At 45.1% G+C, this 56,717-nt stretch overlaps 1 pseudogene; it reads left to right on the forward strand.

Annotated features, from left to right (window-relative positions):
* Window positions 1-28,138: 28,138 nt before the first annotated feature.
* Window positions 28,139-55,020, forward strand: LOC144139876 (uncharacterized; annotated as a pseudogene).
* Window positions 55,021-56,717: the final 1,697 nt, after the last annotated feature.

Here is a 56,717-nt window from a genome sequence, read left to right on the forward strand (position 1 = left end):
GCGGCGCTTAAAATACAGTGATGACACTAAATGCGACGTCAATTCCTTTTTGTGAACTGCCCGATACGAAAACTTCATTAGCAGAACGTTACTGAAAGTATGCTGGCTTCAGAGAATACTTTTAAAAGTGGTTCTCATAGTGTCGGTTGTGTGTGCCTGTAATTTCTCCTTAATAGTGTGATTTTTAGAAAGTGTGTTGTTTTGACCAAAGGTTTCCTAAGTGGGGCGTATTTTGGTGAGGTAGAAAAAAGAAACAGTGTGCGCGGCTGGTAGGCTTTAGCTACAAGGAGGTTTAATACGATCAGGTCGCCGAACATGGACAACCACCCTGTGTATGGACAATCACCCGGTGACGTCCTGAGTATGGGTCCCGAAAGTGAAGAGGAAAAAGATAGGGACGTGATTGGGAACAAAGCTGAGTAGAAATAAAGTGGCCAGGCAATGGAGGTCTGCGTGCTAGTTGCATTACCCATGGTCTCTCCGGGCACCCAGGCTGTAGTGGCAGCCTTGTGTACTAGCTGGCAGTCAATCTCCCACTGAATCGCCGTCCTCGATGGTTTGACAAGTTCCCTGCACCCGTCTAGAATCAGCCGCCGACAACTAGGACTGTCAACAGCAATTGCACCGTGTTTACTTCACCACGTGTAACGTTTCATCTATCACGGGCAGGCATCCAAACTCAAGACGGAACTGATATTTTTGTTCTGAAAACTGAAATATATTCTCCTCAGCACTGTAATGTTATTCACGTCAACTAGTCCCCCTTCGATGATTTTAGATGCGAAGCATCTCATGGATGGGGCTAAGACCCTTCCTTGTCGTTGTCGTTGTTGCACCATCCACCCCCACTGCACATGCTCGGCTATCTGAACACACGGTCCCTTCATGGCTGCTGGAGCGACATTGTTGCCGGTGTCTTCCTTGGGCCGGAACGAGATGTGCACGGTTCCCCTTTAAGGGCTCCTTGAGCGACAGTGTTGCCCGTGTCTTCCTGGACCAGCACGGGACGACCACGGTTCACGCGCGTTCATTGTTTCATCTTCGTCTGCAGCTGCGTGCGTCCCCGAGTCTCGGCGGGCCATGATTGCAACTGCCCACAAACATCCGGGGAACGTGCTTTGACCTCATCTTTATCATTTTTAGGGCTCATTCACTACAACAGCCTTTGACTTTACGTGTCTCAAACCATAAGGCGGTCATTAGGCGGAATGCCAACCACAGATCGACGTCACCGACGTTGAACGTGAAGACGATAATGAATAAATATTAACGAACCCATACCACGTACAACGTCCTTCTCTCTCTCTCTCTCTATCTCTCTCTCTCTCTCTCTCTCTCTCTCTAATGCCTCACCACTCCAACGGCCCTGCCCCCCTCCAAATAAAATTACACCATCTTCCCATAACGGAACCCTTAGTAGTCGAAACAGCCATGTAGTCAGCGCAATTTCCCATTTCCTAGTTCCGGTAAGTGAAAAGTGTGGTAGTTACCAAGGAAACCAAACGGTAAATATATCGGTAGATAGGTACCTAAACCTCACGGAAGCGACGAACTGAAAACTAATTGGCACTTTATTCGACCCCATGCCTTCTTCGCATACTACTCAGGGTTTCCCTACGGGAAGTTGGAGTAATTTTATTTTCATTGCGTCTTCTGCATGCGTATTTACAAACTGTCTCATCTTCGCAAGAAGGATTTCTATGGCAACCCATTAATACTATCGGTCAATTGTACATGTGGACGACATGCTAAGGTTCCAATACATCCAAACAATAACTGCATAACTGTATGCTTCTGCCGAAATAAACATTTCCATTATTCATTTTGTAAAGTGGAAGTATATGACAGGAATGATGCAGCGATGAGGCTATGTATTTACTTAATCCGAAAACCTATTTACATACAGCCATTTGTGAGCCAGGGCTAGATGTAATCCACATACAGCTTCTTCCTTGTCTTCATCGTTGTTGGCCGTGGCTCATGGCTCTACAGGGATTGTCCGCAGCATCCCCGGACATCAACCCCCCGTCCCCCCTGCCGAAAACGCCAGCCTCGGTCGAAGCTCAGGTAATCTGACGATTTGATTTGAATGAGCGCTGCCTTAGAAACCGCAGCGAATAGTGGCGTGCCGCCACAGATGGCGACAGTGGCGTTTATGATAACTGGTGACGCAGCAACAATGGATTTCGTCGGAAGGAAGGGTGGAAGTTCCACCGACCCACGTCGGATTAAAGGGAGGGGAATACAACAACCTTAGCTTGTCTGGGCACGGCTAATATCAACTGTTCTTATTCAGTATTTCGGGATGGGGAAATTTTCCGACGAAATTGTCATGTCTGGGCTGTAGCTGCGTGGCGCGGCTACGCTATCACTGATGGCGTGGTCCACGCCCGTGAGGTGCGATGCAAGGTGCCAGGACTGGATTGAAGAAGCACCGTCTACCAAATGTAACTTGGTTGTGGATGACAGCATGTATGTACCGATGAATGAATGTATTTCTTTCATGCGAACACTTATTTACATGCAGCCAGAACTTTAACCAATGCTGGCGGTTAGGGTAGGGGTGGCAACATAAATATGTCGCACACACACATAGGGGTATTGACCAAGAAGGGTTCTGCTTTTTATTGAAATAAATCAGATAAGGCAAAATAGTGGAGAAGAAGAAGAATATAGGCTAAGTTAAAGGGTGAGAGAAAAAAAAACAAGGAGAAGTAAAAAGTAGAGAAAAGCCTTTAGATTCAAATTAGATTTATCACGGTAGGCGAGCACTCTCCAAAATGAAGAGGTCATGGTCGTTGTACACATCCGTGTGGCACTGGCCAAGTTTAGTGGCTAATACGACAAAAGCACGGCACAGGTAAAGGTAGTTCAAGATGTCGCAGCGGAATCTCCAAAAGCCTTCTCCGATGATTGTAAAATTGGTTTCAAAAACAATGAAATTTTCTTCCGATTCAATTTCCTTGCAAAATTGGCAGAAGGGGGAGGTTTTCAGCTCTGTCCGATATAAATACCAAGTAATTGGGCGGACACCATAGCGAAAACCGGACAGTTGGTTGTTTGGTACCAAGAAAAATTGCTCGTACCCACTCAGGTGGATTCGCCAGGAAATGGGCGCTAACTTAGAGAAGAAGAGGAAAAACTGCAATTTCGATTAAAAGAAGTAAACTGAAGAAATACAGGAAAAAGGTGAGTATGAATGTGGATAAAAAGATAATATTTAAGCTGCCAGAAACTGGGGTGCGGTAGAAGATAGAGCTCACCAACTACAAAATCAACACCAATGAATAACGAAAGGATAGGCCGTACGAAAATCGTGGAAAGTACGTAAAAAATAAAGAAAGAATATTCGGAAGAGAAGGAGAGGCAGTGAGCGGCAAGGCAGAGGATACAGGCGCAGAAATGTTTTTAAGAGCACCCCGCCATCTTGAATTATTGGCTAGCGTGGTAGACGGCGTGATTCCAAGATGAATGAATGTAGAGCCCGGCAAAGATCCCCGCGGGAAACACCCAGTACTGTCGCCCCGAATGATAATATTAGAGGAACAGTGATTGGGTGGGCCAATTGATTAAAAGGGTTTTCCAGATATTTTTTTCGTATGGAGGTGAATCGTCAGCAGAAGAGGAGAAAATGTTCTATAGTCTCTAATTCATTTCAAAATACACAAAGGGGTGAAGGGCCCAGATCACAGTGTTGCAAATAATAATTTAGATTTGGTACGCCACAGCGAAAGTTAGTTTGGCTAACTTCGCATTAGCGTGATTGGCTAATCCGGCACTTCCAGGAGAACCGGAGGTGCTCGAACTCTGAACCTGCGCACGCAGTTTCAGCCACGCTTTTTAGGAGGCCTAATCTGCAAAAACATGCCGAGGTAAGGAAATGTATGTGCCGCAAGATTCGCACCACTGGGCCTTCCAGTGGAAGTCCCGCCAACGTATCTCCCGATTTGTTAATGCAGATACCAGCGTGTCCAGGCACCCACACCAAACGCAGCTCTCGTAATGATGTAGGCAATAAATAATTAAGGGCTCTACATAGAGGAGAGCTATTTGGGAACGAAAGGGCAGTGCAAACTGAGAGAGAGTCAGTGATTACTATTACATGTTGGTTAGTAGAATCTAACTTTCGAAGGGCTGAGATAATTGCCAAGTATTCTCCAGGAAAAGAGCCAGTGAAATCAGGTAGTCGGAGGGAAAAGGACCAATCTAAACCGGGAGAAACAATACCTACGCCAGCCTTCTCTTTACAGACGGAGGCATCATTGCCGATAATGACGTGACCAGGAAAACCTGTAAGGTGATCTTGCAAAATGCCGGATAAGAGATTAGACGGGAGCAATTTAGTATTCCTGGGGAAAATTTCATCGAAAGCTACATCTAAGGATAAGACATGACGATTAGGTACGGTAACAGATAATAGAGCCACACGTAACGGGTCCAGTAAGGATTGTGCCAACTGGGCCATGTTCTGCTGTAAAAAAACGACGGCCATGTTACAAAGGCAGTCTGCGGTCTGGATATGGGCGACGCCATTATTTCTAGGAATGCATCAACAGTGAGGGCGTGCAGGCAGTAGACTAGTGTGGGAATTCGAGCTTCCATCTATACAACGTTTATTGGCACGTAACTTGGGAGAGCCAGACATAGTCTGAGAGCTTGCCGTTCTAGCATTGCAGCGGCCGAAGTTTGTAATATGCGCTTCTTCAGTAGAGCACACATCCAAATTCAAGCATTGGTCGTACATACATTCGGTAAATCATTAATAAGGTATCACGGCGCATACCAAATCTTTTATGACTAAGGCTTCTCAATAGCGAAACAGACCGCCCACCCTTAGAAGCAATATATTCAGTGGGCAGACGCCAATTTAAAGTGCATTAGTATATTATTTCTAGGTATTTAGAGAATTGACCTGGGCAATGGTTTGCTGGCGGTTATTAAGAGAAATGGAGACTGGGCCACCCACCGGAAAGACAAGGAGAGCACATTTGTTCACATTTAGGTTTAAGTATAGGTAATATAGCCAAGCCTCTAGAGCGCATAGATAGGTCTGAAGGTATTGGTACAATATGTGAATGTATTTGGCTGACGCAAAGAAAGCGATGTCGTCAGCGTAACCGTACAGCTGAATGCCTGGGTGTATTGGAATGGAGCTCATGAGAACGTTAAAAAGCACTGGAGACAAAACAGAGCCCTGAGGAACACCGCGGGTTTGTCTGAATACTGAGGAGGACAGACCTTGCTGTGAACAAGAAAAAATTCTATTGGACAGAAATCTGATAATCCATGAGATTATGTATTTCGGGAAACGATGACGCTTAAGCGCATAGCAAAGAATTTGGTACTTAACGCCGTCGTAAGACTTGGGAACATCCAGGGTGACCAGGACGGCCACTTCTCTTCGTGAGCGGGCCAAATAAATGCGGCTCTCCAAATCAATGTGGGCCGACCAAATTTAACAGCCCGGCCTGAAACCTATCTGTTTGGGGCTTAAGATGTTGTGGCATTCCAGGATATTTTCTAGTTGAGTGAGTAAAATTTCTTCAACCAGCTTTACTAAGTTCGACGTGAGAGCGATGGGTCTAATATTATCAATTGTAGAACCCAAACGTTGTTTATTAGGGAGGGGAACAATTGAGCCAGCCGCCACTGTGGTGGTACCCACAAATGCCGTAAAGAGTGGTTAACCACGTATAGTAGGCAGGCGGGGGATTCGCTGAAGAGAAGTTTCACAATGCGAACTGTAATGTTATCAGGTCCTAGATCCGAGTCAGGAAGTAGACGCAGTGCCTTCCCGAGATCTTCCATAGCGGCTTCTTCAAAGTCATCCTGACCACATCCTGTGAGGATTGGTGGCACCACTGATGTAAAACGCGTATGCAATCCTAGAGCGATCCGGTTCAGAAAATCGTGAGTTTTATCTGGGGAATTGATAAAGGAATCAACATTCTGATCGGAAGGAGCCACTTTCCAACTGCGTAATAATTTAAACAGGGTGCTTTTTTTCCGCCGGTCTGATAGAAGAGAAAACCGATATGACTTGTATTGTTCTTTAGCCTTAGCGAAAGTTTGCTTAAAAATTGCGGGAATAAATTTGAAATTACTCCAATTAGCAGGGCACTGATTGTGCAGCAGCCTTTTCCACGCGGCATTTCTGCGTCTGTAGTCCCGTGTGCAATCATCATTCCACCAAAAAGTGCAAGGAGCGTCCCTAACGGACGAGACTGTGACTGTTGATCGCACTGCTGTTTCGGTAATCAAATTTAAGACCTCCGTAGCCACACGGCCTTTGTTAACGTGGGTTAGTCAAGAAAGAGCACTGGGTAATTCTTTTCAAAACCGTGTCATGTTTACGAAAGATTGGACTCGGCCGTTTGGAGTTCGGTCAGAGCATACGACCTAAAAAAAACGGGAACATGATCACTGTTGGTTGCGTCGGGGACCGTAACCCAGTCCGTTACCAGACCCGGCGTAGACAGAGTCAAGTCTACAACCGAGCAGGACTGACCCCTGACACAAGTTGTCGCTCTAGAGTTGTGGCATGACAGGTTATTGTCCCCAATCCACTCCCATAAACGTCGGCCACAAGCATCTGTGCAGGAGCCCCAGAATATATGGTGGGAGTTAAAGTCACCTGCTAAGACACAGTGGGGATTGCACGATGCCAAAGCATCGTCCAATGGTCTAGTAGATGTTACACCAGATGGAAAGTATGCGTTCGGAAGAAAAAGGTCGACTTCACAGATTTCGCACTCACTGTTCAATAACGTGACAGAAACAGACGCCCTGCGGCAGAATGCGGCCGAAATTAATATAAGCAAACCTCCGCCCCTACCACGGCGATCTAAGCGAAATGAGCGAAAGGTACGCACAGCAAATGATTCTGAGGGAGAGAGCCCCGTTTCCTAAAGCAAAGTGCTAGCCGGGGAGAGCTTAGAAATTTGCTAGGAAACATCAGGAGACGCCGAGAACGCAGAGCGACAATTCCACTGCAGGAATAGGATCCACCCTATGGTGACTCGAGTTCTGCCGAAGGGATTGCCTGTTTTAAGATGTGTCCTGACTTTAGGGTCCAAGTTATGCCTTTTTTAGATTTTGATTTAGGTCCCTTGAATCTTTTGGCATCCGCGGTGGAGAGTGTCCTTTTGCTTTTATGTGCGGAAGTGGCGGGGGCAAGATCCACGTCGGAACAGCTATCGTCGGAGGAAAGTGCAACCTCAGGCACATGCGCGGGGGCAGATGATGTGCCGGGTCCATTACTCTAGGCATCAAGAGGCACTCCAGCGTTCAAAGAAGGACTTACTATTGACGATTCTATTTCCTGTCGACCGTGCACTGAAGGCGAAGTGACTCTAGTGGGAGGAATAACTGAATTCACCTCCGGAATGTGTCTGTTGGGAGAAGCAGGGGAAAGAGGGAAAGTCTGCATAAACTCAGAAAGCTTGTCGGTCAATATCTGCATTTGGGCCAAACGCTGAGACAAAGTTAGCACCAGCGGCTCCACATGCTCGGCTACTGCCTTCTCCGAAGCCACGTTCATCATTGCAGTCAGAGTTGACTCAGTGAGGGGGGTCTGTTTAGAGGTGACTCCTGCATAGCTAGCTGATCGTTCTTTGACAATCGCTACAGCTTCCCCGCGCAAGCATCTGCGCTTTTCAATAATTTCCACAATGTTTTCTTCCTGTGCACGTGCCGCGCAGCTGAGTGAGTCTGCCAGGTGAGTGTCCCCACAAAGACAACATCTTAGATTTCCAGAGCAGTCTGAGTCCACGTGCTCATCCCTGCACTTACGGCATCGAGTCGCAGATTTCCAGCCACCCTGACTGCGCCCGTAGCACCAGCACTTGTGGCACTGTAATGGTCGAGGTTTTAGGGGTTCAACACGAAACAGGAGCGGCCACACTTTGATTTTCGAAGGGCATGACCATCCCGCAAAGGTGGCAATTGCAGATTCAGTGGGAACCCTGGTTGCGTTCACGACTCGATTGCATCGGGACACTTAAATGACACCAGCCAGAAGGAATTGCTCGAGCTACTCCGAAGGGGTCAGGGAAGTGCTGACTCCACGAATCAAGCCTTTAGTGCAAGCAAGATGTGGGGGGATGAAGGCGCTTACCGGTACTGATGCGAACATCGTGCAGGCAAGTAGATTCACAATGCAATCTTAATCAGAGGACCGACACAAGAGTCCTCCCCTACCGAACGGCCTCACCTCCATGATTTTTTTAAATGCAAGGTGGCCTTCCTCAGATCGTTTTGGATGGACTGTGGGTTGTTCCGGCGAATGAAGCCACCATTGGAAGGAACCAGTGGCACAAGGATGCCCGTCGCGTTGCCACTCATGAAATTCTCCAACGGGAGTTCCTGCGTTGGAAGAGATCCCGACCAAGGCGATGAGCCCCGGCCGGCAGAGTTGAAATTCATCCCTTCGCCGTTATTACAGCCTCGCCTACGTTAGCCACAAGTATTGGACGAGAAAGATAACCAAGGGTAGATGAAAATAACCAGAAATCGACCGAAACAACTCTCGATTAAGCAGCTCAGAACATAGCCAAGAACCCTGAGGGAACCAGTGAACAGTTGCCATGGCGTGGTTCTTTGCACGAGCGAGTTTGGTAGACACTTCTTTTTCAGCGCCACCTGACATAATAGACAAAGAGAAGTGCACGGCTCTTGATCAGAGGCATGTTGGGCCAACAGGTTTTGGCGATAACTTGCCACAAAAAGGCAAGCAAGCGAGGGAAGCACGTCTACAAGCGGTAAAGCCAAGGCAATTTAGCTAAAGTCTCAGCCGTTGTATTGAGAATTAACTCACAGTGGCCGGGCAGTCAAACAAGCCGAGTATCGCGCACGCGAGTGAGCGCGACAAAGTAAGATTTCTAAAACGTAATGAAACGTTTCTGTGCAGAGAGCCATGGGCAGAGAGTCCGTGAGTAAAATCATAAGGAATTCGCTGAAGCATGGTTCAGGCTTGCAAAAAGAAGGGCAAAAATTCTGCATAAAAATGGGAGTGTAATCTGGTAATCGCAGTGAAAAAGACCGAATACATACCGAAAAAAAGATGCCCACCCCAACCTTTTATCTGTTTTCTCCGTAGCTGTTGAAATGGTAACGTCGGATTGGTATTCAGGCTGGTGATCGAGGGCTTTTAATCGCAAAATTATTATCTAACGAAATAAGGGCTACTGCGGATAGTAACTGCAATGGCGGAACTGAAAGGACGGTGCTGTTTCAACGAGTAAGCAAAGAACTGTAAAAATTACCGGTGGGCAAAGGAGGCAGTTGAACATCACACAAAGCTTTTTTCTTGTCGTCATTGTTCTTGTTTGTCCACCGCGTCCGGTAAGAATATGTATCAAACACATGTTAGCTTGTATGTTGGCGCAGCATTCGACACGTAATTTAGCATCCAACGACATTGCAACCTGGTGTATTAACCTGTTTGCAGTTCTCCCTCCTGTGGCGGCATTACCTCAAATATACCGATTATTGTACTAAAAAGATTTTCAGAACTTCGTTTAAGGCGTTCTTACAAACAGAAGAGGTGGAAAGACTGCATTTGGTGATTTAAGTTGATTTTACATATTAATGACGTGGGTGATTGCAACAGGATGACTTCTTAGATGCAAACGTACATTGCCGGACGGTTACTTGGTCGGGCTGTTCTTCGAAGCAGAATTCTGCTCACCGGCCTTTCTATGTTCCCAAACCTGTTCACCGGGGGGGGGGGGGGAAACAACTGTCGAGGAGCAAAGCTGAAAATTAGTGGCCCTGCTGTAGCTGTTCACGCATGCAAATCTTCGCTTTGTCTCAAGCAAGCTATTGACTTAACTCAGGAAAATTCATGTACATTTGCCAGGGTCGCAGTGTTTTTGTATTGAATCACTGCTTATGTTTTAGCAGACGCTATGATGTAACTCTAACCTAACATAAAATTGCGTTTATAGCAGGAAATAGACTCTCAGAAAATGTCTTTCTCCCTGTGTTTGCTTCAAAAACTCCAGTATCGTATTTTGGGTGGTTTGCCCCACTCACATGGAGTCGATTCTGCCCGTGTAACGTTTAAAGCCTGGAGAAAAGACAACAGCTTTCTCTAAACGCGTGCATCAGTAATCTACTGCTGTGGAAGTTACGCCCCAAAAACAGGGTTGGGGACGTGCGGCTCCCGTAACCACTACTCATCGTCTTATGTTTGCTCGAGTGGGTAATGATTTCCTCTACTCCTTGAGCACTACAACCGAGCATGCCCTACAGGACGCTCAGCGGCGAAAAATTCTCAATTTCTCAAGTTTTACATAAAATATGGCTAGAATATTTCCCTTATAAAATTTTTGCGAGCGTATAGGTGACGTTTCGTTGTCGGGGTTCGGGACAATGTCGCAAACTATTCGGCTAATGAATAATTTTATCTGGTATGGTCCGAAACACTGTAGGATAGTTTCAGAAATGATGTCGTCTCGTGGGATAGGGTGCAAACCCACCAAACTTACTTATCCTCTTATTACTTGTCTTCTAACTTATCCTCTACTTATTCCTTATCGTCTAACGCACTTCCTTTAAAGTGTTTTCTTTGTCCATCTAAGAGGGAATATTCCCGAAACCATCTAGGCAATAAAGTTTATCCTGTATTATGCGGTGTATTTTCCTGTCCGTTTCTCCGCGTAGGAAGGATATTTTCCAGGAAGTTTAACTAAAGGTAACTAAAGTTTAGGTTTTGGCTAGTTGATTCATATTTAAACTAGGAAACAGCGCTTTAAACGAGGACAGCGAAGAAGAAGACACAGACAGCGCTGTGTCTGTGTCTTCTTCTTCGCTGTCCTCGTTTAAGCGCTGTTTCCCAGTTTAAATCCAGAAAGCTTAACAGAACATTTTCTGTCAGTCGCCACACGAATAAAGTATACGCTATTATGAATCCAGAGGAGAGTTTTATTTCCCCCTAATCTCAGCCACGGATAAGAGCTTTTCAAGTGCCCAGTGAATTATTTTGGGTTGTTTAACACTTTGCTAAGTGGGACAGCATTGAGGCTTGCTAAGAACAAAAAAGATAGATATTTATCGTCCTAGTACAGCACACAAACTGGACCATAGAACAAGATATTTGTGTTCAAAAAGAAATTCTCTATAACAAAGACAATCCCCTAATTAGTATATATAATTTTGAAAAGGTGACATCGAGAAAGCAATGGCATACAAATAAATAATATTATTCAGTAAAACGCACTACATTTTATAAACAGTAGATGCAGCTCTGATACTGAGGGTAAGTATGTTGTTTCAACCTTGGTTAATGCGTGAATGCCTTTGACGTACACAGAAATCAAAAATTGTCGCGTGTCAATGGTTTAGCGCACGTAAAACACCCCTTGGTGAAGAAAGTACATCCATCACGGCGAGCGCGTCATAGCGCGTGTTACGCCGCGCGTAAATGAACTTAGGAAAGTTGAAACTTTCAAAGATATTTTAGATTCTGTCCAAAAAAAGACAAAACATAGATGCACCTATTAACATCACGAATGGTAGCAAATTCCAAGGAGTACGCAAATTAGACTATGGAAATGGGAAGTTGCATGTGTGCCCTGTTTAGAATGTGTAGTTTAGGTTAAAACCAAAATTCCACGAGAAATCTGCGTCATAGTTGGCGAGTACCATAATACTATATTTTCAACAATGTTGTTTAGAATGCTATTACTTGGCCCAAAAGGGAAACATCTACAAAAAAGCGAAGGCACTCACATACGACGTCTCTAATAAAACACAAGGAGTCAACAACACAAAAAAACAAGCAGAGCGTTCAGACATAAAAATATAAAAATGTCACGAAGGCCCAAGGACCACAAGCACAATTTAACTACTAGCATCTACACAAGATTACGACGTTTAAATACATCTGCGAACCTGCTTAAGGTGCCCATAATTTTTGAGCCAGTGAAGTTGTTGTTCGGGCGTATGCCCCCCAACAAAATTTAACTGCTAGCATCTACACAAGATGACGACATTTGAAAACACTCAAGACTCTGCTTAAGGTGGGCATAATTTTCAAGCCAGTGAAGTTGCTATGCGTGCGTATGTCCCCCTTGTTCTAATCGCCTTGATTGGTTTATTCGGTGGCGTATTTCGATTCGGTGGTTTTTTTATTCAACACAAAGTAAGAGCTTTCTTTTGGATGTTAGAAGGCGCAGAGGACTTTGGGCCGGAAAATGAAAAAGAAATAGAAAAGCCTACCTGATTAATGAAAAGGTGTGATGTTTACAAACAAACATGCAAAATTAACACAGCGAGAAATTGGGCTATTCAAAAAAGGTTAGCTTCCCTTGCAAATGTTGCGTTGTACTTTTGAGGAATTTGCCTGAACATCCCCATTGCAACTTCCCACCCAGCTTCTTTCTAGTTTGAAGCAAAGTGCTGTGCCTCGAATATTTCTTTGTAAGGCGCGAGAAGACAAGGCCGGATGGATATAGCAATTGGTTGTAGCCAGATATAAAGACGTTGCTCTTCATGCCAATCTATTTGCGTCCCTGTCCAAGATGGTTGATCCTTAACCAAAAATTTATTAGGCACCAATTGCGCCAACTGAATTGCTGCCAATTCAGTATGCGCCAATCGATGTTAGGAGTATAGTCCAAGAAGCCTGCCTGCCGTTTGCAAGTCACCTCACTGTGTAAGAAGATTGGTTCCTTTCACGCCACAACGCTTTTATAGGTCGACCAGTGTTTCTTTGGTTGTTCCAGTGGGCATTTGGTGTATTCTTTTTATGTTACCGCATGCACACGCAACCCAATGCACCACCCTCAAGCCAACGTGTGTACCACAACGAGGTTCGAAAACAGTCTTGGCTGATATTGCTGATACATTGCTTCTTTGCATGCTTTTTAAATGACAAGCCCGTAGCTCTTTCGAAAATGCACGGGACAGGGCACTTTTCTATATCGGAGCTTGCAGTCTTTCTTCACGTACCGGGAGCAGCAGCCACATTGAATGCTGCCCTCTTGTTTGTGCAGATATTCGTTAACTGCATTTTGTTTTGCTGCTGAGCCCGAGGTCGCGGGTTCGATTCCCGGCCGCGGCGGCCGCTTTTCTGATGTAGGCGAAAAGCAAAAACACCCGTGTGTACGAGATTTCGGCGCACGTTAAAGATCCCCTGGTGGTCAAAATTATTCCGGAGCCCTCCACTACGGCGCGCCTCATCGCCTGCGTTGCGTCGGCGCGTTAAACCCTACAATCAATCAATAAATCAAATCGTTAACTGCATTTTAACACCTTAATGAGATTCTTCCATTCTTCAACTCCGCTTCAACCGCTTCATGGAACTCCGCTTCATTCTTCAACCTTTTCCTGGCATGAATCTCTTTTTATTTGATTTTGATTTTGATTGTAGGGTTTAACGCGCCGACGCAACGCAGGTGATGAGGCGCGCCGTAGTGGAGGGCTGCGGATTAATTTTGATCACCTGGGGATCTTTAACGTGCGCCGAAATCTGGTACACACGAGCGTTTTTGGTTTTCGCCTTCATCAGAATAGCGGCCGCCGCGGCAGGCAATCGAACCCGTGACCTCGTGCTCAGCACCGCAACGCCTTAGCCACTGAGCCACCGCGGCGGGTTTGGCATGAATCTCCTGATTTGCCGTTTTCTTTAAGGCTATATGCTCAACTGCGTCCTTCTGCGCAGCACCACTATTACATCGTATTTACACCGTCACTTAGTTGACGGCGTGTTTATGCATATGCTGCTTTATACAGCTCGAAGTATGGAGTAGACGTTGTACTTTTGGAGCATTTGCCGGAACATCCCCCATTGCAACTTCCCACCCAGCTTCTTTTCGTTTCTATGAAAATCACCAGGCTGGTACTCGGCGTCTCGGCGTCGTAAGTTGCCGCGTCCGGTATCCATGAACTGCAGGTCGTTGTAAGAACTAGAGCAACCTCGTGGGCCAGCACCATTAGTTGCACGTACTCATTCATGTCGGTGTTTTTACGGTCGTCCTCTATGTGCGGAAGCAAGGTGTCGAGCGTCGTAGGTAATGGCGTCTGACCAACAGCTCATAGGGAGTCGATAATATGACATGCGGGAGAATCTTGTCTCATATCTTGTGTTTAACATAGGGGTATGTAGACAGCATTTAAGTGATCAACTTCTTCATGAGTTCTCTTAGTGTGTTCGTTTGGTAAGGGTACACCGTGGTTCATCAGCAACACGTATTTCTTTTGAGCAAAGAGTACTTGCATAAGCTTTCAAGCAATGCCGTTCCAAGATTTGCGAATACAACTCGGTGGGTTAAGGATTTGGCAACCTCTTACAAATTCTTCTTGACTAGGGTAGTGGTCCTAACCTTTCTGGTTGCTGAAGTTGTAGCTACGACCAAAGAATTAGGCTTGGTTTGTAGCAAAGGTAACTGCAATAAAAGGGTAATGCCAAATTTTAAATGGCCCACCAGATAACAATGAGATGCAGATTACCCGGGTGGTTGGCTGTAGCGCTTCCAAAAATAGCAATCACGGCAGCTCCATATGAAGTTGGGTCGTCTGATGCTAAGAAGGCACAACTGTTTTTCGTTTTTTCTATTTTATGTGTGTGATCTGTCCTGATGATTTTGTGTTGGCGCGACCGTGGCTGATAGTGAAGCCGAGCCTCGACCGAGAAGAACCCTTCGCTTTATTTGGTAGTCAGTTCTGTGGCATACATTTGAAAAGGCAGGAGAGCACAGCAAAGGTGAACGCACACAACGAGCATACACCGCTATGTGATGACAAGAAAAATCCACAACCGCGGGTAGGCTGACACGCTTCCTGCGGCTATCACAGGCGATACATCATCCCTTATCAATAAAGAAAGCAAATAACGACCATGAACAACGCCGTTGCTCACTTTCGTGAGCCGTAATTGAAGTTCTCATGTCTGGCCTCTCAATAAACCAGGTAATAACGTACATGCACTGCAACACACTTGATCAAGTTCAAGTGCACTGATTGAAGTTATCATGATAGGTGAGGCGTTAATATGGTCTTCTCTTGCTCGTCGACAATGTAACCAGTGCGTTCACTTGCAGCGGCTTTCCCACTGTTGAAACTACTGTGGTGCATTGCGGCTGCATTAGTTCCGACCATCGCCCGATTCGTCATCGATATCGTCGTCGTCAGACGTGTCAGGAAAAAAAGGTTCGGTCGTATTTAGCATAGGTTGGAGGTTTCGGCGAACAAATTTCCAATCCTCGGTGACGACCCGGTAGGACCTAGGGTGCACCACAAATATCACCTTTGCTTTACTTTCTCACGTGCAATCACGAATTCTTACAAATTCCCCCTTAGGCTAAGGGCGCCAGGGAACGTCTGGGCTGTTCTTGTTGTAGATGTTTTTACACAGTAATGCGATGCTGTTAACTGAAGTCGGGTAGAGGGGTCCGGAGGAGCCCGCGGTGGAATAGCTCGCCGGGAGAATTGCCTTGTTTTAAAAAACTGGAGCTGTAACTAAGCAATTCCAGCCAGAAGTCACCCCAGCCTTCGGCAGTTTTCTTCAAGATACGATTAACTACATAGTCGCCATTTTTGTGAGGCCATTGGAACGAGGAAACTGGGGGCGAGAGGTGGTATGCGTGAAATATCTCCTAGAGAAGAGCGAAAATTCACGGCGGGCGAACTGCTATCTTTTATCAGTGCATACCTTCACTGGTATCCCGTATCTGGCAACCATAGCGATAAACGTCTGATTCACTGTTTCTGCACATGTGTGACGGAGCAATTTAGCCACTGGGAAATATGAAAACGCGTCGTACACACATAGGTACGCTTTTCCACCACAGTAGAAGATGTCGCCCTGACTCTATACCAGGCATGTTCGGGCAAGAGAGAAAACAAAAGTGTTTAACTTTGTTTTGTGCCTAACAAGCGTCTGATGCACTGAGCATTTCCTGATAAGGTTCGCATTGTCGGCCGTGATGCCTGGACAAAAAACTAAGCGCAGGCACGTGCCTTTCATTTATTTATTTCCAAATGGCCGTCGTGGATTCTGCGCAAAACGTCTGCGCGCATACTGGCTGGAAAAACAATCTTGCATCCCTTCAAAAGCACACCATTAACTGTCGACCGCTCTGCTGCTTACGGTTTTATCACGCCTGCAATGGGTTAGCTGTTCTTAAGACATTCAATAAAATTTTTTCAAGTTGCCATTCGCGCTTGTTTCTTGTGTCAGTTGGCGCCATGTTGCCTCACTTACAAATGCTCAAATGCTACTTACAGCATTATTTTCGATGTCCTTCTCAGTGTCGTCCTTTCGGGGTCATGCTGGTGGGCGCCCGTGACAGCATATCTGCAAATTAGCAAGAATTTCCGGGAGCAAACTGAAGGTTGAAATTGCATTTCAGTAGATAAATAAAGAAGCGCTGTCACCTTCGCGGCATGTCCCCATTCGCTTTCAGAGATATTGCCCTCAGTGGGTGGTGGTCAGTCTCAAGATACACTTTGCGGCCATACACAAAAGGGTGTAATTTCTTTAATCCTTATGCCGCTGTCGTCGTTTCTTGGCACTCTTTTCTGAACACTCGTTGGTACCTGTGACGCATAAGCAACTGTTTTTGTCCTGTCCCCATGCCGTTGCCGTAGGGCCGAGCCGATGCCATCTTACGACTCATCTGAGTTTATCTTCGTGTCTCGATTGGGGTCGAAGATGGCTAGCATAGACGGCTCACACACGACATCACATATGCTATCCCACTCTTTCGCAGGGTTGGCAGACCACTCAAAAACGTTGTCCTTTCTTTACCTACTTGGGCTATTTTGTTTTTTCTGCAAGCTCTCATATAACCTTCGTGAAATAGTTAACGACACGTAGCATTCTTTGTGCAGCGTGCTTATCTTTTAGCGGAGGTGTTCCTAATACCAAAACAAACGAATGGAGGAATCGGGCGTTTTTTGTGCGCCTATATTTCGTCACCCCAACAAGCAATTTCTGTGCGCCTATGGCGCCCTTTCTGGTTTGAACGTTTGTCCCACTGGGAGTGCGCACTTCATGACTGCCCCTTGCCTGTCGTCATGCTCTTTTCTTGTGCTACCTCATATCGGGAGAGAGAGAGAAACATCTTTATTGAACAAGTGAGGTCAGCCAGGCGGGACGCCCGACTTGCTACACCAAATGGGGGTGAAGGTGTGATGAAGTTTAATGAAAACTCTCACTTACACATGAATACTCAAACACACAGACGCACACAAAACGCAAACACAGAATAAGGCGATATAGTCATTTTTTTTAGAGTTCAGAGCTCACTGACAAGGCCACTGCTCCGGAGGAACGTAACTCCTTACGTTCCTCCGGAGCGCGACACTGTTTTTGCGCGACTTGCCATGCGGCTTGTAAGCCAGGGCCCAAGGAGGTGACTCGAAGAGTTCTAAGCGGACGCGGGCAGGCCCAGAGAAAGCTTTGCCGCAGTACGCTCATACCATTCACGTACACACGTGTTCCCGAGATTGCATCAAATATTTCACTCGTGCACTTCTGAAACATCTCCGAGGCTTAAGCTATTCCGAAAGGAAGCCTGAGGAATCGGTAGAGTCAAAACGGTTGGCATACGTGCATATTTTGGATGTTTCTTCATCAAGGGGAATCTGAAGGAACCCAGAGTTGGAGTCGAGGCGAGGAAAAATTTTTGCTCCTGCAAGCTCTACGTCTATGTTCTCTTGGCATGGAATCTCGCAATGCTCGCAGCCTTAAACACTCAATTTTTCTAGGATCCAGGCATACGCTTAGTATAGCGTGCTTCCTTGTGGTGATCACCAAAAAGGGCTTACCGAGTCTGGGCTCTTGTACTTTGGTAATTAAAATGGCCCTCTGCATTCGGTAGATGTCAGCTCAAAGTGGTTCCTGGCGAGCCAAGAGGAGTCGTCTGGCTACCTGAACTGTAGAAACGCTGTTTTGTTGCAATTCACTTTCGTAGAATCGTTGAATGGGGCTTATACCCATGAAGACATTTTGTTATTCGGGCACCCTTCGTTCACTTGTGTATGTCGTAATCACGCTGATGCAGCTTGTCAATACTCAAAAATGTTAACTCGGACGCAGGCCAAGAATCGCTTGATGCCCTTTTGTACAACAAAAAAGGATAGTCTCGCTTGCGATGCTGACGTCTAGTGCCGTCACCCCAAGGTGGTTGATGGCTGCCCCCCCCCCGCCCGGTAGGAACACAGCATTGCGTTGCTGAGTGTTAGCTGTGCTTTCGCGTCGAGCTTGCAATACGGGCTGTACAGCAAATTGTTTGGTTGCCCTCCTCTGTGTATCTTCAGGGTGAGGTCACCGTTTGCCACTTGTGCTCGCACGATCCAATTCCACTGATTTATCAAGCTGTCAATCGAAACATCGAGAATCTCGTAATCCTCTTCACGTGTCTAGACCTCTCCTACTTCTTTGCGCCCTTGCACCTTGTCGCGAAATTATTTTTTTCTCAGCACCCTCGGCAAGTACTACCGAACGCCAGGCAATTTCGTCGACCATGTTGCCGCCCACGCCCATGGCACCGGAATGTCGGATGCTGCTCCTTATCAGTATTCTTTGCGAGGTGCACCTGTTGTTGCTCCCGTCGCAACACTTCATGCTGCGCAGCCGACAGTTCTGCCGCCTTGCAAACTTGCTCGGCTTTGGTAAGCGTTAATTCGTTAGTATGCAGCAGTTTCTCGGGGAATTTCTCGCTGTTTGTTCCGTAAACGAATTGGTGCCCAGTCATTAAATCTTCGGTTATACTGAACTTGCAGGACCGGGCCAGCTTCGTTATATCTCTAGTAAACTTCTCCGAAGGCTCACCGTCAGCTTGGACTCGTTGTCAGAACAGGTAGCGCACTCGTGTACTTTCTTCTGCTGGGTTGTGCAGATTTCGTCAAACTTCTTTACCACCATGTCATAATCCTTTTTGCTCTTAATTTCGAGAAAAATGAAGGTGCTGAAATCTTCCACGTCAGTGTCGAAGGCCAGGGTTAGCAGTAGGGCAGTCTTTGTTGTATTTCCACGGGGCTTAGGGCCGGTATCTCAGGCTGTCAGGTAGAATTGAAACCTTTGTTTAAACAGCTGCCAATACTTACAGATGTCGTCGAAGCGTAACGGTTCGGCTGGCTTCAAAAATCCCCTGCTGCTGGTCGCTCCTTCTCGCTGTTCAGTTTGACGTTACTTCACATCCCACTTCTGACACCAAGTTTGATCGTTGGCGTGATCACCACTGGTAGTGAAGCCAATCCTCGGCGAGAAGTAGCATTCGGTTTATTTGCGGCCTGCTTTATGACCTAGATTGGGAAAGGCCGGAGGGCACAGGAAAGGCAAACGCACACAGCGACCATGCGGCGCGATGCGGTGACAAGAACATTCTACACGCGCGTGGAGGCTGACGTGAACGCCGCTGATATCACACACGATACACTGAGCTGTCCCTGAAAGGGGTAGTAGTTCCATGGACCTAAACGTCGTCGCAAAAGCCGTAAAGGATGACGAGAATGTAAATTGTTTTGATTACAGGGAGCATGCTTTTCGAAACCAAGAGAACACTTAGGCTGAATGCATTCCAATTTCGTTTGAAGTCCTTTGGGCAGTCGAAGTAGTGGAAGCCCTTTGATGTAGTGGTACTTCCGTCTTTAAAAGTAGTCGATCATGACACGAAACTAGGCGTGGGCGCGAATATGCGGCAACGTTGCCTGAATTCACTGTTAAGAAATAAAGATGCGCAGGCAGGGGCGATATTAGGGGGAGGAGGAGAAGAGGAAGAGAAGGATCGGGGGTTCGCACTGCCTCAGCAGGCGTGTATGAGATATCGCTTTTTTTGGCGAAATGTCCAGCACACTTCAAGGAATATTCGCCCTAATTTATTGCACTGTGGTCCCGGTAAGGTCGCTTTCGCTGAAAAATTTGCAATGCCACCAGGATTCCTTCAGAGTTCACTCATCGTCATCAGTCTGCGTAGGCCCACCGCAGACAAAAGCTCACCCACAGACCTTCAATTATCATGGCGCTGTGCTAAGTGCGACTAATGCATCGGCGCCAACTTTTTTTTCGTCTGCCCTTATATGCCTATCAACATTTACTACGGGGCCTTAAAACCTCAATTTTTACTAATGTTAGTAGAATTTTTTAAGCTTCAGCGTAAATCCTGAAATTCAGATTGCTTGGACCACTAACTTTCACTTAGTGAGGGGCTCGTGAACGCTCAGAGGGAGTGCGAGGGAGTGCCGACAAGGAAAGTGTTCCACTATACGCCGGGTAAAGCATGTCCATAACTTTTTGACGTGTTGCTTTTCCCAAGAACCGTCCAAACAGCAAAAGCTCCAACTCACACAGACCTTGTATTTATAAAAATGCTGCCTTTGTGTTCCGTCTTTTAAAATTCAGTATGGCGGTACCTGCCCAGAAAATTACTAAAATCTCCGCGACGTCACAAAAAGATCTGAAAGTTATGTCCTAGCAGTATCTCTATTAGACATCCATACAACGTGCAACATTTGTATGAAAAATTTTCGATTTTAAGATAACGTTGCTGGCACCTTACATTTGGACGTTCTTTCAGCTATGCTAAAGACGTACTCTCGATATTGCTGCTGCTTCATATCTGGACGCTATATAGACATATTTTTTGCTGACGCTCTTAAGATTTTGCTGGTATGTGAGTTTTTTACTTCGTACATGTCTATGCAGTTACATTATTTTTAGCGATATATTAGCTATACTTTATTTTCGAACTCCCCGCACGCGTGCTGTTGTGAAGTTACCGATGGGAATTTGTATGTGTTTTGTATACGTCTTTAACCGAGGGGTGTTTTGCAAGTTTTGTAACCGACCAATACTGCTTTTAAGGAAATATAAAATCATAGGGCATAATAAATAAATTATAGGCTCAACATATGCTTGAAAAAAATTTGATGCTCATAGCAGTTTCTCTTCAGTAAAACCACCACTCTACTTCGTCATTCTACCTGCGGAATTAAAATACAAATACCAGCCTGACAAATCTCTGGCGACACTGTGCAGCCAATAAGGTTAACAAAAAAAATATCCCAGCTTGATCCGATGGGGAAAGGCTGGAGGGCCAGGAAAGCTGGCGGGCTCTCCCCCCGTCACTTTCCTCACCGTACGGACTACTTAGCTTCCAACGGCGGAAGAGGTGGCAATAGCCCTGGCCCGCATCAACAGGGTGCAACCACGTAATATAATCCCTTGTTCAAAGACGGCCATTCAAAACTTCATTCATGGTAGCGTCTGGGCTATGGCACTCAAGGTTCTCAAAAATCCCCCTACTCAACCAGTCGACATCGTCTGGACCCCTGCCCCCACTGGGGTGGGAGGCGACGAGGAGGCCCACTACTACAACTGAACAGATGCTGGGCTTGTTTCTTCTCTCTAACACAGCGCTCGGTCGGCCCACGGTCGTCTGCTCTCGTATCAAGAAGCCACAGAGCATTGTCGCCTCTCCCGCCGCCGTTATCCCACTGCCCACGCATCCCTCACCAACGCTAAGAAACGCCTACGGCGACTCCTTCAGACCAACTTCCTCGGCCGGCGATCCCTCCTCCAGAAGACATATCCCCCTGAGTTGCCTGCGCCCAACTGTCGCCTCTTTGACTCCCTGGATGCACTAAGCCACGCTGTGTGGGCCTGTCCACTTAACTCATTCCACCCCATCCCTAGCAATGAGCAGTGGGAGGATGCCTTCGGCTGCTCGCAACCATGGGCGCAGCTAGTTCTGGTGGAGAGAGCCACCACTGCCGCCGCCAGCCTTTGGCCGGCAGCCACCAGGCGTTCCTACTAAACTCGCTTGGAAAACAAAGTGATTTCTTTCTCTTTCTATCTCCCTTCGTCGGAGACCCAACTGTTGCTCCTGACATGAATTTCCGAACTTCCTCCTTAAAGCTCTCCAAGAGTGCCCGGCTCGAATCATTTCATCAGCTGGCATTAGCATATTTAACAACGTGGACCTTGTTAGCACGTGCTCGAACCGGTGGGTTCAGGGTTCGCGAACTTTGCGTATGCAGCGCGATCTGTTTAGTGGTCCCCTCTTCCGGCATGAGCGTAGGTTTACTCCCGAGTAGTACAGCACGCGAGAGACCACGTCACAAACGTTGGGGAGGGTTTTCGTGAAGGGTAAGTTGGATAATAACAGGTTCTTGTCCTGAGGCGCACGCTCATGTTCGCTCGGTAATTTCTTTTTTTTGTGAGCGCCGCACGTCGTGTCAGCCCACGCGCAAGCCTGGATGATGCCGGGCGCTAATCACGTGATTCACGGTCACATGCGCTTGTATTTTCTGGACTAAGTATTTTCTTTTTTGTGAGCCCCTGACGTGGCGGAAGCCTACAAAAGCCTGTATGATGCCATGCGATCTTCACGAAATGCACGCTTAAGTGCGCAGCATTTTCGTGGTATATTGTCTCTTCATGGGCGCCGAAACCAAAAGCTTATAAACAGCCCGGCAGTGAAAAGACCCGAAATTTTAGTACAAAATATCAAAAGGCATTATCAAGGTTCATCATCGTTTTTCTGTAAAAATACGCTGTTGCCATGTTTTGAAAGGAATTCTAGCAACACCCAGCCAAACGTACGGGCTCGAAGGCAGGTGAAATACACCGTTTAAAAAAGGCATGGCAAAAAAATAGCAGCCCTTTAGGATTGGCAGTCGCTTTAAAGGATTTTGTAGCTTGAGAGCATTTATATATTGTTGAAGTTAATTCCAGTCCTCAGCATTACTATCCCACTGCTGGGGCATCAGAATAACAGAACAACTTTGGAAACCTCATTGTGGTTGTAATGGTTCCGTGTGAGCAATAAAGTTTTCTAACTTTGCACCACTATTATTCTTTGTCCCAATATAAACATATTTTGTGACACCAACTCCAGTGGTCGCCTATAAAGGAGGTGAAGCATTTAATGGTAAGTGATGTGAAGACGGCATGCACTCCGTGCATATAGCTCAGCTATTTCACATGGCTTTGACAAAGCCTATGCTGCCACAAAAAATAGGAGTGTTCATGTGCGCTTTTGCCAAAATGTGACACCTTTTTTTCTTTTGTGCCCTAATTGCTGGTAGAAAAATAACACTACATTATTAAGGGTCGTAACGTGTGTTTCACAAAGTATAAAATCAAAAGGAGCCGATAATGACTGAAGCGCTCATCCCTGAAAAAACCCGGGTGCTGCAGTCGTGATCGTTCGCGAGGCGTAATAAACTGCTGGGATAGTAAATGCACATGCCAAGTGCAGGTTTATGCATTAAGACGTTAGCTTTATGCGTTATCTTTTGTATTTAAACGTATAAACTCATCTTATCCTAAAATATCACACGTACAACCTGCGCGCTTTCGACTCTGTTGTTTGAATTTTGCGCCTTTGTGTTTGTTTGGCTACTGAAATTTGCGTTGCAATATTTTGGGAAATAAAGCATATTCTTCATTTTATTTTAGTGAGTAAAACTCTTTATAAATAACGGATTTTATTAATGCTCGAGATTCGCAGTCATCATTGTTCTTTTATGTGTATGAGCCGGGCAACATCCAGTAGGAATGGCAACACCACCTAACGTTAAAATCATCTTGTGCGCTGCCAGCTGCACCCATTGCTCCTACTGGCGACGCGATGCTGATTTGCCACACTGGCCTAGCTGTGTGGGTGTTTTGTCTATATTCTTTAGCGCAGCATTGTGCGTGAAGGCACGACTCCTGAGAAGTGTCTTTGGGATAGTTTGTGTTCGCAGCATACAGGCGTCTTTAGTATAGTCGGAAACAAAGACGGAACGACCAAATGTTCACCAGTACTGGAAAACCCTGATGCGCGGCTGTGATGTAATGAACACGAGTGGCAGGCAGTTTAATTGTTACATCCTGTGTGCATAAATTTCTGCGATTCGGGTGAAGAAACCGTAGAATGACAAAATTTGTACTATGGTACTCACTTTCAGTCCATTAGCATTTTAGCATACGCAGCTTGAAAGCATGCAATTGTAACATTTGTATTTTTAGCACACCGTTCTGCCATATAGCAACCTTGTTTTCGCACAAGTTGGTGTCTCTTTTCTGTCTAGCACTGAAGTGCAAGGGTAACACAAAATTGGGAACATGACGGACTGCCAATTTTGAATTGGGGAAGTCACCCCACCTATGCAGCAAAGAAAGCCAGCTTCATGCCATAACAATGAGCCCGTATCAAATAAACATAGGCGTATCATGTTCGCTTATCGCGCATCTTGTTGGCATCCTGATTCTTCCGCCTGCCAGTCATGTTTGCAGCATAAATGCCACCCAAGCAGCCGAGTCCTGATAATTGCATGCGCTGCATTACTGAGACATATTTGTTAACTTGTTTTTCCAGTGTAGCTCCTGGTGCAAGCCAATGCGCTCTCACGCCCTACCCTGCACTGAATTGTAGGAATTGTGCGGTAGGTGTTCTTTTGTTGTCTCATTAACTGTGCATCAATGCAAAGTGGAAGTTCAAAAATATTCAGCTTGCTAGGGATCAGGGTATAGTACGTGAAACAGTAGCCAAAATATACTATTTTGGTTTCATCCCACCTGGTTTTTCAGCAATGCCTCAGCCACCACCATCACATGGCCATTGTTTGCTTAAAAATGTAAAGGCCACTAAAAGAAAATAAGCAAAATGCACCTAATTTAATAAAGTCCTGCCTACACAAATGACTACAATCGAATTCAAGCCTCAGTAATTCGAATACAGTTGCCGCTAAAAATTCCACACGAACAGAGTTTAATTTAGGGGAAGACTAGGTTTGAATGGTATTGTGCAGTAGAAAGTTCTTGGACTATTTTGATGCTTATTGCTGTACAACGCATACTTCACCTAAACTTGTAGGCCTTACCGGACAAGAGGACGAGTTTATCAATGATGTGTTCTGAAGCTTTATTTACGCAAATATGCCAACTAGCGCAGCTCGCCATTCTTCTGCAGGATGTTTACTTCCATGGCAATGACCCTGTCCCGGTTCGTGCATGTTTTCGTTTGCCACATTATATGGACACGTCTTCATCCGTGTTTATATTGTAACCTAAACCAACCAAGCGGTTAGTATAGACACAGAAAAATATTTTGGAAGTTAAGATGAAACCTGTTCGCTGGTCCTAAAGGTCCACAGAGACACCGTTTACGAAATATAGTTCTTATAAATAGTAGAACCTCACATGGGCAGTCGTAGTTAATTTTAAGGTTGTGTTAGTAGTGCCAATGCGGACTCTCCTCCTAAAATCATTGTTGTTGTGAGCACATCCTTCACCGCCAGAAGTCAGGGGCCATATAGCATCTGGTGCGTTCCAGAACAGCCGTGGGTTGAAGGTCCAAGCGTCTTTTACCAGTAGGCCAGTGAGTTGTTATTCCAATGTGTAAAGCTCACGGAGCATGGCCAGGGTGTCTCACTCCAAGATCGCAGCCTGAGGTGTCGTTAGGCCCTCCAAGGGTTCGAGGAAGCTGTGGTTTGTACCCGGAGCAAACCCCGCACTTTTTTTTTCTGTTTTCATTACCTTCTCCCACAAGACCTTACATTACTGTTGCCTCAGATTGGCCCTGAATGCTTGTCGGGCTTTTTGCGTTATTTTTTGGTTGCTTTGCTTGCGCTCCTACATATTTGGGCGCTTCGTTATGACGTATATGTCCGACCTTAAAATATAAATTCAAAATTGCACAATAAAATAGAACTCTAGTGGGCTTTGCCGCATTATTCTTCACATGTGATCTATCTTCAGGGTTGGGATAGAGTAGTTATGCCTAGTGCGAACATGAGTGATTAGTCACGCGTCCCTTTGTTTATTTGCTGTATTGGGACTCAGCAAACGTTGCTTAGCGCTAGAAAACTAGCTACAGTGCACACTGAGTGCACCCAGGGAGGGGAAAAAAGAAGAAATTTCTTTGCTGCCATCAAAATTTTTAACTATTGAGTGCCAAAGCGACCAAAAATGTGGCCAGTACGGGGTAGCACGTAGCACAGGAGCTGTCATACACTGACTGCGTTTGTAAATTACAGGCTTAGAGCCGGCACCTTGTTAGTTTTTTTTTCTGCTGATAGTGTGTTTAGTGGGGTGGCATTTTGGAATTAATTGTGTATTTTGGCTCCTTTGAATTACAGTGCAGTCTTGAGCATTATTATGCACGCATTGGTAGCATGATTAAAGCATGAGTTTGAATAAATGGAAAATTCTAGTTAACCACACATGATTTTACACCTCAACACCCATCATGCTTTCCCATTAAGGATTTATGACGTTTAAAGCGCACAAAAAATGATCAAGTACAGACTGTGTGCCACCATTTCTTATACCTATCTGTTTGGGGAAGGGGGCTCCATTTGCACTACAGTAGCAGCTAAACAAGAGAAATGAACTGGTCTTCAAAAATACAAAAATGTGTAAGGATGGAGCGGACATAATTGTTTTAACCTATGGGCTGCAGTTTTCGATCGTAATTGATGGACTTGCGGGCTTGTTACAAAACATAAGAAACAAGACTTGATTTGAGGCATGTTTTAGTGAGAGAAAAATCGCACATGCTGCTTTTCAGGCTTCTGTACTGAGATTGTGTCACAATGATTCACTACGTTTGTGATATGCGTACTGTTTTTAACAAAGAGAATTCTCAAAGCGGCTCCATGCAACTTGAAAGGCCGTTCGGTGCTTCCATGATCACCTTCATATTCATTTGTACAGCAAAAGTACACACTACCAATACGCTGAAGTTGACTCGTGCAGGATGCTTGTGTGCACATAAGAGAGGGAAACCGGTACCTTTTTATCTCTAAAGCCCATCAGAGTCTATGAATTGCTGAGTATCTTGTGGTTTATGCTGTACAACTAATAATGAGATGGCTTTTGTTGAGCTTTACTGTGCAGAATGTTGCAGACTTGTATCTCCTCAGCAAGGGACTATGAGAAATGCACAAAAGCAGGAAAACCTGTCTTGTATATTTTGTAGCTAAGTCTCATTTAGTATCAGCTAATAAAGGTCTGTACGTTGTAAAAACCTTGAATGTATATGACGAAATATATATCTAGCAAATTATTTCCCAATGTGGAGTGATTTTCTTTTTGGTGAGCTTTTTAACAAGCCTTTTTTTATGCAGAATCTACAGTTGAAGAGTTTCTGACTAAAACGTGGAACAAGCCTTAACCCGCCATGCATAGATTCATTAAAATACCCGAAAGGCAGGTTCGTTTACAAAGTTTGATCCTTCCTTCTGAGATTACACAGCCCCAAATCAGACCTTTATCTGCTACGGTTTAAACCAGTGACACAGTGACAATCTTACGGTGCTGGAGACGACGAGGAAGAAGATCTAGCTCAGAGCGGCAACGCATGGGGTCCCGCATCAAACTCTGTTTTCAGCACCATCCTCGTGTTTTTTGGCACTAGAATAGTACCTTCAGCTGTATAAAGTTTGGCTCCAACGCTTAATACCCAGTTTCATCGCCACCGGAGCACCCGGACACCTGAAATCGACACATGAAGAACGGCCAGCACCGCCATGGCAGCTGCGACTGCAGCTGCTGTGCCGGAGCTATTCGGCGCACAATCAATCTCCGAAGAAGGTGGATACCAGCATTCAAGAAAACACGATGGACTTCGACGAGCTGAGCGGACGCACTATCCCGCAGCCAGGCCCGTGGAAACAAATGCTGAGCGATCGACGGCGAGCAAAACAAGTCTACCAACAAGCCGCTCAAGCGCCAGGTAAGCCTGACGGCTCCCCTCGCGCTCCGCCTGTTCCCAAACTACCACAGTCTGATTACAAAATTATCTACCGGGCACGAGACGGGTTGCGCTTAGCAGCTAGGAGTGATCGTCAGATCACCGCGGGGATACAGACAGCCAGCAGGATTCCAGAAGGCAGCTTTAACCAACAGATCGTGATCCAAGTGCAAGCACTGCAAAATTTGATTGTCGCCAGCACTCCCAATGATGAATATGCGAAAATTCTTAGCGAAGTCACCTCCCTCCAGCTCGGCGCTGCAACGTATAACATCCTGCCCTACATAAAGCCCTTTCCAGGCACCGTCCGTGGAGTGATACACGGCCTGGATGTAGGTACGACTACTAACAGCTGCCCTACATCATCGCTTCCTAAGGACCCAGGATAGTGCAAGCCCGAATGCTCGGAAAGTCCACCTCCGCTGTGGTGACGTTCGAAGGACCTCATGTGCCTTTTTACATTCGTGCGCAAGGACTTCATACCCGCTGCCGACCGTGCCGCCGATCTATCCTGTGCTGCACGCTGTGTGCTGATATCGGACACCGACGAGACGTCTGTCCGACGCCACAAGTATCCGTATGTGCCCAGTGTCGTGAGCGTGACCCACCCCCAGAACACGCATGCACCCCGAAGTGCAAACTGTGCGGCCTCGACCATCCAATGGCAAGCAGGGAGTGCCGTAAGAAACTCCGCCCGCCGCCGCCACCCTTGCACGTACGGGAATGGTTCTCTCGGACATTGCCAGTGTACCAACGGCCTCCCCAACACCAGTCGCCAGCGCTTCACAGAGCGCCTCAGCAGCGAGTGCAAGCCCCAACTACGCGACAACATTGCAAACCGCATCAAGTAAGCTGGTCCTGAGTGGTCGCTCCTACAGCCGCCCCCCGAGAAGATTTTCCCGCGCTGCCTGCACAACAAGCCTCAAAGAAATATAATCCTCCCGCATAAAAAACTCGTCGTAGAAAACGAACAGCTGAAGAAGCAGCTAGATGCACAAACGGCTCGCACTGAACAACTCAAATGCCGTATTGAAGAGCTGTTAACAAATCTGGAAGCTCTTACGAAGGCACCGACGCAAAAATCGGTACAGGACCTGCCCACTCCACAGCCAGCGCAACAACCGCCATCGCTCCCTACATTGGAAAATATGGGAAAGCTGGAAAAACTAATCTACTACCTTGGAAGGCAAATGAACAGCCGCATGACGACTTTGAAAAAACGCTTGGACGCCAAAGAAGCAGTCAAAAGAAAAAGTCGCAAGAACCAAATGCCCCAAACCTCCAGCAACCAACAAATGCCCGAAACCTCTAGCAACCCGCCCAGCACAATTCCGTCTGATGATGAATGTGAGTCAGGCTAAAATGGGGAACCAGAAGGGCACCCCTATTCGACCAATGGTTGTATGGCAGTGGAATTGTCGGTCGTATCGAAGTAAACAAAGCTCGCTATCACATTTCGTACTGCTATACTTACCGACAGTCATCGCGCTTCAAGAGACAAACACCGACCAAATGACTCTCCGGGGTTACCAAACGTACGCTACTGATAAGAGCGAGGACAGCGATTCAAGCAAGCCAAACAGCACAGATGCATACCCTACCAACCGACTTAGATTATACATTTGTCGAGATCATCCCGGACAAGAAGATGCAAGCCAGCATCTTCATTTTGAATATTTACCATCTCCCATCATCATCCCTGGGTAAAATCGATCAACTTTTTAAGACGGTTAACCAGCACGCCAAAGGTCATGCCTTGATAATCGTCGGTGATTTTAATGCACACCATACTACGTGGAGGTATCAAAGAGACAACAGGAAAGGGCAGAAATTATACGAAGCGATTTGTAATAACCATTTCCATCTGTGTAACAACATAGATACCCCAACCAGAATTGGCAACAGTGTCTCTCGCGACACGACCCCGGACCTTACGCTGACCCATGGCATCAATGATCCAATTTGGGAATGCCTAGACGAAACACTCGGCAGCGATCATTACATCATCCAGCTGCAGCTACCCCATCACAATACCCGATCTTCGAAAATAGGCACAGCTCGCTTCACAGATTGGCGAAAATTCCGCGAAACAGCACCAGCCTGCCCCATCCAAGCAATAGAAGAATGGACAGCAGAAATGCTTGCAGCCGCCCAAAAACACACGAAGGCAATTACGCTGACCGAAGATGCCCGGCTGTAGACACGCACTTACTACACCTTTGGGAAGCCCGAAGAGGACTAACCAAAAGGTGGAAAAAACGTAGAACCAACAGGAAGATTCGGGCCCGTATTGCTCGGCTAACGAAAGAAGCAGCTGAATATGCAAAGCAGCTCAGCCAGCAAAATTGGTCTCAATTCTGCACAACACTACAAGGTACACTCGGCATTCGTCGTACGTGGCACCTACTTTGGTCTGTAATGTGAAACAGAGAGAGTAAAATGGCCTCAACACATCAACTCAAAAGATTGATACATAACTACCAAGGAACAGACGAAGACCTCATCGAGGAATTGAAGAATCTGTGGGAGGATACAAGCAAAACGGCACCGCTCCCTACGGCACCGTACGCGGGCGCTCCTAACCCAGAAATGGACGCCCCTTTCAGCCTCGTCGAAATAGAGACAGCAGCGCACCATCTAACCCGAAATACAACGCCAGGAAATGACAAAATTCCCAACAAGTTACTCCGGAATCTGGATACAGAAGCATTAAAGGTTCTTCTAAATTACATAACCGAACAATGGACGACCGGCAAGCTCCCTTCTTCGTGGAAGCACGCAGACATCAAACTAATACCCAAACCTGGTAAACCACTCGCTCCCGGCAACCTACGGCCCATCTGCCTCACATCATGTCTAGGAAACCTACTGGAACACATGGTGCACAATGGCCTTTCTCCTTATATCGAAGGTGGTGGACCCTTTCCAGACACTATGTACGGATTTCGGCCACACTTATCCACGCAAGATGTCCTGCTGCAATTGAAAGAAGGGATCATTGATCGCCTCACCAATACCCACAAGAGATGCATTTTAACCCTGGACATCAAGGGTTATAAGGCCATATAAGGTCATCCTCCAAGGTCTAGCCTCCATTGATTGTGTACAACGCATGTACGACTACGTCGCAGCCTTTCTAACAGACCGTACGGCAACAATTGGTATCGGACACCTCCGCTCAACAATATTCAATACAATTTCCCAAGGCACTCCCCAAGGTTCAGTTATTTCCCCGCTCTTATTCAATATTACTATGAAGGACCTTCCTCCCCTACTGAAAGATATCCCGCATCTTAGACACGCTCTCTATGCGGACGATCTCACCCTGTGGACACCAACAGGATCAATAGGGAAACAAGATGCTCTGCAAGCAGCCATAGATGAAGCCCAACGTTACGTTCACGATAAATGGCTCGAATGTGCTCCAGAGAAGTCGGCTCTCCTCACTCTCTGCATCGGGACAACGCACCAACGGAGCTTACCATCAACGGCCAGACAGCACCAACTTTATCTAAACTACGCATCCTAGGCTTTACACTACCAAAAAATGGATCAGGCCTTCATACAGTTGCACTGCTTCAACAAACACTCAATCAGCTAATCCGCCTCATAAGACGCGTGTCAAACCGCCGATCTGGCTTGCAAGAGTCAGACACAGTGCGCATTGTCCAAGCCATACTCATAAGCCGGGTAGCTTACGAAACCCCTTATTTGGCCCAAAAACATCTGAAAAATCCAGGCTCAATGTCATGATTCGTCAAGCATATAACACAGCCTTAGGACTGCAAGAAAAAATATCGACGAAGAGATTATTGCATCTTGGACTACATAACACATGGGAGGAAATACAGGAGGCGCATCGTAGCTCTCAACTGGAACGCTTACGCCTAACACCAACGGGGCGAGCTACACTGCGACGGCTGGGATACGCCATACCGCCACTGCAAGACCACAAGGAGCAGGTTCCACTCCAACTCAGACAAGCCATCAGGGTAGTCCCCATCCCAAGAAACATGCACCCACTCCACAACAAAGCTCGACGCATAGCAAGAGTACGAGCCATGAATAATAAATCCGGCGACAATCCAACAACAAGGTATACGGACGAGTCTCCGTACATAAACAAGCCAGCCCACGTCATGTGTGTCGCCAATGCAGCAGGGCAATTCACAACTGCCCTCACCATCCGCACAACATCAACGGAAGCTGCTGAAGAAGCCGCTATACCCTTGGACATCACGACGGGAAAAGATGCAATCACAATTTTGACGGATTCGCAGGCGGCGTGCCGCAGTTACGAATGAGGCCGCATCAGCAAAACGCCACTTCAAATTCTTAAGAATACTGTTCACATACCTGAAACGCGGCTCATCTGGATACTGGACACGAATCTCTCGAAGGTAATGAGGCGGCTCCCGCCGCTGCCCGCGCGCTTATACACCGGGCCATTACCATACAGAGAGAAACACCGCTTGCGGCCCCCAAAACAGAACCGCTTGTCAGGTATGCTGACATTCTCACTTACTACCGTCAAGGCTGAAGAACCTTCCCGACTCCGCATTCCCAGTTAACAAGAGCAGAAGCCACCACCTTTCGAAGACTACAGACGAATACGTACCCCCACAGAACCCTACTCTATGCGATTTACCCCACCCAATACCCGTCTACCTGCAATTTCTGTCCAACGCCCGGTACACTGTACCACCAGATTTGGGAGTGCAGAAGACCCCAGGCCTTGCTCCAATAACCTACCCCTACTACAAGCAGTGGGTGAACCGCCTGACGAGTCAGGATCTTGGGATCTAGCGTGAACTGGTAAAGAGGGCCTGGACCGCCAGCCGAGCTCAGGGTATCCCGGAATAGGGAAGCCCCCCACCGGGCGGGTGCCCTAACATCTGCACAAGCTTGGCAAATAAAGATTTATTCATCACCATCAGACCGTAGCTTTTAACATTTAAAGTATCTTTGTGTACTGAATACACATTGAAGACCTAATGTAGTGCTCATTGAAAAGCAATGTTTTCAATTGTACTTCCTCCTATATGTTTTTGCGTTGGCTAAGGTTCATGAATAGTGATCAGCTAAACGATTTGTCAGCAAATGTTTGTGTATTATGTCAGAAGACCAAGTAGAACCCATTGCCATGCTGCGGATATCCATAAATATACATCAGGGTGCCCCCAGGTACTCTAAAACTTCAATTGAAAGTTGCGTTTTCAAGCTCTTCATTGTCCTGAAATTTCTTTTGTATCCTTAAAAGACCTTTAAGCCTTGGAGTTTCCACAAAGCCTAGTTTTGTGAATGGTATATAAAAGGGGTTATTTTAGTGCCGTCCTGACAAACCTGATTCCTTGTCGCTTAATGCAACACCGGCAACGCTTAGTCAAACGTTCTGCACAAGAAGCAGGTGAGCATGCATCTGCCGCGTGTTTTTTTCGTCTGGCTGGCCTCAACTTCGAGTTTAGCGAACAACCTAATTTGTTGGTCACACAGAGTCTAGCGCATCACCACCTACTCCAAGGACATATTACAGTGTCTGCCTACTTTACCGAAAATGCAGTTACATGAATTCAACATGCATCTCAAGTGTTGAATTTATTGTAATTAATTTTTTTTTCTGGCTTCATGTTCAGTCAGATCTGTTATCAACACATTAAAAATAAGGTCCAGCCTTGTAGACTGACCATTGTCTGTTTGCCACATTGAGCTTTGCTTGTACTTGGTAGCAGCGGCAGCGTTTCACTGCCGCCTTGGTTGAACTGCTTTTTTTCTCTTCTTGCTTGGTCCATGCTTGCGTGAGCAGGTGCTGCACCATCCTTTTGGATGACTGGCTGAGCCTTTTACCTACACCTCACTACATTTACATGTTGTCGATTCTTAAGAAGTCTGGTGCATTGTTAGAATTGGGTCAAGGTGGAGTATGGCTGTGTGCTGTGTGTGGGTGAGAAGCAGGACTTGGCCAAATTAAGTTTTGCTGTCCAAAGAACTGAATTCAAAACACCCAAGTGGTGCCATTGAATAAAAGGCGCTAGGTGCTGTTGCACAACTTTTAAACTGTGGGGTATTTGTTATTTTCACATTCTTCCTACACATCACATAGTACCAATACAAAAAGACAGTTTGACACAGCGTTGCGTCGGTGCTGTGTCTGTGTTCCGTTTTTGTGTCTTGTTTCTCTGTTTGTGCATGAAGAATTCCTCAAAAGAGCATGCACGGATACAAGTGCAGTGTCGACAAGACGGGTAAGCAGTAAAAAACAGCAGAATTCAGTTTACGTTAGGTGGTTTCGACGGGAGGAATGGCGCAAATGAGATGGGTAGAATAAAAAAAGGTGCAAACCACAAAATATTTAACGCTCTTAAACCCTCAAATATATACCCATCCGAGAGCCCCCCCCTATGTTACAAAGGGGCAACAGCCAAACCATCATAATTGATTAATTTCTATCTGGACTGTGCGAACCCTCGCGGCGTTGATGCTTTGTTTGCTTTCTTTTTTGTATGTGTCGGTTGGTGTGCAATCGTGATCAGGTGATTTGTACATTGCACAATGTACATTGATTGTACATTGTACATTGTACATTTGCACAGGTGATAATGAAGGCATTAAGTCATTGCGGCCTATTTAGGTAGTTCTGAAGGTAGATTTTCCAAAAATGCAGAAACTTAAGGTGGCGCCACAGAACAGACTGCACCGTCGGTCGCGCAAAAAGTTTGAACGTTGGGCAAAGCGGTACAATCCTGTAATAAACGGCGCTAGTTTGCGACGGCAGGTTATTCGAAAGGGTGTCAAATTGTTCCCTTTTATCCTTCTATAGTTTTCTTCTCTGACGATTTATGAAATAACAAGCCGAACTACCAAAACGACAATATATAGGCGGTGTTAATGGTTTCCAATCTTTTGTTCTTAGTTCAATCATTTGGATAAGTTTTATTTTTTACACTCCGGTCTGCACGTAGAGGCAAATTAGTTGTGACCGTTCATTATTCATTTTATGTGGAAAATCAATATGAATAGCATATTTGCTTGTACTGTCACGTTCGCGTGATATTTGCAAGTAAAAAAAAATTAGACCGCCAATATAAAATGAATCTTCTGATATAGTCATCAAAAGAAGCCTGGAGCATGCTTTTTTTTTCAAATGGTGAAAGTCAGTACCATAGCCCAAGTTTTTTTGGCGGTATCCGTTATCATAATTTAACTGCATTAGAAAACACGGACTGGTCACTTCTACAAGTCTTAAAAAACTTGCACGCACGCCAGTGCTCTTCTGAAGGCTAGAAGAACTGCGAGTAAAAGACAAGACAATAAATAAGGTACAGGACGGGCGCCTGTCTTGGGCCTTCTTTATTGTCTTGTCCTTTACGCGCAGTTTTTCTTGCATTGGAACGTGCGCTACGAGCTGGCCCAACAACAAGGGGTGCAGATATTAGTGTTCCGTGCTCTTGCAGTGATTTCATGTTTGGCGTGGTGAAAAGTCATAAAAAACTGCACGCGTATCTCATTACTTAGCTGCAGAAATCGTCGTTAAAAGACATTATTCTGCCACACTGCTGTTTAAATCTATACTTTCTATTTTCGGCACATCTCTCACCGTATGGCCGCCTGCTTTGCTCCTCCAACGCTAAACACATGGGGCGTTTTGCTGAAGTCAATTCAAGTCAATACGGTGCATGTGCAGCTTCTTTTTTAAACATTCGTTCGTGTTGAAATTCTTAGAATGCCATTAAAAGTTTGGTTCAGGCGTGATATTTTCAATAATTTTTGTGTAACAACACTTATCAACGTGTATTTTGTATATGATATCAAAACAGTGAGGCAGCAGTCTTTTTTAAATAAATGAGCAATACAAATACCACCTCAGCATTCATGTTTTGTCAGAAAGCTGCGTTATGTTTGGTTTGCGTTGACATGTTGACAGGAATAAAGTTTATTTGCGGATGTAGTGGCTGAATGTTTTTCAAAAAAAAATCGCATCAAGAATTTAGTTTACCAGATGGCTTGCCACGAACTAGGGGTACCACAGACCGAGACACCGAAAAACTAGGATACCTAAGTTTAAGAAATTAAAAAAAACGACTGTCGCCGTTAAAAATGTCAGCCAAAGCGAAATCTGGGTTTGTGTTATGCGTATTAGATGGCTTCCGGGGATGAATTTCACGCGGATCATTTAAAGTCGTGTTTCAGAAATTTGTTTTTTTTCTTGGCATGGTTGGTTGGAAAGAGCGGGTTAAAGAGGAATCACAAAGAAAAGAACGAGACAGGACGATTCTTTCCGGTTGTTTTCTTCGTGATCCCGTTTTAACGCGCTGTTTCCAACCAAACATGTCAATTTACCAACTCGCCGAACTCTCCATCCTACTGCAGTTTTTTTTTGGAAACACAATTGTCCAAAAAATGGCTACGGCTTAGCTCAGCTAACCTTGGATAGGTAAAGCAAAAGCTTGGCTTATTCTGGTTAAGTGGTTAAGTCTTCGTTTTGCTTAGTTACCATTTGATTTTGCTGCATTGCCCACCATGTCTCAAAGCCGTGCGGGTGCGTGCGACACTCAGAGAAGGAAGAGGTCGGGTTAACGCGGCGTTCATTCCCATAAATTCAACTTACCTTTTCGCTGGGAGCCAGACAAGTCACGTTGGCCGAGACAACTCAGCGCCGCATGCATGGGAGGCTGCGGGTTTTGTCGGCTGCCGAACAGCTCAGCTGCCGCTCCAGCCACGACCGCCACCGGAGAACGACCTAAACGGATCTTTCGGCGCAGCGCTGTAGGTGGGTCCGGCGAATCACGCATGCGCTTTGAGGGATTTATCTCCGGCTATGTGTCTCCCTTTCGCCTTCTTTGCGAAATCGCTGCACGAAAGTAGTAAAGCATTGCTTTAAAAACTTTGTCTTTCGCGCCTAAAAGCCACACCTGTGCTATCCTTACCCTGCAAAGAAATGTTGCCACATAAAAGTTTCCCTGGGAAGTAATATATCTTTAACCGCCCTTCGCCGGATTTTATTCCGGTTAAGTTGTTTTTTACTTGGTGCTTCTCCGCGCCTCTTCCTAAGCACCGGCGACACACTATCACAACTGTTATTCCCTTATCCCAAACAGAAGCTTCGTTCTCACATTCCGCAATCGGCTGATAACGGCGTTCGCGCCGTCCTTATGTGATTTGAGAGAATACACAGACCCAATAATGGGCTTAAAACGGCCGAAAGCCGCCCCCACCTTAACTGTCGCCTAAAATTCCACCTCGCCGAGCACCTCCGAATCCCTCTCGTTTGCAGAACCACTTGCCCGGTTGGAAATACGGTGTGGGCACTTATTCTTTTTCAGCGTGAAAGTCTTTCCAAGTGGCATACTCGCCGAGGTATTTCACGCCTTATTTAGAGGCCTTCACGGGTTACCCGTTTATGCGTACACAGGTTGAGGACAGAAGGAGGGGGATGTGCACAAACAGGGGGGCATATAACCATGACAGTTAACAGCTAACCATGCCGACCCGTCGTGCTGGAACCAGAAGTCAACATTGAAATCTCAAAGCTCAATGTCCCCCGTCCGTTGTCCTTTGTAATGGAGACGTTCGGGCCCGGTTTGGTGTGTTACACAGACAGTGAGATACCGACGATGGTGAACGGAATCGGACAGGCATGTGTTTGTGCGCTAAAGTAAAGCTTGAGCCCCTTCAGGTTTAACTCGCTGTGGGAACGATGCATGTCGTTCCCGTGGGTGAAGAGGGGGAATTGAAGGAGCGTCTGTTTGAACAGAAGTGCAAATAGGCACGAAAACAAAGAAAGGCAGCTTATCTCTGTTGCTGCCTCAAGTTGCCGTTTCTGCAGTAGCTGCGAATTACACTCAAATGAACGGCCACTTAACTGGTCGGAAGTCCTAGATGACCCAACTGTACTTGTCCTGCCTAAAGGTCTTTTAGATCTTACCCTTGTACGGTTACCATTACCTATAGGCACACGCACATAGCCGGTTGCCGGCCCTAACGTGTTGGGATGAGGATGGGCGTGTAGGCGAAGCTACAAGTTTCAAGACGTTTGGACGGCATGCCATTCTACTGGTGTGATGTTTAATCGTGAATATTGAACGTCCACTGTGACCGGTCCAATGTCCGCTCATTGATCGAGCGTGTGGTATTTGGAAAAGGCTGGAACTCGTGTATTTTTTACTCTCCGGAAAGAAACTTTTGAATTAGTTAAGCGCAAACGGCTATGCTTACATGGGGAATGTTATCTCGGTAGTAATGAAGGGCACTCATCAGTCAATGATGGGTGGTGAATAACATTCGCTGCTTCGGGGAGGTGTGTGCTTGTAAAAAGTCTGAACTGATGTAGGATCCCTTGCAAACGTGAAAAAATTGAACTGAATTCTACATCCAGAGTTCTGTAAGCTAAAAAATCGTGCTCCCGCCTTTACAAGTATTTTAAGACAAAATCCTGAAATGGATTTTTGGACAACTAAATGGGCAGCATTTTCAGTCCAATAGGCAATGAACATACAAACGGTCTAGGTATTGAGTAATTTGTTCAAACATGCAATTTGTAAGAAATACTGATTATCGCTTTAAAGCGGGTGTTATAAAAAATAATCTAAAACATGCATATACCTGTATAAATAAGTTACATCAACAAAAAACAGTTCAAGAACCTAATTGTCCTGCAGAAAAAAGAAGTACAAACAATTTCCAAGCGTCTACCGTCACCGCGGTGAGTTTGCTAAAAAATCAGCGAAATTAAGCTCGTGCACCATACTTACAGTTATGAATTTTTAGGTCGCTTGAAACAGTAGTTTGGCTATGCATTCAGATCACCTGTTTTGCATTTGCTGCTCGTAAGGCATGTCATTTCGAAATATATTTTTCTTTTTCAGCTGTCGAAGTGAGAAGTCCTTGAAATTTGTTTTGTGAATTTGTGCGAGTAACATGAACTACATAAATCTATTTGATAAATTAATCAGTTACAAATTTATTGAGGATCTTTAGGAACACCCATTTTGTTCCGAAATGCACAATAGCCCAGACGGTATTGCTTAGGTAAATGCCCTAAAACTACTTTTAGATCTTCTTACGACTGCATATATCACCAAAAAGCACTTAGATGCGGCAACGAATAAACATGGTAATCCGCAATGTACAAAAGGACAATTTCCGCCTTTCCCTCGGTTTGGAGGACAAATTACAATATACATAGAGAAATAAAAGTTAGAAAGACCACATTGCGAAGCTTATTCGCGCCACTAAAGAAGTCAGGGAGTGAGAAAAAAGGCACGCCGGGAATGCTACCCTTTCTCTGACCCGTCACCCTCTCAGCCAATGGAAAAGAACAGAGCAGAAAAGAGACAGGACGTTTGTGTTGCTGATATACTCTGGAGCAGTAAGGCGCAAAACCGGACAATAACAATGCAAAAAAGCGAAGAAGGAGACTTCCTGTTCGCGAGCGTTGCACTCTCCTCACCAATGCTGTTTGTCAAAGGGAGCATATCAGTTCGTGCCAGCTCGCGTCACGAGTGTCCCCGCGTGACCACCCAGAAACCAGGGACTTCCGTTTCTGCTTCAGTGTCGCTTGAGGTAGCGGGTGTACGCTCTCCGTCGCTGCTTGGCTTGGAAACAACCAGTGAAGAGGGTTTGAAGACAGTGTTCTGTCAAAGTGAGCCCTCAAATAAATATTTTTTGTTTTTTTTTCTTCATTGTAAGGCTATTTTATTTACCGTCTTCGAGGAAGATATTTGCATGCACATGGGTGTGTTTCCGACTCTTTTATAGGGGTATGGCTACCAATAAGACGGACAAGGCATCATTGTACCTTCGGATATTTTTCACGGGATTTCATTTATATATATACAAAAATTATGAGCCGGCCTTGTGGAAAATACCGAGCGCATTGCTTGAAGTGATGCTTAGGTGGCCTATATCGGTAGATTAGTGTCTTGAACATGCATTGTCAACTCGGAGCAGCAGCTGCTTCCCATTACTACTGACTATGCCAAAAGCACAGAAACGGGTGCCGGAGCTCGCCATACTCTCCTGATATAGAATTTGAAACTGGTCGAAATGAATTAAAATTGGTGGAGCTTTCGTTCGCGTTTTTCTGAAAGAAACCCCAAAAGAGTTAACACTTGTGAAGAATGAATGAAGAATAAATGGTAGCGCGATATTTTTACATTACGATGTTTTTAAACGGCACAGACCCAACAATAAACAGCGCAATGCCTTAGCCTGTCTTGCTTCAGCTTCACTGTGGTTAACATGTTTTGCCTCGCGTTTAGGCGCATACCATCGGCTCGCGAATTCATAAGAATGAAAATTTTGGTATGCGCCTAAACGCGAGGCAAAACATGTTAACCACAGTGAAGCTGAAGCAAAACAGGCTAAGGCATTGGGCTGTTTATTGTTGGGTCTGTGCCGTTTAAAAACATCGTAATGTAAAAATATCGCGCTACCATTTATTCTTCATTTATTCTTCACAAGTGTTAGCTCTTTTGGGGTTTCTTTCAGAAAAACGCGAACGAAAGCTCCACCGATTCTAATTCATTTCGACCAGTTTCAAATTCTATATCAGCAGAGTATGGCGAGCTCCGGCACCCGTTTCTGTGCTTTTGGCATAGTCAGTAGTATTGGGAAGCAGCTGCTGCTCCGAGTTGACAATGCGTGTTCAAGACACTAATCTACCGATATAGGCCACCTAAGCATCACTTCAAGCAATGCGCTCGGTATTTTCCCCAAGGCCGGCTCATACTTTTTGTATATATATACACTGTCACGAATATAAAAAAACATCTGGTAGAATCATACCTTTCAAGCACCATTGGTAAGAAAGGAGACTGCCGTTCACTGACTTGCTGAATCGTAAATGCACCTTCAATCTCCGTTCCACTGGGGTAACATGTCCTTGAAATTCTGACGACGCTTTACCAACATTGCAATCCCCCTCCTAAACCCTAGAGCAAGGTAGCCCGATTTTTCTGCAGGCCGCAACACTAATGTGGTGTTCACTATACCCTTTCAGATCGGCTGCCAATAAAGTGAAAGCGAATAAGATCTTTTGGAAATATGGCGATTAGCGGGTACAATATTGCTCGGCTGGCTCAGCCGTAAGGGACGCCCTCAAACCTTAACGAAAGGAAATGGAAACGGAACGATGTAAAAAATGCCAGCTTTTGTTTTTGTTTTTTAAATGCGGAGCATTTCTTAGGCTCGCCTGGTCCTCCATCGTTGATGGTGGCGCCGTCCACACGCTCACTGGGCATGCGCAACTCGCCTCCTTACACACACAGCTGTCGCGATATTACACTATAAAAAAAGAAATATTTAGCGGTGCCCGGATTCGGTCCCACGACTCTCTGGCCGCGGTGCTCTTCCCACTACGCCACAAATCCGGGACAGGTGCAAGTGCTACGAACGCGCCTTATGTCCTTGACTCATTCAAACTACGTCAAGAAGCTACTGATACAACGAAGGCACGCGAAGCTGAACGTCAACAGAAACGACGAACTGAAAACTTTAGAGGGGGATGCTGAATTTCCCGTGGGAAACCTGTGGCGGGAAGCGCCACGCACATTGCAGCTCAACCAGCCCAAATGTTTGCAGCAAAGCTTCGCGAACGGCTGAACAACTGCAGAAGAGAATCCGGCAGTGCTCAGCCGGGCAATCTGTTCAATAAATGCGTCTTGTACCTTGTGCGCGCACGACTTGTTTAAGGCTGCCGTGATTTAAACAAAAACAGAGGGAAGGTGACATGCAGAAGAACATAGAAAAAAAGAAAGTTCACGTTATCCCGTATAGGCACAAGATCTCGCATAACCTCAAAAAAGTTGCTCAAAGGTACGACATCAATGTGGTGTTTAGCGCGCCCTGCAAATTGGCGAAGGTTTGTCCTATGATGAAGGAAAGGAAGCGGCACTCGTGCTCCAAGAAGCACGGCGAATATATATATGGAATGCACCATGGGAGTTGTATACGAGATTCCCATGAGTTGTAATAAGAGTTATATTGGCCAAACAGGCAGATATTTCAACGACAGAGCGCGCGAGCATTGTTGGGCTGTAAAAAACAACGCAGGGGGCCACATGGCTGGGAACTGCAAAAGGTGCACTCAGCAGAGAACAAAATGCACGCCGCTCTTCAAACAGGCCACGTTTTTAAAATGGGTGAGAGATAGGCGAGAAAGAAAAATTGTGGAGGCGTACTTCATTCACAAGGCGGGAGATGAGTGCATCAGTACACCATCGGTTACATTATCATTAAAAAAAAATTCCCCCGCATTTCCCCGAGGCGGAGAATGTGAAAGTGCGAATGCACGGTTGTCGGCCCGCTTGCGGCGCTTGCGCTCGGCCCCCGCAGCCCACCGCCTCGCCGCCTTCTCTTCCATCTCTTCCATCGGGTTTGTAGTATCACGTGTACACCACGCAGTTATCAAGCCGCTATAACGCCGCTGAGTCGCCAACGCACGCCGCTGACGACGTAGTTTGAATGCGTTAAAGATTTAAGGCGCGTTACTAACACTGATATCAGCGTCGCTTCCGTGGCTTAGTCGGTAGAGCGTCGCGCTGCGGCCGCAAAGTCCTCGGATCGAAACCTGGCGCCGGATGCTGTTTTTTTTATATAGAGAGAGGAGGACTGCGGACGCCGCCACCGCCGGCGGCGGTGGAAGGTTTGGGGTCGCCTATAAAGTGCATTCGCACTTAAAACTCCAGTTTTTAGATGGAAACGTGTAGGTTGGGACACGTTGTTCGTGTGACTTTTTTGCATGACGTCAAAACAGTGTATTTATTCCAGGGTTTTTCAGTATTAAAGTTTAGTTTGAAGTGGCGCCTTGTCTGTGTCTACGTGTTTCTTCTGGTCCCCGTTGTTTAGCGCCTCAAATTCATTCAGTATGATCCTAAAGATTAACAAAATTGGCTTACTAATAACACTCAAAAAATCATTCCAGAGTTACCTGTCTAACCGCGAACAGTTTGTTAAAATCAGTAGCTGTTTATCCAACACACTTCCTGTAAATTCCGGTAATCCTAAGGGTAGCGTGCTGGGACCTGTATGGTTTTTTTTACATCAATGATATCTTGACGTTATTGAGGCATCGTCGATTGGTTTAAAGTTGTTTCGGGATGACTGCGTACTCATCAAACGAATTTTATCCTAAAGTGACTAAGCTAACCTTCAATGTATCCTTGATGCTGTCTCCGAATGGTGCGCGAAGTGGTGCATGGAACTGAACTGTGACAAATCTGTATTGCTCCAGGTAACTAACAAAAAAATCCATTCATGTCTTCTTACAGGCTTAATAACCACACGTTGAAACAAGTAGACGAATATAAATATAAATATCTAGTAGTTACTATAACAAACTGACCAACTTGGTCCAGTCACCTTAAGAAAATTTGTGCATCGGCCTCCATAAAACTCGCGTTCCTCAGGCACAAACTAAAAGCCGCACCTTCACATGTTGAATTGCTACCTGATACTTTGATTCTTAGGCCGCAACTCGAGTACGCTACGCAGAATGGAAGCCATTCCTTTAGAAATACATTCAACAATTGGAAATGGTGCAAAAACAGGCAGTCCCGTTTATTTTTAGCAGATATCATAGCCGAGCTTCTCCATCGCTTCCTATGACCAAAAACAATATTATGACCCTGAAAACAGGTTGCAGCTTGCAGGACTAAGGTTTGTATTTTCTCTTAATTCCAAACAATTTAATGCTAATCTAGGACATTATATTCAGGCCCGCTGATCTGTTTGAAGTCAAAGCACCTATGAGCACAATATAACTCTATTTTTTGCAGGAACTAATCTTTTTAAGCACTCCTTCTTACCCCGCATAAACGAGCACTGGAATAGATTGCCTGTTGATGTATTTTCGGCACGTGATGTGTCGGAGTTTGAGGAGCGTGTATTTTCTGCAATATTTTAAACATTTGCTTTGCCGCTACTTTTCTTTGGATTCTGCTATCATTTGTGTTTTTTGTAAGTTTCTTATTTTTTCTTTCTCTTTTTCACACTTGTTTGACTGTTTTCTTTATTATTTATCAATTCACCCTGCGGATTGATTTTTTTAATGTAAATATTAACTGCCCATCTGCTTGGTCTTCGGACTGCAGTATGTTTTAAATAAATAAAATAAAGAGCACGTTGGTGAGCTGGACGCCCTCCGTTCATGGCAGTACCATATACGTACCGACTTTATTAGAAGTTCAAACACGGCGAACGACTGCTACTTTCAGATTGACGCCATGCAAGTAATCGTAAGGATAACTCGAAAATCTCTACCAGATGAGGAAATATTTCATTTCTTTGGACTCTGATATATATAATATGATCGGATGGTGTATTGAGCTGAAGGTTGATCAGGCGGATAGATGGACGCTGTGCTATTTTTGAGCCAACGCTTACCTCCATCATTTGGGTGCAGTGACTCAAACCAAGCAACATCTAAACATCAAATCTACACTTTTTTTCTAAAATGTCTGTTCCTCTCAAACTCCCACAGACTTGTACTCGGTCGCGGAAAGCCCGCCCAAGCTGTGAAATGGGACGACGAGAACAAATAAGAAACTATTGAACTTAGGGAAGCAGAAACGGTCCCTCTCGAAATGAACGTAGTGCAAGCTCCTGGTAAAAGACTCATTGACCTTCCATCGTCGCAAATTTAGTACGTTTTTGTTCCAGCCCTCCCTCAAGGCGAATCCTTCTGTAAATTTCCAGACTATCTCTTTGCTTCGTGGCAACTTCACAACACTCTGCGCTGCTAACCCTATGACGACGCTTGATGCACCCTTGGAAACCGATGTTATGGTGACAATTCACTACCAATGGAAGGAGAAACATTATCTACGGCAAACTGACGTTTTAAGACTGCAGAATATTAGTCCATTCTCGGCCTCAATGCTGGCGGGCGAGAGTAAAAGATGTCACACCATAGGGTCACCAATATTTTGATCCGTATTTCCGAACAGAAGACGACACAGCTGCCGACAACAGTGAAAGTGACGTAAGAAGTCAGCAACAACCAACACACCTAGTTTCGCCACCGCATAGCGAACTTCGCGAGAATCAGCAGCAGAATAACAGCGTACCGAAGCGACACAGCAGCGTCGCGAAGTCCTCGGCAGAAAAGGGACTGGTGTGCTAGCCATTGAGAAGTACGCATTGAGCATATTCAACATGAAGCCACAACGTATAATGCACCCGTCCGAGGTATGTATAGAACGATGCGATAGACGGAACCGCTACTAGGAGCGAGGACTGTATACCTGGTATTTTTTGCGAGCTGGAATGCTACTTTGGACGACCCCTGGCGCTCCTCGTGAGGCGGGCGCCCACGTGCTCAGTCAACGGTGTGAGTAACTATGACACGCAGTTTTTTTTTATGACGCTGCACATAGAGCACTTTGCGGCCAGCTACATCCGCTTCGCTGTAAACAAATGACTGCCACTGACTGACCATGGAAGCACCCGCATGCAGACGCAGCTATCGCGACAACAGGCGCTGTGCGGGGGTTCCGCAATGATAATAGTACGGCACCATTCGCTTGGTAAGTTTTATTTTGTGACAGCCTGGACATTTACTCGCAGTTATTTTCAGCATTGAGCAGATGATCTATATACTTCGTTAAAAGTTAATCATTTAACGTGCGTACTACAGGTCATGGCATAAAAGCCATGGCAATGACATACATTTTATCTGAAGGCGATAGTACAAATTCATCGGTGACCATAGTTTAAAAGCTATACAAAAATACGCCGTAAGAACTGGTACACGCAAGCCTTAAAGCAAGGGTGTAGGGTAGATTGGTAAAAATAAATATGAAGCGAAATTTTCTTGTGTAACACACTTGTAGCTTTGGATCTGCTGAGGAGAGTATATGCCACTTGCTTTTACAATTATAGTGGTAATAAACAACTTTTCAGTGTATTGATTTATTCCTTATTTATTCAAGTTTTTATTTATTTATTTATTTATTTATTTATTTATTTATTTATTTATTTATTTATTTATTTATTTATTTATTTATTTATTTATTTATTTATTTATTTATTCGTTTATTTATTTATTTAGGTAAAATGCTCTGAAGTGCGTTGGGTAAAGGAAGGGTTGGAAAGAAAAATAGAGCAAAATAGCAACAGAAGTGGAAAAAACAAATCTTCAAGAGATTGAAGCAATCAGTAAAACAAATCACTAAAACCTATGCATCAACAAGACAAACACGGGCAGCGCGAAAAAGAATCACCATCGCAACAGGAGTTGCCAGAGAATTTGACAGGAGTACAAACATTACGTAAAACAGAAGGGAAAAACCCGAAAATACTAAACTTTAAAAACGGACAATAAATGGCGCTCACATATAAGAACGCAAGTATTCCTGTTTTGGAGTAATAATATTGAAAATACAAAAATTTTTGAACCTATCTCCAATCATTCCACCCTACCACCCCAATCCTGCTTTTGATACCTTCCGCTTTGGTGTATTTAATGCAAGTCTCCATATACCCTAGCCCTACAAAAGTTTCATCCCGTGAGATGAATAGCCAATTTTATAGAAAACACCACACCTAAAACGACTGAACCGTTGCGTTGCCATGTTTAACTTTCGTTGCCCTTGAAGCACAACACACACATACATACACATTACCTTGAAGCTGCACACCTTGAATAGGGCGACTACAAATCTGCAGCCGTGCTCTCTATTATGTTGTTCAACTCTTTTTTGGCGCCCCATTTATTGATGACACCCATCTTCCAAATAAGAAGTCCCAGTTAACCGTGTATCAGTGAATGCGGCACTCGTAAAAACGAGGTACTCTGTATTTTAGAAAATGCCATATAGAACTCATACACAGCTTTTCTCTGGAATAGATGCCAGCTTTTCGTAAAAAAACGACTGAAAATCGTGCTCTTTTGTACGGAAACAGTTAATTCTCGCAGTCTGCCGCCATCTCCGGGTTACATCCACTCGGCAAGCAGCGGCCACCCCGGCAGTTATTTGACAATGAGCCTATAAACACTTTCCAAGTCGCTTTTTTGTATTTTTGTACCTGACACAACAATGGGTCACTAATACCCAAAAAAGAAGTGTTCGCACAAGCTCACACAGTTCTATCTGACACAAAAAAAATTGTAAAATATTGCGTGTCCTTTTCTTATTCGTGCACGAAGAACAACATCTGTTTCCTAGAAATTGTTTCTTCTGCACACTACCAATTTCAAATGGATCTTCGAGCAACGATTGCAATGCGTGCATACCTCTGAAGGCGAAGCAAGTTCAGGAAAAGTTGTCAGAATTTAATAAATATGTATCGTATCAATCTTTGTATCACGCTCGTATGGGTTCTATCTACTGTGGACGGTGACTACAGACCTACTTTGAGACAGCTGTACCAGGTAAGGATACATTATTTAAATGTCATCAAAACAATATTTTTAGGAGACAACAAAATGTCTTACTTTTCTGCTCGGAGATTTTCGTTCTTAGTGGCTGTATTGTTTTAGTTGTCAGTGTGAATTTTGAGAGAAAATTGTAATATCCCATTACATCACAGATCTCTCACCAACGTGCAATAAATCAGGGATAACTACGGGGTAATATGGCAGTACTAGACATTTTATATTTACAACATCTCAAGTGCGGAGTAAAATTTAGAGGGGCAGAGCCTAAGATTTGGAAAGGCAGATACCAGCAGAAAATGTGTAAAACAGATTTGAAGAAGTCTTTCTCCTACTTGCTGTTATTTGTCTGGATGAATATTTCTTGTGTATGTAGAAATATTCAGCGAGGAGCGGCATTTATTCACAAAATAAATCAACGTAATGTAAATCAATGTAATAAATAAAGTAATGTAGTTGGATTTGCTTAACCCTGTTAGCCACCAGTGCAGCAGTGTAGCGAGAGAACACAGTAAAAACTGCGCCACGCCTGAGTCCCTCATCCTCGGAGCGATCTGTCCTGCACCGGTTACGTCCCCCCAACAATCAGCAAATACCACGCATTGCAATTTTAAAGCGATGAAATCCGCTTCAAAATATTCTTGATACGCACCGTGGGCGACCCTATAGCTTGTGCTCCTTGAGTTCCGCCAAATCTTGGTCCTTCTGTAATAGCACCCCTGTAGACACTTGCCGAGTGGAAGCGTTTTTGGCTGGACAATCATCTAGGATGTACTATGGAACGTCTCTAAAATACATGCCTTGTTTCCGACTGTAGCAGCTATTTTTTTATACATTCAATAGCTTTTTAGGTGGAATAACTGAAAAAAGGTATCAAACATTTTTATTTTACAGTCCTTAGCGAGCCTTCAAGGCAACTGGATATTTAAAAGAAGTTATACCGTCAGTCCACTCGGCGACACTGGAATCTGTATAAGAGACAAAATGCATTACTTAAACCATACCCACTATTTGTTTAAACGGTACTGGGTCATAAACGGGACGCGGTGAGTATATTTTCGACCACGGTCACTATACGAGTACCCATAGTGTTTTCTGAAAGAGGTACAAAATGAATAAAAGGAATATGTTAAACATGACGTCTTCTATGTTAAAAGAAATTACAAAACACCGCAAATGTCCTTTGGAATCTATTTACAGCCAGTGATAATATTTTCAGCGTTAAATCTCCCCTCCGCCAATGTGCTGTTAACGAAAGAATAAAAATTATTTTTAAGCATTTCTTTGCGTTTTCTCCACAGTGAAGAACGACAAAATGCAGACATAAGAATAAAATATTTTTTTATCTCTTCGTAGCCTTTACCAATCATCGCCAGGTTTTTGCGAAGCACTGACAAATAACAAAGGTTGCTAGGGCAGGTCACATTTTTACATCTTGGGACACAGTTTTGCGATGGATATCAAAGTACAAAACTCTTGCTGGTACATAAGTAGCTCACCGCGTTTCATTAGCAAGCCTGCCAGTAAAGTAGGTTCAGAAGAATGCAGTTTTTCACCCAGAAAACCCACTATACCCCAAAACAAATTGCTGGCCTCATTTAGAATAAACCTTGCGAATGAATACAATCACCATTTCAATTATGATGCAGAAAAATCATAAACTAATCGTGACAACTGTCCCTCTGATGATTTTGTAATGTTTCGTTTATTTTAGTGCTAGTTATGGCCCGAAAACTTTTTGAAAGTTTATTTTAAAGAATCGCTCACGTCGTTGCGTCGTTAGAAGTCTATTTGCTGCGTCTCTTGAAGAACACCCCAATACACTCGCGACTTGCTTGGAGGTTTTGTATCTCTTAGCCCTTGACGGTCCGTTTTAGAGCTTGCCTAAGTGCATTTGCGTATTTGCAAAGAAGCATCACTTCCTAAGGGTAAACAGCCTGCAACCCGAAACAAATGGGGAGAAAGTGCTTTCTTTTTTAAGTCACCATTTCTCAGCTCTAAAGGAAACTATCATTGGTTGCTGTTCATGACACACCCTTGGTTGATTCAAAACGAGTAAACTAAAAGAAGACATAGAGAGCGTAATTTTGATATCGGATCAGTTGATATAATTTTTAACTTTGGCATGTGCCTAACAAAAGTAAAGTTTTCTGAAGCCCTCAATCGTTGTCTGGGTGAAATTGTAGTCAACGCTTTTCTTTTTTCAAAAGACTGCCATCACTTTCGCATTTGTTTACCCTGATCTTGTCAATTTTATTCTTGAAACCATCATAAGGATCAGCAGCAGCAGCAGCAAACCCGCTCAGTTCCACTGCAGGACGAAGGCCTTTCCCGTTGACCTCCCACCACTCCTGCCGTGTACTGCTCGAGTTCACTGTTTAGCCCGACTTTCTTTATTTCATTCCGCTACGGGGTAATGTCATTTCCCATTTTCTAGACCAATCGCTGGGTATCCACGCTGTTGCCCAAATTGTAAACAACTTGTGGGTTCTTTGTTTGAGCTTGTCATGCGAAGAAATCGAAACGACATAAACGAAGTGCCATTAGAAAAAACGAAGAAAAGAAACTACGAAGCAGACGACACCCGCGAAATGCTCCGCCAAGTTCATTGACTCCCGCGGCGGCGCCGAGTGCTCGCTACAACTCCACGAGCTAGTGTCGGCTAACGGCCAATAAAAAGCTTCCAGTGGCAGCGGCCGGCGGCAGGGGGTCGAGCCCCAAAAAGAACATTGAGAGAGGACAGAGAATGAGAAGTGTGGAGCGCTACCGGGACGTACGGCGGTAGGGTGACTGGACCCGTGCCGTGCCCGAAGAGGTCCTCCACGATTTCAGCCTCCAGGAATTCTCCTCCGCAAGGAAGTCTTCTCACCTGAGTCGGTGAAAGACAGCGACGCACCAAGAAAGCTGCGTTGGGTTATCTGAAACGGGACCTGGCAGCGGGCTCGACCACCATGGCCACGACATCAGCTAGACCTTGCCACACCGCTACACTAAGACTGCTCCTCTAGGACGAGAGCTACCTACCGTTACCTGGTCGTTAAGCAACTTCACCCTTTCCCACATATTTGAACTGTGCTTTTTCTCTTCATTTCCTGACTTTGACTGTTTCCCGTTTGTTAAATTCTTGATCGTTTTCTCTGCCGTATTCTCGCTAGTTTCTGCATGTTATCCAGCTTTCTATTGTTCCTTATTATTCTTAAGTGTATCTCTGTCCGTTTTGAGATTTTGGTTTTGGTTTTGTAAACCAAAATATAAACTATACGTAAACTAGTACCGTTTCCAGTTTCTTCTTCCATTTATAATTGTACACCGAACCCGACAATAATTGCGTCATAAATAGGAAGATGCTACTTTGTGGATACTCCTAAACAGCCGACATAAAAATTTACAGAGCTAATTGAATTGGGAAAGCGGTTAGGATCAAGGGGCTACCAGCTGACAGAGTGGGCATTTGAGGAGCAAAGGCTCTGGCGTGCGTATATAGCTCTAGATCTCGAGGCAGCCAAAGAGCTAGCCGAGATAGAAAAGGAGATTGCCGTAAAAAAGAAGGAGCGTGATGAGCACATGCTAGAGAGCGTGGAAATTGGAAAACAAACTTTGAAGCTGCGGCTACGACTCGCAGAGCTTGAGGCTACGCGAACAGAGGTCAGTGAACTCAAGGATGGCGGGAAAAGCTTTGATAAAGTACAGGCTTTTTCACCACCACACTCTGGTGCAGATCAACTGTCGCGGCCTCTTGAAGTGGCGCCAGATTTCAATGAACAGATGGAACCTAATGTAACTGTGGAACATCACGCCGCCCTTCTATCACGTGATAAAGTAATGTCACTTAGTCCGCCAGTGGCGGCGGTACACTTCACTCTTTCTGGGCTTGCTGAGGTAATGTTGACCACAAACCATGCTTGCAGGATAGCCCGTCTCAAAACCGGAGCTATGTGTCAAAAGATGTCCGTGTCAGAGACAGCGACTTTCCACCACCCCATATTTCAATCCAGAGTTTCTATATGTCGAGCAGAAAGGCGGGGGCGCGTAAGCTCTGAAGGAGACTCTTCGGTCTGCCAAAGTGCGAGACAAGGGAACCAAGAGAAAACCCAGTGGGGCAGGAAAAAGAACCAAGACAAAACTCAGTTGTTCCCGCAAAGAAGCGGCCAGAGGGAATAAAAGCTCGCCCTCAATGCGTTCACGCACTTCCCTTGAATGCATATTGTCAGCAGGTAAAAGTAAGAAAGAACCCAATTAATCTCCTGTTAGCAGAGTGTATAGAAGTGGCAGGGGGTGGAACCGTAATCACTGTGGAAAATGGAACAAACTGCGCTAGCCCGACTTTTTGATTGTTACCTGTCCGTGTTTTCCCAGTTGGCACATTCTCTTGCAAATATAGGCACTGAGTTGTTTTCGGGTCCTTGATGAACCACATGCTCTCTTCATGCTTTTGTTGAAGTTGGTTTCTGTGACTGGTAAATTCATGAAGTGTGATCGTGCTCTGCTACCGGTGGACCGCAAACATTTTTGTGAAGTGATATTGAACTGTGCGTGAAGTGTGAACATTTTTTAGTGAAAAATGCCATATGGTGGGACGTGTCATGCAAAGAAATTGGAACGACATAAACGAAGCGCCGTTAATAAAAACGAAGAAAAGAAACTACGAAGCAGACTACACGCGTGAGATGCTCCGCCAAGTTCATTGACACCTGCCACGGCGCCGAGTGCTCGCTACCACGGCACGAGATAGCGCCGGCTACCGGTCAATATGAAGCTCTCAGCGACAGCAGCCGGCGGCATAGAAGCGAGCCCGAAAAAGAACACCGAGAGAGAACCGATACTTAAAAGTGTGGAGCGTGACCGGGACGTACGGCAGGTCGGGTGACTGGACCCGTACCGTGCCCCCAAGATGTCCTCCTTGACTTCAGCTTCCAGGACATCTCCTCCGCAAGGAAGTCGTTTTGCCGTGCGTCGGTGAAAGACAGTGACGCGCCAAGACAGCTGCGTCGACCTCTCTGCAACGGGAGCGGGAAACGCGCTCGACCACCATGGCCACGACATCAGCTAGACCTTGCAACACCACTACACCACGACTGCGCCTCAGCGACATGAAGTAGGACAACCCCCTTGCCGCGCAGCGAACACCTACCGTTACCGTGTCGTGAACCAACTTGAACTCTTTCTCACATACTCGAACTGTCCTTTTTTCCTTCACTCCCTGACTTTCACTGTTTTCCGTTTGTTGAACTCTTTATCGTTTGCTCTGCCGTATTCTCGCTAGTTTCTGCCATGTTCTCTAGCTTTCTATTGTTCACGTTTATTCTTTAGTGTATCTCTGTCCGTTGTGTCATTTTGGTTTTGGGATATATAAACTACTCTCGTTTCCAGTTTCTTCTTCTATTTATTATTGTCCACCGAACCTGACAAACTATGATATCTAGTATTCTAGTTCGTTCCCTGATCCAGTAAACTCGTTTCCTGTCCCTAAGTGTTATTTGTAACATTATTTGTTCCATAGCCCTTTTAGCAGACCTAACGTTCCTTACAGTTGTTTATTAGGGCGCTACGTTTTAGCTCCGTATGTCGAAACCAGTTGTATGCAGTGCCTTTTGAATTTTCTTTCGGGTGGCAGAGGTAGCTTGCTTTTCAGTATTTGCCAGTGCTTTCCGAGGGCTCTCCAATGCATAATTATTGTTCGCCGGATTTATCTCTTGCGGTGGGGATCAGCACTAAGCTTCTGTCTAAGGTAGTTTTATTCTTTTACTTCTTCTGGGCGTGTCATTGTTTAAGCATACGAGCTACTCTTGACATGCTTATTCCTATTAGTTTCGGTTTATTCACATTTATTTTTGGCCCCACAGCTGTGGTTTTTCATTGTAATTCTTGACGCATTGTTTGCAGGTGTCCTGCAGTCTCACTGGGCAACTGTATTTTGTCCGCAATCTTCAAAGGGCGAAAGTGTACCCTGTTTCTTCATCCTGCGTTTTCCCGCTGAAATATTCTCAAAACCCCCTCCACACATTCTGTCGACAGTTTTGATAAAATTATATATCCGTGTCTCACTCCCTTTTGGATCGGAGAATTATAGCTTTGCTTGTCGAGGGTTGTTCTGCACTTCCCGGAAACCCGTAGAAGATAACTATATTGTTTCAATTAGGTTTGATTTGTAGCGGATAAATTCAGAGCCTGTTTTTTCCACGATTTCTTAGCCCCTTTTTTGAACAGTTCTAGGTTCACAAGTGGTAATATCCACGTGTAACAACGATGTGGATATTATCAATATTGTGGTATCATCGCCGACAATATTGCCCTGGCACTATGTAGAAAATCAGGCAGGGCGTTGATATGGAGTGTGAAAATTAAGTACCCGATTAGCAATGTCTATGGTAATCCCATGTTCACTTGTATGAAGCTTGAGGTATGTTAGTCTCCAATTACCGTTTCCCGGTGTCTGCTAAGGTAACATTTCCTATACTAAAGAGCCACACTCCTAACACCATGTCGTTCTAACTTCAATATGGCTTTAAATTGTATAAAATGATTTGTCATATCCAAGATAATGTTGCCTGGTTATTCGCTGTCGTTAAGGGCTTCATAAGTATGTCACAAAAATTATTGCTGATGTGTGATCCAAGGTTCGAGAAAGAGATCAGAAATTGGTTAGTAATTATCATAGTTGTTCGATTACGCGTTTTGTGTATTGCAACAAAATGAAACATACATAAACTATCAGGGTGGTCATCCGTGAACACAGCTTCATTGAAGAGCGAGTTGAAAGGGGGGGGGGTCGCATCTAATCCCTTCCGGTATTTTGAGAGGTATTTGAACTTGTGCACATCGTCAACGAAACGCGCCCTGGTGCGACGAATGTTGTGCCGGCGCATTAAAAGAACGCCTTCGACTGCCGTGAACCGACTGACAATCTTCCGGATTTATCCTGCACAAGCCTTTCAGTTTTCCCAAGCAAAATATCACATCACCACGTGACCAGTAGCTGGGGGACGTCATTAGACGGTTCGGCTATAAAGGCACCCCCGACGACTATCTAGCACAGGGCACGGCCGCATAACTACCTTGTGGGTCACATATAATCCCTTCCTGTATTTTGTAAAGGTTAGCAAAAGATACGGGAAGTGGTTTCGTTATAGCGGCCCATTCTTGTTGGGTGTTTCCGTGCCCACGATTGTTTAGTTGCGCAAAATGTTGCGTATTGTTTGATGTGGCGTCATCTGCTAGGAGGATCATTTTGCTAAGTAGTAATACTGAGAGTAGGCCCGGCCCTAATCTAAAATAAATACCAAAACAACTTGGTGAAATCACAGCTGACATTAGGATGATTAAGATAAAACGCCTGACCGATATAAACAAAAAATACAGTTCTTCAGCCAGCTTACAAATAAAGAGCACCTTATGCCAGCAACAGATTGCGAATTTTGAAACAAGGATAAATGATCTTGAAATCCGAAGCAGAAGGTGCAATATCATTTGTTAAGGACTATTTGAATAATAAGAAGAGAAAAACGAGTCGCTAAAGTCGACTGTGGAAATGAGATAGTAAAGGGCATTCTTGAGCTACATTCGGTGGCTATCGAACGCAGTCATGTACTCTGGCAGCTATCACCTGGCAAGGACAGGCCCCTTATTCTTAAAATACTTAAATCAAGACACTAAACGAAAATTTTGAAACAGGGCAGGAAACTAATAGACGCTAATTTTTCTATTGGGGAGGATTTCTCTGTAAGAGAACGAAAAATCAGAAAAAAACTATGGTAGATCTGTAAAACGAATAGAGATAATGGCGTTAAAGCCTCGCTTGTGTACGAAAAGCTATATATCCACAAGAAGAAATAGGATTGGGACGAAGGCAAAACTGATGTAGTGCCCGTTCAAAAAAGGGATGCCAGAAAGGGATATAACCTAGAAATCTGTAGCCTGCGGTCACACACGTGCAGGCAAGTGCAACGACTAACATAACTGAGGACTGGGATATAGACCAGATGCCTTCTCTCATCCCTACCGTTAAAAACACAGCTAGGTTGCGTAAAAATAGCGGGAACACAAAAAAAACGGAAAGAACGTAGACTAGTTAACATAAATATGCGCAGTGTCACAAATAAAATAGATTCCTTTGAAAGCGTGCTCATGCAGTATGATCCGCATATTGCGGTAAAAACGGGAGTCGTGCCTTCGAGAGCAAATTAGCGATGACGAGGTCTTTCCCCGCTTTTACAACGTGTATCAAAAACACCGATCTGCCGGAGGGGGGGAAGCAGCCATCCTTGGGAAACCGGAAATATAGGGTACGATTGCAGCTGACGTTGACAATTTTTAATGCTTGTGCATGCAATTATCCTGTTGGTGCCATAACTTCATCCGGCACGCATGTTAGAGGGCTCCAGCATTGAAATAGGAGTTCCTAACTCTACTGAAAGAACATACGTCGAGGTTTTTATAGGCACATCTTGTTGATTGGAGACCTAACTTTGCCAAGTGCATACTGAGAGGGGCTGACCTGTTCCTAGTTCAGTAAACGTGGTAACACTATCTTTGATACTTTGCTTGTTAACGATCAAACTCAAATAGTCAGGCAACCAACACGCATGCAAGGACGTGCAAGCTCAATTCTAGATTTGGTGTTTTATTGCATTTCATTTCATTTCATTTATTTCCACCCTAAAGGCCCGAAGGCAATACATAAAGGGGGGGCGTACAAGGTAATAATTTCTGCTCAACCATGAACACAAACAGCAGGGAAAAAAAGAAATACAAAGTGGCACAAAAACTGTTCCAATAGACATAAAGGCAAGATGCATGGCTCCAAAAAGTAATCTACAAGGACATATGTTAACTCCATTTACTCAGATTGTGACATGTGACTGTTAAGTTTATTTCGGAAGGTTTGGCGGTTGCCGCATGTGACAATGTTATCAGGCAGGTTGTTCCATAGGGTAATTCCATGGGGGGAAAAGGAGTTGTTCATGGCTGAGGTGCGGCCGCTGATTGGTGCTATAGGTTGGCTGTTGGTATTGCGGGATGAAGTTCTGTGTGAGGGTTGTAAGAGGGCGTGCCGTGATTGTGGGCGATGGAAGAAAGCGTGGATCAGGCTGACCTGACAAACAATGCGACGTGTTTCAGGAGATGGCAGCTTCAATGATTCTTTTAGTGCGGTCACGCTGATATCGTTAGAATACTGGGAGCAAATGAAACGGGCGGCGCGGTTTTTGATTCTTTCTAGATCGTTATGATTGCCACGGGTGCCAAATTGAACCGGCGTACTCGAGTTTCGGTCTCACAAAAATTTAATAAGCTAAAATTTTATTATCTGTTGAGGCGAATTTCAGGTTACGGCGCAAGTATCCTAGTGTGCGGGAGGCTTCGGCACAGATAGTTTGTATATGAGTTGCCCATGAAAGTGAGGATAACATTTGCAATCCGAGGTATTTTTATGAAGATGTAGAGCTATTCGGAACTGAATCAATGCAGTAGGCGTAATGAGGTGTGCTGCGTTTTCGGGTGAATGACATTGCTTTACATTTAGTTAGGTTTAACGGCTTGAGTGATTTGTTACATCAGGTTGCAATCATTTGGATATCTTTTTGAAGAGCAGCGCTGTCGTCTGGATTACGGATGGGGTACTATAGAACGCAGTCATCTGAAAAGGTCTTAACCTT

The sequence above is a fragment of the Haemaphysalis longicornis genome, unplaced genomic scaffold (assembly GCF_048455015.1).
Source record: "Haemaphysalis longicornis isolate Haplotype H1 unplaced genomic scaffold, Haemaphysalis longicornis Haplotype H1 scaffold_5, whole genome shotgun sequence".
Classification (NCBI taxonomy): Eukaryota; Metazoa; Arthropoda; class Arachnida; order Ixodida; family Ixodidae; genus Haemaphysalis; species Haemaphysalis longicornis.